General features: G+C 40.6%; 3 protein-coding genes across 3 annotated transcripts; 1 reads left to right on the plus strand and 2 right to left on the minus strand.

Annotated features, from left to right (window-relative positions):
• Window positions 1-4,458: 4,458 nt before the first annotated feature.
• Window positions 4,459-47,089, plus strand: gdpd5b (glycerophosphodiester phosphodiesterase domain containing 5b). The gene is made up of 16 exons (XM_070905630.1): window positions 4,459-4,817; window positions 19,594-19,767; window positions 30,009-30,112; window positions 32,187-32,280; window positions 32,486-32,545; window positions 32,982-33,080; window positions 33,815-33,908; window positions 35,467-35,612; window positions 37,032-37,114; window positions 38,890-39,040; window positions 40,346-40,567; window positions 40,747-40,904; window positions 41,058-41,205; window positions 42,395-42,477; window positions 44,957-45,069; window positions 45,711-47,089. The coding sequence occupies exons 2-16, from the start codon at window positions 19,651-19,653 to the stop codon at window positions 45,794-45,796; spliced, it is 1,758 nt and encodes a 585-aa protein (XP_070761731.1). The 5' UTR covers window positions 4,459-4,817; window positions 19,594-19,650; the 3' UTR covers window positions 45,797-47,089.
• Window positions 47,090-48,950: 1,861 nt separating this feature from the next.
• Window positions 48,951-51,814, minus strand: hspa13 (heat shock protein 70 family, member 13). The gene is made up of 5 exons (XM_070906149.1): window positions 51,773-51,814; window positions 51,320-51,660; window positions 50,496-50,709; window positions 49,838-50,005; window positions 48,951-49,531 (listed from the first exon to the last, which is right to left on the minus strand). Exons 1-5 carry the CDS (start codon window positions 51,795-51,797, stop codon window positions 48,951-48,953), a joined length of 1,329 nt encoding a protein of 442 aa, XP_070762250.1. The 5' UTR covers window positions 51,798-51,814.
• Window positions 51,815-52,992: 1,178 nt separating this feature from the next.
• On the minus strand, window positions 52,993-58,354 carry samsn1a (SAM domain, SH3 domain and nuclear localisation signals 1a). Its single transcript, XM_070906204.1, has 8 exons — window positions 58,249-58,354; window positions 57,082-57,159; window positions 56,553-56,681; window positions 55,908-56,025; window positions 55,582-55,733; window positions 55,254-55,466; window positions 54,745-54,892; window positions 52,993-53,300 (listed from the first exon to the last, which is right to left on the minus strand). Exons 1-8 carry the CDS (start codon window positions 58,303-58,305, stop codon window positions 53,146-53,148), a joined length of 1,050 nt encoding a protein of 349 aa, XP_070762305.1. The 5' UTR covers window positions 58,306-58,354; the 3' UTR covers window positions 52,993-53,145.
• Window positions 58,355-72,089: the final 13,735 nt, after the last annotated feature.

Here is a 72,089-nt window from a genome sequence, read left to right on the forward strand (position 1 = left end):
GTCAAAATGAAAGCTTGGATTGGATTTTGACGACATGTGTAGTGACTGCATTGAACAACTGCTGCTTTACAATTTCCTTAATTTCTTAATAAACATTACTGCCCCTAAAATAGTTCAATTACTGCTCCCTAAGAGGTAATACTGTACTCTCCATGTAGATGTGATTAATGGCAGAAGAGTTTCATCATCATTCCGAGTTCTTTAATAATAGATTAAGTTACTCCCACCTGTCTGATTTAGGAAGTTCTTTCTTGCCACTGTCATCAAAGTGCTTGCTCATGGTGGGAACTGTTGGGTCTCTGTAATAACATTATAAAGAGTCGGTCTAGACCTGCTCTATTTGTAAAGTGTCATGAGATGACTTCTGTTGTGATTTGGCGCTATATAAATAAATAAAGTTGAATTGAATTGAAAATGTTTCCAAAATATCATATTAATTAATTCTTTGGACAAATAAATGATATTCCATCAGAATGATTAGACTGACCACATGCTGAAAACCTTCATTGAACAAGAGAACAAATGATAGTCAGATAATTCAGGAAAAAATGAACATGTGCGGACACTTTCCCTTTTTTGTTACTTTTTGCCAGTGGTGGAAAGTACCTTTGTGTACTCAAGTACAATTTGAAATACTTGTACTTTACTTGAGTATTTCCATTTTATGGAGGGAAACATTGTACTATGTATTCAACTACATTTATTTGATACCTTTAATCATACAAAACATAATCAACAAATAAATCATGATGTATAATTATGGATAAAGATAAGACTTTATTGATCCCTTGGTGAAAGTGACAAGCTAGACAACAATATATAAATCATGCTTATTTTTCAGTGTATTTTGATGCTAATACTTTTGTACTTTTACTTTTTGAAAGCAGGACTTGTAATCGATTATTTTTACACTGTGGCATTGCTACTTTTAGATAAGGAAAGATCTGAGTACTTCTTCCACCACTGCTTTGTGCAGATCTATTTTAGATCTAGCATGATGAAGACAAGGCAGCAGCAACACTTATGTGAATCTTTCTAATGCTTTAATACTGGCTGAACACGCCCCCTGGTGGCAAAGGTTTGAAAGCTTCCTCCAAGGCCATCAAAGTTGTCTTCATGGTAATTAAAGTCTTAATTAAGCTTATATTCAAGTTTGTGTTCATTCTTTTACTCTAGAGAGTTTTTACTTTCACTTCTTTTGGTGGCCATTTTTTATCTTCCACTGTTTGCATGAGAAACAAAAAGAAGAATTTTGAACAGAAACCAAAGACATCCATCGACCCTTGAAGTTTTTGAAGAAGCCTTAGATCTTGGACGTAAACACTGAATGTCTATAAACTTAGAAGAACCAGTGGAAATCATTTCCCAGACACTATAGATATAATAGATGCTACGACTATATTGTGTTGTGGACTAACAACCACTAGATGGGGTGCAAAGCAACCAAATAAAATACACCAGAGAAATCTTCAAGACAGCATCCTCAAAGATACACAGACAGCATTGATTTGCAACTACAACATGCAAATATCAAGTATCAAAGTAATAAACATGACAACATTTTAAAGAGACAACTCAAGCTGCTCTGTTGATAGTCAATAAGAGGACCCCTAGACGTAGTGACTTATTACTTCTGTTGAGGGGGCACTGACACTGTTTTCATATTTTCAGTGTGGCGAAATGAAAGAAAATTAAAAATACTCAAACAAACATTCACAGGCTCAGTGAATGTGGGGCGGCTCCTGACATCAGCATTTGTCTCTGGCTTCTACCTGTGGGATAGAGCTCCATAAAGTATTATATTAAGATGATGCTGTTTCAGACCCCTTTTAAACTAGTTGCAATGAAGCCTCTGAACAAATCGCACCCTGCTGTGAAATTACAGCAGACCTTCAAAGTCATAACAAGCTGTTGAATTGGCATTTAGACGATGCTGTCTAACTGTCTGCGTTGGTATTCTCATTATTCCGTCTTTGTTCCCCCTCTCCCTGCGCCAGGCGTGTTTGGTACCCTTTCAGACAGCATCAGTCACAAACTCTTCGCCCAACCCTGCTGCATTACAGAAACCCACCTGCAGAGGAGACCCCTACCAGCCGTCCCACCCTTCCTGCCTGTGGATGCTGGTTGGCATTTTAAAATGGGTGGAGTTCATCACAAAGCGCAGCAGCTGGAGCTGCTGACTAATGCCAGCCTGTGGAGAGGGGAGCAGGGAAGCCCAGGTCAGCCACATCAAACAGGGATATGCCACAGGAAAGCATCCTGAGGGGAACATTTCCCTTGCTTCCCCACCTGTAGATCCTCATGGAGAGACAATGTCAAGTGTGTGTGCGTGTATGAGTGGCTGCATGGATGTGAGGGTGGGGATATAATCTCCACAACAAGTAATGATGCCAGATAGTTAAAGTGCTGTTTGATCTGAATACAGGTTTATGCAACACATCCTCAAAAAGACACACATGCATGCACAAAAACATACACAAACTCTTTCCATCAGAATGATGCTAATGTCTCTGGCAACATCACTGCACTGACTGTTTCCTTGGTGATCAAACTGAACCGTTACTCCTTTAAACCACAACTCCTCCTCCACTTGACATGGTCTTATTCACAGTTCAGGTTAACCAATTAAATGCAACTGATCTGAAAAGGATTGAACACTTCAAACACGGTATCTGTATCTGCTGATGAGTCATTTCACACTCCAGAGACCTGCTGACCACCTGTCACTGTCTACGACGATCATCACGGTCTGAACAAGTTTCACTGTGTTCTCTGGTACAACATATACTGGAACGTGTGTGTAGCTTTGGTGCAGAGAAACATAACAGCAACTTAAAGAGCTATCCTACATGATACATAATGACCTGATGATACGAGGATAACAGGAACATATGAAATAAACAATTAACTAAACATATCACCTTATCCTGTATGTAATAAATGCACTTTAATTTGTGCAGTGGGCTGTGGACCATTTCCTCACCTTTTAAATAATGTTCTCTGATGTTGTGGTCTCCGGGAAAATCAGTCCATCTAATCAAACTGGAGTCATTGTAATTAAAATTAGTTTTTTGTAACGTTGCCAGCTGTCACTTTTGGACAGCACGGTACTTCCAGGATTTCCAACTTAATGAGGGATTAGATTTTATCTATGCACATCGTACAATGTGTTTCTTGATGTTTTCAATAAATTAAAGTGTGGTTAAATGTAGTATAACCGCAAATGTAGTTATTGGTCCAATTAACAAAAAACCATTTACCATTTTTTTCTCATATTTTATTTGATTAATTTCCTGGAAATCATTCCCCCATAAAAGAGGTCAATATTTGATCTCACACACCACCACTGTGGGATTAGTGGCACTTCTATACAGCTAACAGGACAAATTGGGATGAATTCTAAATGTGTCATGGGGTGTGTCAATTGGTCGATTACGAGACACTGATGACATTACATGCTGTCTCTGATTATGGCTGCAGATGGTGTTCTTGCGACAAAAATCAATAAATCAGCTCTGTTTAATGAATCACCCGATGTGTGTCAATATGATCGAAGGTGTCAAAGTCTAAACCTGGAAACCTGGAGTGAGGAGGGGCCGGTGAGCCCTTTGGTGATTTGATTGTTTACTTTGTTTATTTGCCTGGTGGATCAATGAGGCTTATTTGAAGTAATTAATTTTATCAGATACAATGGTCTCCAATGATACTGGAAAGTAGACCTCACCACAGTTAAAGTGGACAGCAATCACAGAATATAAGGATATTAAAACATGCAGTGCAAATGAGTAATCTGACTAAAAAGAAACGCCTTCTTCGTTTTCAGAAAGAACAAAAAGAGGAAAAAAATAAATAAAACAGAAGTGATAAAAACAAGATTGGTTTGATAGAAATAAACTTGCTCTGTTGGTGCAAACATGGCTGTTCATGATCTTTGTTATCTGCATTTTGTTCATTAGCTCTCAATATCAACAAAGTGTATTAGGTATGCAGTTAAGATGATAAACAGATTAATAAAAACCTTAACCCTTTTGGCTCGAATGATATTTGCACGTTGTTGCGTTCATGGTACATCGGATTTTCTGCTTACGCACGAACTGTCAACTGGGGTAATCAGATGATGGTGTTTTGGTACCATTTTGCTTCGATTTCTCCCACTATGGGTGTTACTTTACTTCAGAGAAGAACTTCTAACATTAACGTTTGAAACCTTATAAACATCCTTCAATTTACCTAAATACTGGTAATGCCAGTACATTAAAACGGCGTGGACGGTTTTAAGGTGTAGCAACGGCACGGCAAACCCGGCCAACGGTTATTTTCGATGTGACCTGAACGCACTGTCCGGGAGTAAAGTCAGCTTGGTGACGCTCTCTCACTGTACAGGAGGGCTGGAGATAAAAAGACCGACACACACTCCGCCCACTATCCAGTACATTGAATTACTCTGCCGGTGTACGTACCGCTGCTCACAAAGAGACGAGGAGGCACGCTTCACCTATAGAGGGGACTAAAACACACAGCGGACGGAGTAACTGAAAATATGACACGGGACGTCTTTTATCGAGACCGAGGCCACTAACACCGTCCCGTACTCACCCGGCTCTTTTCTCCTTTGTTTTTCGGTGTAAAACTTCGCCTCTGTCAGCATTTACCGGCCACCCACCTCTCACACGTTACCTTTGACACGGGTTGTCCCCGTTTGACTCTCGAGAGGGGACATTTAACCGGAGAGAAAGGAAAAAGAAAAGCCTCAACTTTACCGTGTGCCGCAAAGCTAACTGTGAAATCAAAGAAAAGTGGTCGCAGCCCTCAGACAGGTGAGTGTGTTAGAGGTGTTTAAGTTACCATTAGCATACATTTACCTGTAGGTGACTCTTATATCTGTACATGTCTTCTTTTAAAACATTTTTGCAGTTACATACCTCACTTTATGTTCAAAAGTGTCTGTGGCTCTCGTTAATGAGAGTTTTTACCATGGTAACACTAGCTAACATTCCTGTAACGTGCCTAAACGTTACAGTCAAAAACAAGCTAGTCTCCCTCGCGAGTTATTAGGATTGACATGTTTCTTTTCTGTAATAGACGTTTACATGTTGAGGTTGGATCTTTTGCGTCCTCAGGTCATATATACGTCTATTCAGTGTATTAGCTGTAACCATGTGTTTTTACCCATCACAGGCTTTAAGCTCAGTACTTACCCCACTGCTCACTGGTGGTCTCATGTGCACCCAAAGACACGGGACACACCCATGATGTTGTATCCCATGAAAGCGAGGGTTTCCCTTTTTGGAGAAACTAATATGGATCGATTCACACCATTAGTTTAGTTACCCATCCTCTCAGTGAATGTCGATTACAAAATAATGCATGCAAATGCACAATGCTAAATGTGCATTTGTGTTTACTCATGCACAACACTCCTGCCACTTACTTGCATAATTCATGACACCATTATTTTTTCTCTTTTTGAAGGTGAGGCTTAGCATTTGGATGTTCCTGGTATGTTAGTAGTCCAAGAAAGATTTTATAGTGACTTGCGTAGATCGTGTGATTACTTACTACATTTATGTTGTGTAGTGCTTCATCAGAGGAACTTTAAGTTTCTAGTAAACATGCAGGAGTTTAATCATCTTAAAACTCTGGACATTGGAGAGGATCCATTAGGCACATCTTATCTAACCGTTAGATCCTTTTTGACTGTGTTAACACTTCCCCATCTGTCACTACTACACCTCCAGTAAAAACAACACTTATTTGTTTTGGGTAAAGCTTCCAGTTGACAGGTGACATTTATTAACATACTCTAGGAATGTAAATAATTACTTTTAAAAGGATTAGGACCCATTTGATCAGAGTTTCAATAGACTGATGACTCAGGACGAGTCAAGACTTTAAAAGTGACTATGCAAGGCTGTTTCTTTTTTATCGCTTCTTTACAACATCTATAAATGGATTGAAGGGCCTTGGAGTGGAGTGTGCTGAATACTGTGTTTTTGAACTTCTTTTTGGGTGGTCCGGTACATTGCTGTATATGCCTCTGCATAGTAAGTGGGGCTCCTGTCCCGAAGGCTGCCAGCACTATGAAAATGTTTTCAGGCCATGACATTGAAACTCCTATTGTATGCCAAGTGAGAAAATAAACATTACTCTCGATGTTCAGATCGCTCCAGTTTCAGCTGAGGGACTGAGCTGAGAAAATGATATAAAGGTTCAGGTTGACATTTTGAGGTTAGCATGAAAAATTGTGAAATAACGTATACATTTGTACAGTCCTTGCGGGATATTTGTATGTTGTTGTGTTCAAAAAGTCTATAGCCACGCTGAAAAGGCTTGGCCTTGTTTGAAAAGTGCTTTCAAAATCACTTTTGCTTTTAGAAATGTTATTTTAGGGGAATACATGGAGAATGGAGGGAGATATAATGTGTCACAACAGGGAGGAATGCAGTGTGCTTTGTTCACAGCAGTAATCCACTTACTGGATACCAACTCTGTATACACACAGTTTTGTAGATACATTGTAGAGCTTTAAACCATTTCTTCATCTAGCTTTCAAGTTTCATACATATTGCTGCTGATAAAGACATGTAGAGTTACACTGTGTAGACAGTAGTTGACCCTATTGTCCATTTGAGTCTACTATTGATTCTGTGTTCCAGCCGTTCTGCTTTGCGCTGCTTATGTAACTGCCACTGTATACTTGTATGTATCCTTACATAGCTGCTTCTAAGAAGAGAAACATACCCAACACACATCCTACAATAGATGCAGTATCCTTGTGGATATTGGCTAGCTTCATGTACCAAAAGAAACACAAGATCTGTCAAAGCTGTACAAACTCATCCAGAGGGAGTGTGAGCCTGACTTGTAAAAAATGACCTGTTGTTATTGGCTGCCCTGAAGCAGTGAGGTCAAGTCCAGCCCTCTCTGTCTCGCTCTCACTCACACACACTCACACACACACACACACACTCATCTTCTGTGCCTATCCCCAGCAAGGATAATGAACCTCAGCAAAGAGCTGGCACGCTTCTGAATGCGTTTTGCTATTCATTTGTAGCACCCACATGAGAAAAAAAATCAGAATTCCATGTTGTTCCACTCAGTGATGCAATAGAAAATGTTTAATGCAAAAAAAATGGGTTACTAAATTGGATTTAAAGATTTGAGAAAATGAGAAAGAAAACCATGGGTACAAGGCTGTGTACATAACAGCCCTGACTCAGAAGAGGACCATAATTTCACAGTATTTTACGTCACACTGCTACTTTACTGCCGCCAATTTTTCTTTCTTCTAATACATTTCTTGCCATCTTTGAACAGAGTTAATAGAGCTGTAATGGAGCACATGCTGGCAATAGTTAGGGCCAAATTGGTGCGGAGGAGTGGCAGTGTGTGAGACTTTATAGTATGAGCTGGTCTTAATCTGTTATCATTCATGTGTCTCCAAGTTGTGCAGGTAAAATTCCCATGGCTAATTGCTATTAATTTAAGCCTCATAGGAACACTGGAGGCTTTGGTTTGCTGTCTTTGCTAGTTTGCAACTTGAGCTCTCTTCAAAGTCCAACGCTCAGTCAAACTGGGAGGTGCACAGTTATTTTGTCAAAGCCGAGGTTCCCCTTTGAAAAAAGGCAAAAATACCTCTTTGACTGCATAACAAGTCTGTTTGTTTTTCTTTCATTCTTGATAATATTCCAACCATTTGGGACCCACCACCACAGATCTCAAATATTGCTTTCTGTAGCTGAGAAAATGTACATTTTGTAAAATGAGAATGAGCCTTTCTCACGTTTTTCATATCTTCAGTGCCTCAGGTGTCTCTGCATCACCCCTGTATGCTAGAAGTGTTTAAGGTTATTATTTAATCCTCTTAACTGGAGAAGAAAGCTAGTTTTTCAGGTTATTATTGTGATCTTTAGTTAATTGTATTTACCATTTTGTTGCAACTGAGAAACAGTTTTGTAGCTTTTGTGTAGTCATCCCTGTAATAGAGTTAAAGAGGGCAAATGTTCATATAAGGAGAAAGCTCAGTTTCCCTTTCAGAAAGCCAAGTTTACCATGGTGGCACCTGCTTATCTGGCCCTGCCTCCAGGGCTCAGACAGCAGTCACAGCAGAGGACAGAACTCAATGTGATGTCAACACACAGATGGTGGTGAAGAGCCCTCATGCAGACACACAGATGGCACCTTGATAAAACATACTAGTCCACCCACTTTCTTTTTCCTCTTGGCCATGAAAAACAGTTAGACTGAGGTGGCCGGAGTGAACTAAGCCAATGGAGTTGTCCATTTGCCCACAACAATGGTTCCCACCAGGTCTCTGCATGCCACGGATGTCTTTGTCAGCTGTTTGCTTTCCAGGCCACAGTATCAGCACTACAGTATCACCTATGATTAGGAACCAACACCAGAATACTTTCTCTCAACCCTAACAGGCAGATAGACCAGGAGGGGTCCAGACATAACCCCTTCTGCCATTGCCTTATATATACAGCAGGGATTGGGGCATAGAAACTGAATTTAGGAAACATTGCCCCAGGTTGAATTACGGGAAACTAACAGTGTTGAGTGAAATGTTGGAAGTGGTTCCAAACTATTCTGCCATGCAGCCCTAAAATCGTGTTTCAGTCCCATCCAAAAAGTACAGTCACTGATTTTATTGAGTACTACAACTTTACAGCCCAAAGAACTAATCACTTAAATCGCCTGAAAACCTGATTGCTCTCTGGTTCCATGAAATGTGATTACCCATCTCTACTCTAGAAAGCAAGCAATTCTCAGCAATGGATTGCTAGAGTGATTTTGACTTGTCAGCCCCCCCCAACCCCCATTTCTGTTGACTGGCATTTCATGGCAAAAGCATCTGTGAAAGCAGTGACATTTGTTGGATAAATTACTGTAGGTTCAACTATATGGAGGAACTATAAAATAAAATAAAAAGTAACTGGAACCTTGTTTGAAAAGCAAGACTGGACAAGCTCTGACAAGTGGTTGTAATGGACTGTGTATCTGTTGCCTTTACACTCTTTGTCACACAGTGCATTTTGTAGATGTATAAAATGGATAACAGTCAATGGGACTGTTATCAAGAGCCATCGGTAGAAAAGTATCTGCCTTCATTTTTCTCTTTAATTACCAAATTTATGGACCATTTTATGAACATTTTGGTGAATTCACAATTATATGCTTGGATAGCTGAAACACGCTATTTAGTAGAATCTACTGATATGCCAGGTGAGCTGGGCATGGAAGCGTAAAGCTTAGCTCTCGTTTGTTACCAAAGCTTTAATAATCAGTGTGAAGGAACATCAAATCCAGATGAAAATGCGACTATAAAGCTGTTTAAAAAAAGAAACCTCTTCATATAAGGCTTGATTATAGGATCCAGATGCCTTACACCTGCTGCTAGTTATAACACAGAGGCAAAGTGCCCATCTTCTTACCCCTCGCTCTCCACAAAACGCCCTTTATCCGCCTGCCCTTATGTCCTAGCTGTCTTTCTCTCCCTAACCTAACTTCATTGTGTCTTTGTAGAAACAGAAAATATGTCAGAAAACTAATTTTTTCACCTTTTGTACTCGACACTTTTTGTTGGTTAATGCAGGTTAGTAAATCATAGCATACCTATACTACTTATTCTACTGTTGCATTTGCATTTTTAGTCATTCTAGCACCATGGCTCTATGGATGGTAATGCCAGTCTGTCTGTTGGTTGGTTGGTTGGTCCAACACTTTTGTGTGTCCAGACTGAAATATCTCAACAACTACCTGATGGATTGCCTTGGAATTAGGTTCAGGCATTCAGGGTCCCTAGAGGATATATAAATATAATTTATGAGATTTACATTTGTGGTTATAAGTGAAATGTCCAAAGAGCATTTGGATGGATTGCCATGAAATGTGGTACACACATTCATGTTTTCCTTCATGGTTAGCCATAATTGGGTATTTTTTTAATAATATTTTGGTTTATGACTAAATATTTGTAAAGCTAATGACATTCCCATCAGCCTCTGATGTACTTTATGTGTAGTTCTAAAGAGATGTTAACATTTAGCTTAAAGCACCACCGTACGTAAGTACAGCCTCACAGAGCCACTAGCCTAGCTGTAGAACCAAATTTTACATACACCTCCATCCTTTTTGCTCTTCATAGCCTGGCACTCCTCTCTGTGGGATTGACCTCCTGTCCTGAGTGCTTCCCTTCACTTTCCCTCTAGACATCCGAAATCACAGACAGTACTTAAATTGATGAGAAATCGTGGTGCAAGTATACATTAAGCAGACAAGAGTCAGTGTTATCCAGTCGTTAAGGTGATAATTATTCAAACCCACCCACCATAAGCTGCCTAAACCGTAGCGTGGTGGATCAGAGGTTAACACTGTCACCTCACAGCAGGAAGGCGCTGGGTTCCAACCTCTCAAAGTTGACTGGGGCGTTTCTTTTGGAAATTTCCACGTTTTCCTTTCCGCCTCTGCACCAAAACATGTGTGGGTGGTCCACTTGCCGCATACTCCAAAGCACATGCATGTTAGGCATTAGGAATGCTCTTGCCTTTGGTCTTGACGCCTAGTAGAAGAAACTTATTAGATGTTGCTAAAACTGTAGATTCCTATTTTCATGGTACATTGGTTGATGCCTCAGGGGAGAAGCACTGCATTTGCACTACCTAAAATTCCTAAATCAATAATGACCAACCCCTCTGTCCACAAGGCTTGATAAAGGTTCTAATGTTGTTTTATTGTTTACTTTATCCACATTGCTTTGTCAAGCACTGTCCCTGCAGCATCAAGCCAGCTTTGTTCTCTATCAAATCACTCCAACCAAACCTCTCTTCAGTCCATGAAGGAGGCGTCATACTATAAGATGAAGCCCACCTTCATGGACTGCACCCAGATTATTTTTATCTGCAGATGAAAAATGAGAGCAATATCTCCACATATCACTTGACCCACTTACACCTCTGTCGTTTCGTCCGCACTGGAATGAGTGGGTGGATTTCCTTCTCTTCTCCCAGTCATTTATTTCATTTTGCTCTAATAATGGGTATGAGTGATGGCACTTCCTCTTCCCGTTGTCAATTTTCTAATTTGAAGACACTTACTGACTGTGATTAGATTTTTTTCCTCGGATTAAGTCTGACCCATATTTTTCCAGATTAATGAGCTATCAGTTTGATGAGCAAAGTGTCAAATTGTCTGGATGTTCTTGTACCATACCCCTCCCACCAGCTTTACTGGTCAACTGATTTTCAGTAGTCACTATTAGTGCAATGGGACATAGTACAAAAATGTGACAAATTGGACAGCATAGGTATAACAAAATAGAAAATGACACAAAACCGCAAAACGTAACAAATGGAGGTTATGATTTGAACTTGGTAGGGAGAACTTCTACATTTCAGTAGTCATTTCACGCTTCAGTAGTCATTTGCTGTTAGTCACAGTAATGCTTCTTTCTCAGCTAGCTTTGAGCTGCAATTGCACTGCTCACTACCTCACATGACACAGCCCTGGAGTGTGTCTTTTTAAATCTTAAATTTAATGTATGACTTTGATGTTGTAAGCTGCTGCGAAGACTGCTCGGCTCAGTTGGCCGGAAGAAGACACCGATCATTCTCTGACAGTGAGCTGTTGTTTGCGCTCCATCAAGCTGTCTTGTCCCTTATGTTATCTGTTTAATGGTTATATTAATACTGTGCCTTTTCTCAAGCTTTCTTAATGTCATAGAGAATACATTTACTCAAGATTATTGGTATAAAGCTTGACCTGCCCAATATCATGAGCAGGAACAACATTAACACCCAAGAGCCTTTATGTAAGCGTTTTGCAATACCCCTCTATCCTCATTTGTCAGGCCAGAATGTTCTGGCACCAGCGTTTCTCAACAAGTATATGTGTTGAATACTCTGTTCTTTTTTTCATCTTGTGTCATAAGCTTGAGAGAACTAGACAAACTTGAACATCGATTCATATTCATTGTGCCTCAGGTCTTGTGTGCTTAGAAATTAAACTGCATTCATTCTTATGAATGTTTGTCTATGACATGTTCTTAAGGTCACCAAGCTGACTTTAAAGAACTAGAAAGACCTGTAGACGTGTCGCCTCACATGCCTCATGTCATCTGTTAAAAGATGCACTTGACACCAAAACTACAGCCACCTGCTCAGCCAGCGTACCTGCCGCACCTGCATGAGAGGAAGTAACGGGATGTGCAAATCACCTTTTTTGTTCCAGCTGTCTTTGAGTATTGATTATCTCCCAATACTGAGACTGATTTGAATATTTCTTTGCATAACATCTTCTGTATGGCAGTTAATTCTCAACTTGTTAAATCTAGTTAACCATTTGTAGTTGAATCAGGATATGCCTGTACAGAAATATATCTAGAACTCAATCTAATTTTTTCCTATTTTAAACCCCTCCCTGCATCCAGTGTTGAAAATTAAGACCTTGAGAATAATTTTCCTGACATCAACCTTTCCTAACATCAGAGCAAACTGCTTGTTAGCCAGAATGCACTTAATTCTGCATTGTCAGTGCTTATTAATTTGCTTTCTGCTTACCTGCAGCCAACTAATCAGTATCCCTCCCTTCATCTTTCAATAGGCTGCTAACTGTGATGGTATAGTAATCCTTGATGGCCCTAATAAAGTGGACTCATTGGCTGGGATTGATTCTATTATAGATCAGTCATTTCTCAGTCAAGTGCCAAGTTAATACTAACACCAAATGCGTAGAGTTGATATGTGAATTTTTTTTCCTGCTCCGTTTCAATGTCCACCTGAGGACATATGACTGAAAGGCTCGGGGAAAGTGGCGTTTTCATTTCTATCACAAATCAGCTTCCTTCCACATGTGCAATAGCTGTCAGTGACTGGCTTAGCGGACTGGACCAATAGAGAGTGGTTTGTGGTGGGACTTAATGTCAGACTTAGGAGGAACAGGAGCTGTGGGCTATAGGCTGTGGCCATTAATTCTTTGCCTTCCACCACACTGACTCATGGGAGTGATTGATATTAGGGTTTGGTTAGAATTATGTTGATAACTTGTTGAGCTGTTAAATTTATGGTTGCATTTGAGATTAAATGGAAATATGCCAAGCATTGTTTTTGTTGGGTAATGCAGAGGCTTTCTACATGAATTGGCATAAACGAACTGCAGCACTGATTGAAAAAGCTTCATTTACATTGTTTTAATACATAAATGGGCAGACATTGATGGGTCTGGTGGGGTCTGAGCCAAAACATTGATTTTGTTTTTGTGTTCCCACAAAGAAAATCTTGTAATGTGCGACCCCATTTTGTTCACAAGCATTGTTGTCTTCATGTGAGCACACTCTTCTGACGTCAGGATGATAATTGTTGTTAAGAAATTTGAGGCTTCTTCAGACAAAACATCTTAAAAGCAGCCTGTGCTCTAATAAATTGATTGTTTTAGGGTTTAAACCTCTGCTCATCAACTCCTGCTTATTGAAGGGACTGCTATTCAGGACTGTCAGCACGTGATGGTAGACACAGCTTGTGTGGCTGATTATTACTTTCATCATACAGCTAGAAGAAACCAAATGAAACTGTTGCTTTGAGGGCCACAGAAGTCATTTAGCGTGAATAAGCCAATTGACATAGTGGGTGCAAGCCTATTAACTCAGTTTTTATAGTGCTTGCTACATGATTGACTTTGAAATGTGTGGTAACTTAATTGTGATCTCCCAGTGTCTTCTTTATGATGCAGTGTGCATTATTGTGCAGCCTTCACAATTCACAATTTAGGTGTATTTATGGGGCTCTTACAGAGATTATATTAATAAATGGCGTACATTATAAGTAGTCTGCATTATGGATATGAGAGGTAAGGGCCAAAAGTAATGTTAATGCAATATTAAATTATGATATAGCGTGAGGAGAAAGAAATTTAACTAAACAGAAACCCTTTTTTTTGCCAACTGCTGTGACTTTCCTTCTGGGTGTTAATGTACTGCATTTTTCTGCAGTCTAACTTAGTTTTTAGAGAACTTAGACCTCCTCTTTTCCTTGATCCACTGCTCTCCTTTATGAATAAACTTAATTTAACAGAATCATTAGTAGCCGTTGTTTCCCCTTACTTCATTTAAGCAGTTGAAGGAGTTATATTTTGTACAGTGTCTACACTCGTGCACACACACACACACACACACACACACACACAATATGGCCAGTTAAAACACGTCTCCAAATGTTTGGTTTCCCAGGAAACTCGCCTGGCTTTGTCACATGGCAAGATGAATTAAAGAAAGCAGTGAGAAGCTTAGCCTGCATTAGTGTGTGTGTGTGTGTGTGTGTCTTTTTTTATCTGTGCTCACCTCTGTTGACATAGCTGATGATCTGCTCTTATTTATCTGTAGCCTTTCAGGATTTATAAATTGAAAATCTGATTCTTTTTAGATTATTTGATCAGATATTTGCTGAGGTGATAGCTATATGTGTGCCCTTGTGACATAATTGATACCTTAAGTTAAACTAAAACAATCTTTACATGGATATGCACTTTTCTACACTGTTGCCAGCTGATACAACACAATAATGACGGAACCAATGGCCAGTTTATAAAAACCTGAACATGTACTGTTCTAAACACTGCAGGTCTGTCCTACATTGTACAGGAGGTGATATGGTTCACATACAGAAAGCAGCAGCAGTGGTTTGTTTCGATTAAACAGAAGAGGAGGTGAGTAGCATGAGCTACCAGTACCAAGAGTACTATTTTGGATTATTTTATTCTCCGTACACTCTACAGCAAGAGCACTCGACTGTCAGTGCTGAGCCAGCTTTAACAGCTCTGATGTAATGACTCTCTCTTTGCTTGTTATAACGGGCTTTATTGCCCATGTGTCGCTAATCAGCTCCCTCACAGGCATCTTCTGATGCCACATGGTTCAGCCAAGTCTCCATGGTGCTTTGTTACTTGGTATCATTGCACATCTCAAAAAGCAAGTCAGGTCTTTCAAGCATGACAGGGATCAGGAAAAGATTAAATAGAGGCCTGTTTGCAGAAGACTAAATAGGTTCCTTGAGGCAATGCAGGTAGATATCTCTGTGTTGTATTTATTTATCTGTTTATGTAAAGACTTGCTCTATATTGTTTTAGGAGTCTATGACTGTGTGTGTGACCAAGTTGCTCACATCTAACTTTACCAAAACTACAAAATGCAAACGTTTTCCAACTTTTAGTGTTTTCACCAAGTTGTGAGTGTCACTGTGTCATGCAATGGACTGCTTTGTCATGCATGTCATGCATTAGGTAAATGTGTGAATTGGCAATCATTTGGCTCCAGATCACATTTTTGGGAACTCCTCTCGTTTTGGAGAAGGCTGAATTGAAACTACAGCAGCTTACTGGCTACTGGTCCTATGATAAACATTACCTATGTGAATCTTAGAATGTCACCTCATTTTGAGACCAGTCTTGAGTACATCCGTACATCCGTACATTCAACTCTATAGAGATATGTGAACAAGAGCACCTTACACTATAATTCAATCCAATAAAAGAACATTACACCCCACAGTCTAAAAAGAAATCACCAGTTGAATAAAGTTAAAATTTGATAAATATGTCCTCTGAGAAAGTCAGTAACTGAACGTTACAAGCTTCATAGCATTAGTCTATGGGATTACATTACATTTAACAGGTATTACTGTTATTTCGGCCACTCTGCATTACAGTGGTGTTTTGAATGACATTGCACTGGTTAAGTAAGGATAATTTGTCTCTTTTTTTTGAAAACTATTTCTTTAAGTAGCTTTTTTGGCCTTCGATCCCATAGTTCTCTGCTGCTTGGCCTCTCCCTCAGTTCCTTGGCCAGAAGAAGACCCTGTTTTCTGCTGGGAAACTGCTGAAGCATTTCCTCCCCTGCAGACTGTTTTCCCTCGCTGTGCCTTTTTGATTGAAGGAAATGAGGCAGCACAAAAGGAGATGACAACAGCCTTTTAGGGGTTTTTTTCATACACCCCTCATATCTTCTCTTCTCGTTCATCCAAGTTCATCAACTTGTTACAGACACATAAATGTTAGGAAACTGCTTCTCCTGTAGTGGAAAGCTGTGATTGCTTGTTGATTTCACTTCACAAATCTGATTCCGTCATGAAGAGGCAATGTACCAGAAACAAAAAAGCATGAGGAAGGCGGTCTTTTCTTATTTTGTGCTCAATCGTTTCAGCTTTTGTGGCTCGTTTGTTGTGTTTGTGACACAGTGAGTCACTGTGACGGTGCAGCCCACATGGTGGTCACACTCTTGCACCTACTGTGGTCTGAGGTGTCCATCCAAAATATGACCTGAGTCTTGGATGAATGTAATGTCTTTCTGAGATGCAAGTGCAGAACATTACTACTGATGCTATATTTAACTTAGCCAATTCATTGCAGTTTATTCGAGATTTAATTGTCTCCACTGGGCCATATTTAGCTGATGGGTTTCTGGAAAGACATAATGCTGATAAAGGGATTAATTGTAGCACTTTTCCTTCTGTCTTTGTACAGCCTGGAGGAGGGTCGGTGCATATTAACTACGACGTAAAAAAGGGATGAGCGTCCCATTTCAAGGTGACAAGTATGTGGCCTCAGTGCTGCTCTGCCTAATTATGATAATATCCCACATGAAATAGTATGGAATTAAAGGGCTGTTTGATGTTCAGCTCAATTGAAGTAGCAGTGATATTTGACTTTGAGGTGGCTGCGACATGTCATCAGTGGAAGCTTTTGGAGGTGAACATGTTGCAACATAAACCGCATGAACCACTTTGCCGTAACAGCATGGACACATTGCTGTGGATACAGGTTTGAACATTATAATTTGTCAACAAGTGACAACATGACGGTGCGGAAAGTGGTTGTTACTTTGCCACGATGAACACACCAATGGGGCTTTACTGTGTGAGCTGCACAATTGTTTTTCTGTCTTAAAGGCTTGGCCTGCAAGCCCAGACACATATTTGTCATATTTGTCTGTTGTTCATTATGTTAGGAGTTGTTGATTGTACTCAACCATCATTGAAGCTCAGGCCTGTCAATGTTAATATCAAACCAATTAATTACTAAATCAAATTTTATGTTTGTTTGTCAACGGATTTATTTTGATTATGCTGAATGAATGAAAAATGAAAACAATTGAGATTTTTATTTTAGATATCCTTACCACTAATTGGGCAAAAAGGTAAAGTTTGACCTAAAAGTCAAAACGGTTTATCCTCTTATCCTCTTTTTAACGTGTGTAGTCCATTGTAAGACAAATAGATACATCACTAAGTCTGTAACAGGTGAAGGAAACATACTTCTGAAATGGCACAAAAAAAAACATCTTCTGTGTGCTTTCAATATCCATACCTTTGACATTTCTGGTCAGACCAGTGGAAACTTTCACCTGTCGTTGGCACTAGATGAGATGTGCAAATTTTATCCCATCAGCAGACTCTCTGATCTCCATCCGTCCGACAGACTTATTTATTCAGACGAAATATCAGACAAGCATAATTGCTATGCCAGTAGTCAAGCAGTTCCTGATCTGATTAAGGTCTAAATCCCTCAGACTGCAATGTAGCTACTCAGTAAGATTTGCTGTATGACAGCTTGATGTTGAGCAATACAGTAGTGCAGTAAGATAAAGTGATGATAGATAACACCCTGGTTCATAGTGTGTTTGGCCTGTAGTAGAAAGGAAAGTGATTCCCTGCATTCATCCGGTCTGTGCCTGGTTTTGTTTGACAGAGGTTGCCCTGTATCAGTCTGTCAGGGGTTTGATTCTCATTGCCATCACTCAGTGCAAACAATGTATTTACTTAATGTACTTAAAATGTTTAACTAATCCTCCAAATAGTATGCTTTTGCAACCTAAAATGCCGCATTAAATTCAATAATTTTGATGTTATTCCTTCTGATGATTTGATATAGTCCAGACTCAGACTTAATCGCTGGACATCAAAAATGTGTTCTGATTCTGAGAATGTTGATTATATTTGCAAATTTTAAGATGGGAAGTTTCAACTTGTTCTCCGTGAATGCAGTTGTGGCTTATTTATCTTGCTTCCCTACAGCCATTTAAGAGTTTAAATATTTAATGTTCTGTGCATAAAGTGCTTTTCTTCTTCAGCTTTTCGACTTGGTAGCGATGTTCTTTAGCTACATCTCTGTTTTGTAATTGCAGCTGCTGTATGTGGTTGATTAAAGTGTAACGCTTTTCGTTTTAAGGCATAGAGCAGCATTGCATATTGTCTGTCAAGACCCTTGTGGTCCTGCTGGGGTGGGCCAGGCCAGGCTCAGAGCAGTTTCACTAATAACAGGAAACGTGGCCACTGCTGCAGATGCTAATGAGCAGCTGCTCAGAGCCTGAGACAGCCTGATTACAGCAGGAAGAGTGTAGTTAACATGCAGAAATGCTCTGAAACATCAGATGAGACTTAGCCATGTGCTAGCTGTGCTTCACAAACAAGGAAAGCGGAATATCACCAGTTAAAATGCTGTGTTTGTGTGTGTATACATTTTTAATCATGTTTGTTTGACTCTCATCAGCAGATAGATGACATTAATTATGCACAGTTCATGCTTTGATAACGAGACGCACGTTCAACCCCAGATTGAACTGAGATGTGTGTGTTTTGCAGCTGCAGCAGCAGCAGCAGCACAACAGGCTCCATCATGTCCCTAGAGAGTGAGGTAAACTTGTGATAACAGTCAGCACTGCTGTAATATCATTATTGTTATTATAGCTGATTGCAGAGTCCCAGTGCTGAATCAGCTGCAGCTCAATGGGAGGACTGAGTTATAACTGATAAATCACAGCCAGCACAGCCTGGTACATCCTCCCATGGTCAGTACTACAGCATTAAACAGGTATGAAAGTGGTGCTGGTTTTTTTTCTAAAGTCTCATGATGGGGTAGGATACCTCCCTCTGATTTTTAGAGAGATCTAGAACATGTAGGAAAGAAGATGGGAAGGCCCTGTGCACACTGCAGCACAGAATTATTGTTGTTCAGCTTGCAGGTTTAGTTTCCTTGTTGACCATTAAATCTGTACAAAGCAGCATGCATCAATTTTTATACAGTAAATTGAAGGGTTTTGCTAAAATGTCACTGATTCATTACGTCCTTGTTACACCTGTTGGCCTTTTCTTTGCCTGGCCTTTTTCTGGGCCTGACATAAAAAGGAGAGATGGGGCCTTCATGCTGCCTTTTGGCCCAGATATGTAGTGACTGTGTGATATATTCATTGTCACTGTAATTTAATGTGACGTTCAATGGATGGTCGGTTCACGAAGCCATTTTCAATTTCATTTTCTTTTTTTTTCTCCTTGATCATATTGATGAAAGCTCCTAGCAGTCTCAGTTGTCATTGGAAACGGGAGCTGGGAAACAAGGTCTTAATTTGAGGCTGGGCTTTGTATCAAAAACATGGTGCTTTTCAAGACAGCGCATGTTTTTTATCAAAGTGCCAGACATGTTACTCTAGTTACTATTTGTTCCATAGATTGTTCAATTTGGTCTTTTTGGCCTCAACATTTTGTGATCATGTTGTTTGCGTCAAGATTAATGCTAACATTTCCTATGTTTATTATTTTCTTACAGGATACTTGGTAGTCAGTGGGATGTTAGAGCTCTGGAAGCAGGACTGACTGAAGGAGCATGGTGAAACACCAACCCCTCCAGGTCTATGAGCGCCAGCTGTGTTTGTCATGTATCACTGGGATCTATGGTTGCCGCTGGAAACGCTATCAACGTTCCCATGATGACACCACCAAGGTGAGAGGGGGTGGAAACCCCTTTTGTGGGTGAACTACACCAATCAGTATTGCTCTACATCTGGCTGTCAGTGATTAGAATGCATCATGACTTCTTTTTTACAGTCTGACACAGTGTAGGACATTGCATACAGTACACAGTATATGATGGGCACTAGATAATACACGTGCCTTCAGCAGCCAATCTGTTAATGCACTAGAATGACATTTGACTGACCTTGTCTTTCACATCTTACAGATTTACTTGTGTTTTATATTCAGGAGATTATGGATAACCTTTTCCATGTGAAAAAAACCCTTTTAATGCTTACAATGGCTACATGTAATCAACAAAACAACACTGGTTAGCAAAGCAGTAGGAAATAGAGTTCAGGCTGCCCTTGCTGTCATTGGTTATCTCACAAGATAATTATAAGCTGAACACACAGTCATATGTGCTCACATCAGGCTGGCAGTGAATGAGACCTGATCATCTTATTCTTTCTGTAATTCATCCTGTCAAGGTCATTTTCCATGATAACTGGGCAGCTGTCCTGAGAGAGATTGATGTATGATTATATCGATTGTCAGCTTTTTAATAACATTCCTTTTTAAAATTTGAATTTCTATGAATTTGAATTACTTTACAGTATTTCTTGTCTGTTTTCTACATCTTCCAATGACCTACCACCTTTTGGCTGTTGAATTTAAAAGCTATTAGCTGTTACATTAATGTGTCTTTTCACAGCTCTGCATAACAAGATGGCTGTGTAGGAAGTGGAACATTAACACCTCAAAAGTTACTGAATGTACTAGTGAGGAAAAACCATATAAAATCCATAGAACCGTCTGTGTTTGGCATCCATAGCAGTAGGCTCTTACACCTCATGGTGGTCTCTAGATACCCCACACTGATGTTTGCCTCTCAACATTGATTTACCAAGAACAATTCTCTTTGGCAAAATATGTCCTTGCTGGCTTATTTCAGTTCAATAACCTTGAGAGGTTGATTTGACATTACAGTACTCCCCTGTTTCCAGTTGTCTGTCATCTCCTACATTCTGCACATTTTAATTAGTTTAATCAGATCTTGTATGGATGAGATTGAAATGACATATTTCATGAAATGTTTTTTGTGTATATGGGTTTAATATAGGCAGTTGTTTAGTGCAGGATGTACTGCAAGTATTTTGTACAGGAGTCACATTTATCATACCCTGGAAAGACTTGAGACAGTGAAAGATTATTTGGCAGCTAAATTATTTTTAAGCATTTCATTGTATGCCTGTAAATGGTTACGTACACTTAATTATGCAGTTTTTAATGAATGATTTAACACATATGTAGCTAAACTTTATTCATAGAAATGTTAAGCCAAAGTGTGCAACCAGAACAGTCACATACAACTCCCAACCAAAGAATATTGCAGTGCTTTTTTCTAGTATTAGGCACATGCCAGGATAAGTATTACAGCCTAAACAAGATCAGCAATTCATCCTGACCTTTCCCTTTATCTCCTCTACTCTGTATTTAGGAGGGACACAGAGGTTATGTTGCTGCAACAAACTCAAACACAGAGCACATACCCATGTGTGCACTCACATGCACTCAGACACTCGGTTGGATAATTTATTTATGCCCACATACCATACTGTAGACAAGCAGAAGCCTAGGACACAGACAATAGACTCATGACACTCAGCACACACATGCAGCAAATAAAATATATGACCTGCATTAAACCTACATTAGGTGTGTAAACAAACATACAGCTGACACAGGCTGGGATGGGTGGTTATATTTGATAGCTCTTGGGTCATATAAAAAGCAGAACTAAATAACAGAGAGATTGATTTTTTTTCTCCCCCCCTCTCCTGTTTGCAGGAAACTGGACACCATGTAGCTCTGTTTCCTGTTGCAAGTGGTTGTCTTTCAGGCCAACTGATAGGATAGCGCAGAGTCAGCATTCTTTGTTCACGGTGCTCATCCTTTGTTTTGACCGTGTGGTGGTGGACAGCACTTGTCTTGACCCCAGAGTGTAAGAAGCACACAGGCGGGCACATGCACTCTGTAGTTTGCGGCCAATTTCCATTCATTTGATTCAGGAAGTTGATATTTTCCCACTCAACTGGCTTTTAATTTGATAACTTGAGTGTTGAGAACAGAAAACCGATTGAGCCAAAATGATACATTCTACAATAATTGTGCTGCTTTGTCTTAGTGCGGTCAATAATTATGAATGGGGGAATAGAGCTGTGTAATCTGCTTTTTATTTGTCTTTATTTGTGAGTGTCTACTAGGAACAGAGAGCTGTCATTTCCATTGAGAATGCTTCCTAGCATAGGTCAAGGTGATGTCATATAAGACTGCATCATTAACGATCCCAGTAAACAAACTGTGACCAATCAAGGACAGGTATCAGGTACATGTAACTTGACCTGAGCGAATCACAGAAGCGTGGGAACTGAGAATCTCATGTTGAAACAACTGTAGACTCATTCATAATCCACAAGTGGATCGTGCCATTTCTCTGCTGTTTTTCATCTTTGTTCACTGTAATGAGCCGTTCACGTTGACTGGCCGTCTTAGTGAAGCTGCTTCTGTCTGTGTTCAAGGTGCTTTGTAGGAAGACAGCCCACGTCATGCAGTGCAAGCCGATCTGGCCTCTCAGTAATAATTGAAAGTATTTCCATTTAGCCAGTCTTTACCATTCAGTCACACAAAGGCTTCAAATATAGAAGCAAAGCTGCCCTGCCTTCGTGATCTTGTGGCCTTCATTAGCCCTGGCCTGTGAAATATTGGATGAATGAGACAACACAGTTAGCTAGAACTAGCAGTTGCACTTACTTGGTTGCAGGAATGATGGTGACTCCACAAAGTCACATGTTGTTGTTTCATTTGCTTTATGTGGCAACCGTTAAAATGCCAAGAGAACAGGAGGTTGAATGAGCAGAATTCAAATCAATTTAAATAACTGTTGTAGAGATGTTGATCGTAACATTGTTCCCTCTTTCTTGCATCCTCTGAAATGTAATTTCTTTTTTGTATGATTTTACTTTTTGTACCGGTCCCATTAACATTTTCTCTGCGTTTTGTGTGCCTGATCATCGCTCATTTCCTTCTAGCTGTCAGACTGAAAGGTCATAAGCTTCAATAAATCACATGTGAGGCGACTTAATGATGAGGCTCATTGTGTGAATGATGTTTAGTGGTGTTTCTAATGTAGGCAATGGTGATAGTAATATGGATTTTTCAAGCAATATCTTTTACTTCTGCTAGACCTCCTCTCTCTGTGACTCCCATCTTCACCATGGCATCTGTCGTCTTTATTCATCTGTAGTTTTTGGAATCACATTTGGTATGAAATATGACAGGTAAAAGTTTACATTGGAAGATTTTAATCAATATTGTCAACAAGAACCATTTATCTTCTCACTGACGACTAATTCGAATAGCCAGGCATGTATTAAATGGTAAAGCCACTGTTTTATTTGTTTTATAAAACTATAACTAAATAATCGTTAGGTGCACTTACTCTTGACTTACACTTCACTCTTACTATAATTCAAAACATTTAATAATGATAAATAATTCTCTTTTTCATAATGGAGATTATATTCGGTTATATTACAGTATCCATGTAAATGTAATAAATATGTGGTGATGTGTCGGCCACCTTGCCTGAAAAGATGCAGGCAGTCACTCAAGCAGAACACACTCACATGTTCCAGATAGTGAAGCCAAGGCCTTGAAGAGTTTATTTGTAGCTTTACTACAACATCAGTACATTTCAAGGCAGGATTGCAATTTTATTTAATTTATTTGAAACTTTACACTAGAGCCTCGAGTTTTAGGGCAGTCACTTAAATGTGTAACCACCAGCACAGTCGCTAAGGGACTGAAGGAAACTATGTAGAATCTGAAATATCCACCTGATAAGTGCTCTGATAAGTAAGATGGTTGCTGAACAACATATTTATTTTATCTGCTGCAATTAGAAAATCCCCAAGCTGCGTCCTGGTGTGTGTCTGTTCAGCCCTGTGATGCAAAGAGAAAGTGACTTGTGGCCTACCTTTTTTAAAGAAGTAATCCAAGCATCCAATAAATGCAAAACATATACACAACGTGAAATGTATAGCATATATTATTCATATTTCAATGACATGAAGTTTGTGGACCTCTGCATTGCCTGGCTCTAAACTGAACTCAGGAAGAGACTTCTGTAATCAAAGGCAGTGCCAGAGTGTTGATCTTGCAAGAGGGGTAAACAACATCCACAAGTATTGCAACACAAATGTGATTCTCTCACAGCAGAACACTGATCACTTAACTGATTTAAGGGGGTTTAAAAGGGAGAAACAATGCTATATATTATAAGGTCTACACATCAAATGTTAGAAAATGAACAACTTCTGTCCATAAAATACATCAACAGTGTTATTTCTGTATTCAGTCATTTTATCATAGTGCGCGATGGAGGTTCAGTTCTGTATTAGGAATGTTTTCAGTACCACCATCCTATGTTTGCATATACTTTTACATTGTGTGTATCACTGTGTTGGTATAGCTGCATTATAAAGCAGTGCACACCCTGTGTGAAATGCCAGGGACTTATCTGGATATGCTCAGGAATGTGACAAGGGACTGAGGTGTTAAATCCGGTGAAGATGGAGGCAAAGAGAGAGGCATGTGAGGCTGTGCCTCACAGGGAAAGAGGCACCGTCAGCAAAAGAATACCAGCTAAAGCAGCTTTGTCTTTTTTTTCTGCTCTGTGTAAGTTTTCAAGTTAATTCACACACACCAACATGTTTGTTTGTTTGATCCGTCTGTATCTATCTTTGACAACATGTTGATTCACGACCATCCCCCACCATATTTCCGTGGTGTTGGCATGTTTAGATGGCAGCATATTGAATGCATCATTTAATTGTGTGTTGTAGCAGAGGTCTGCACTGACAATGTGAGAAATGAGAAATTATTTTTACCATACATGTACAGTAATTTAGCATGTGTATATGTGAATGGTGAATGTCTACTTTGGTATCTGGAACCCTAATGTTGGCTGTCAAAACATACTTTATATGAGATACATACAGAAGCATGTTACACGAGTAAATAGCTGAGAAATAAAATGGATAGCAAACTGGTTAACAGGTCTGACTTACGTGCTCTCCAGGTATTATGCTTCCACAGACATTTTCAGCATCTCTCAGCAGATTGCTAATACAGTAGTTGCTGTTTGTCTTCCCTCTGATGACTAATCTTGTCATGTGTCAACATGTACTGTAATTCCCAGAATTGTATCACAGCCAGATGCACATAATCAGCTGAGCACAGAAAGTGTTCAGAAAGTTGTCTTGTGATATTTGTGTAGAGACGTGCTGACAACCTTCAGTGCGTCGCTGTACATGGAGACGTACTGTACATGATACAAGGACAGTTTCTTCTTCTTCATGTGGTCCTCACACATGAAGTAACCAACACACACCCAAACTTGCTGATTATTTTTAGTTCTGCAAAGACTGCTCTGGTAGAAATGTGTGCAGTTATTATTACACTAATAATCCGCATGCTTGCCTGTGTGATTTATAGGCTGTTGGGCTGTGTTCTTTCCCCGTATACTGTAAGGGGGTCAGAGTTAAGCACAGAAAGCTAGTATGCTGTAGATGCATTTGTAGGTTTGACAGCTTGAATACATTTACACTCAACTTGACTTGTGAATCTGCAGAGTGACTAATTTTCCATGTGTGAATGTATTTTTTTTTTTTTTTTATCGCTTCTCAAAAACATTACATCCTAGTTCCATATTCAGCCCTAGGTTGAACTCAAAGTAGGTAGTTGTAAAGCATATGTATGTGCTTTGTCCGTGTGCGTGTGCACTGTGCTGTAGAGCAGCTGTTGAGCGTGAGTAATAATCATCGTATGGATATGACACTGTATTGTATCCCAGATCCTGTTTGACATATTGAAGCATTCTTGGAGGTAAAAGAGAGAGCACATTTCAGCCATGTGGGCATTATCATTAGCGGTTTCCCCCACAGGGAAAAGTAGGGCAAGTGAATATCAGAACAATCTCTGTAACCATTATAGAATCAACGACTTAATGCCGCGGTTTCCTCTTTTAATTTGACCATGTTCTGTACATGCCTCATTTTCCTGGTTTTAATCTGATGGGGCACGGGATTATCCCAAAAGACCACATAGAAAGCGCCAGAAAGTCTACACAAGTATTTAAAAGTCAGTTTATTATATATCTCTGTGCACCAATCTTCTGTAACTATAGTAAACTCCACCCAACTGGCACCCCAAATTACATTCACCATACACTAAGAGGGATATTTACCAAGTTTACCACAAATTACTGTCAGGGCTGCAAAATTGGGTCACCACATGTTTTCAGTTTAGTGAGGTATTCACTAAAACTAATGACTTCATATTATCTGTTATTATTTTTATTATCTTGGCCACAGTTAAGTTGATTTGAATGAACTAAATTCAAACTGAAAGGCGCGCTACAGGCCTTGAAATAAAGAGACACTATTTGCTGCGATCACGCAATATGAGGAAATCTTAATTGAATAGATTGATGGTGTCAGCTCAACAGGAAAATCAATGATATAGTTAAGAATGCCTCCCAGAATTATGTAAGACATTTTAAACTTCACAAGATCATTGGTGTAAACTTGTTTTAAAAATCCAATAAGCCTATTTTAATAAATATATTATTGACTGCTTCAATTGTAACTCACTGTACTGGACTTGCTGCCTAAGTCACTGAGGGAGGCAGAACAGTAAAATCGAGTTGGCTGTTATTGCAATGTGGCCCTCTTGTCCTGCTCTGTTGTAATGAGCAGACGGCGCCTGTAAAGTGACTATATATGCATCTTTTTGATTTTCTTTGCTGCAGTCACATAACTCTTTAACTACTTTTGAACAAAGGCCAAAGTTGTCTTCTCTCTCTCTTTTCACACCTGTTTTTCCCAGATGTTAAATCACTGATGCAATTTCCTCTGACGCGGTGGTGAGTCAGCAATGATATATCAGTTTCACGCTATTTTTAGCGGGGTTTTTTTTAGAAGTCCCTCTCCGCAATTTTGCCAGCGCAAAACCTTTTATGCAATCCCATAATAAAAAAGGCATAACACTATTTGATGCTTTAGCGCCTAAAAAGGGCTGTAAATCCTTATTAGATGTATTCCGCACTCTTAAGTCTCTCTCTGCCACTCGCAAAGTGGGAGTGGAAGATTTTCAGGAACATATTATTTTTAGGTTTTAATTTACATGTTTCCATGCTGCAATTATTTTTTTCCTTGAGTCATTTGATCCTTCTATTTTTAGCAGTGAAGTTTATTCACTATGTTAAAAAATATTTTTAATCTTAACCATTGCAGCTGGACTACATTACTCAAGAGTAGCTACTGAAAGGGTCCTTGATGGTTTTGAAAAGTAATTCTTATTTTTGAATTGCTTTTTAATGACACATAATTTAATTTGAATTAAAGCTAATTCAATAGCTCTGAATCTTCTCAAGGAGAGCTTGTCCCCTTTGTCCTCTATGATTCTCCAAGGGCCGAACAGCGTAACACTAGTCAGAGTAATTATTAGAACAAAGGGCAGATGACTCTGTGCGTACACTGCTCTTCAAACGCTCTGATTCCCAGAGATCGTGGTGTTCTGATAGATTTCTGTTGCTTCACCGTCAGTCCGTGCCATGGGGCGTTGTGGGTTGAATAAACTGCCAGCCATGCAGAATGGTAATGTGATGTCACCAGGACAGGCCAAGTCATGTCAGGCTGGACGAGCTCTGCTGCTGCTGACAAACAGGAAGAGAACATCAGACATTAACATTAACATACAAAATGCCCACTTCTTAAGAACAAAGAGCTAATAAACTGTGCTATATGCTGGTTCTCCCTTTGTCCTTTTTGAATAGTTCCGAGCAAGGAGAAACATGATGGTTGTCATTTGGGTAGTTTTTATTATGTGCATGAAAGTAATAATAGGAAATGGGAGGTAGAGCAAAGCTGATATTAAAGGTGGGATTTTATTAGGTGATCCGATTAATTAAAGAGACCTCAGTGTTCCTAACTTATTGACCACACAGTCACCACTCTCTCAGGGGCATCTCAGGTCGCATCCATCACAGTCCAGAGGGGAGGAGGGGGTGGGGGAATGAAAGGGTTAGGGGCGAACAATGTCGCCTCTCAGGAGCAAGGTCGGATCTCCCAGGTGTTTTCAGGTAGTCATTAAGGACCATGGGAACCAGGGTCGGTGCTTTCTCATCAATGAGCAGAGCCGCGTCCCACGGAGACCATGGTAACCTTTTTGTTACTGGAATTGATTTCCTGTGTTCTCATTGGACATATCTGAATGTGTGTGTAGGGTTAAACATTGTTTTATGATTTTACAGTGGAAGTTTAATGATAAAGATAAAAACACGTGAAGAGTCAAACAGTATTTGCTCTTTTGATGATAATTGCAGGTACTGTTTTTTCTATAAAGACAGCCAAAATTATTTGGTGCCCATAATTTCTGATGTAAGAGGACACTCTTACATAATAATGTTTTTCTTACACTTCTGTAATGTACTTCAGAAGCCATGTCCAAATATGAGAGGGGATTGGATCAGCATTACCCCGAGCTTGTTTTCCTTTTTTGTATAACTGACCTCTGTTATGCCATAAAACGGTGCCCAGAATTAAAATGATACATCTTTATTCCATCGTGATTTCCACATCAAGTCTGACCTCAGGTCTGGCTGTTGAAATGTGGGAAAGCTCTTAAAACCAACTTGAGGTCAAAACATGACCTTCAAATAATTTCAGGCAGTGATACAAAACTTCCATATTTAGTATTCGAAAAGCTTTTACATTTTGTCAAAAAAACAAACATACTGGGAATGAGGCCAGATATCAGCTGGTCAGGCAGACTGTCTTACCTGTGTGCCACATCAGCTGGTCGAGGCAATAATAATCTGATCCTCTGCACACACATCAATGGTGCATTCAAGCTGATGTGCTTAGGTTGCTAAACTGAGTGTCTTCATCTTGACTCTACAGTGCGCACATGCATGTGATTTTTGTAAGGACATTTAGACAGCAGCTAATATGGATAAGTCTATTATTTATTTTCTTGCAAATCCTCACACTGGAGGAGCTGGAACCAGTGAATGTTTGGCATTTTTAATTTGATTAATCAATTATCAAAATGCTGATCGACTAATCAAATAATTGACTAATGGTTTTGGCACTAAACACCATATTGATTTAATGTAAATACATCTTTACTGTTTATGCAAATTTTGGCATATATTTGGTCTTCACCTTCCTACTAGACAGTTGACTATAATGACTACACTTAATGACACAATTATTTGATGTAACGTGACTTTTTTTCCCCAGGAGGAGGTCTAAAGAGTGTGCCTGCGTGCGTGACCTAGGGATTATCAGCACATTTTAAGTCCGCCAACACTGCGGCTGCTCAGTTCTTTCAGGTGCACTGAGTTTTCTTTAAATGATGAGCAATTTTTTGTGCTTTATGAAAAGGTCAAAAGGTTCTTGTCTGACTCACAGCAGAAGATGTATTTAAAGTACGCCGAGGAAGATCGAGATGAGCATGCCTGCATGCACGTATCCTCCGGAGTAAAGCCTAGGGGTATGTTTCAGTTTCTGAAGATGTAGCCAATTTAATATTTGCCATGGTGCAAAAGTGCATGGCAGAAGAGGACAGTAATTAGTCTGCTTGCATATGAAGTTATTAAAAGTCGTTCTTTGATAATGAGCAAAGTGTATAAGGGAATACTCTCTGCAAAGGTCATCAGCCAGGTTCACAACATGAGCTCAACTTAGGTACCTTTTGTAGAAAGTTTACTTCTAATGAACTCTGCAGGTCTCTGACAGTAAAAGTTTAAGTTCTGCTTGTCAAGCTGTAAAGTTATACAAAATCATCCCTACACATTCAGCGTAATAGCTTTGTGTCCACAACAGTAGAATTGAATAAATTATTATTTTCCTTTTGTTTTGGCAGCATTCAGAGCTGCTCTGCATTAATTGTCCTGCCGTGGAGCACTGAATGAGTTTTTAGTATCATAATATGGACTTAAGTCATGTTTCTTTTGTCAATTCTAATTAAACATAGTGGATCCAGAGAAATGACTAATTGTGTGTGTGTGTGTGTGTGTGTGTGTGTGTGTGTGTGTGTGTGTGTGTGTGGTGTGTGTGTGTGTGTGTGTGTGTGTGTGTGTGTGTGTGTGTGTGTGCGCAGTGGGAGCTGCTGTGGTCCCTCATCCTCCTCTTTACCTTCTGTCTGCTGCTGGTCTGGTTCTACTTCTGGTGGGAGGCACATAACGACTACAATGAGTTTAACTGGTAAGTACACCACCAAACTGGGTCCTCCTGTGTGTTATCAGGTCAAACTGGAGCCAGACGCTTGTCACCATATTGTTTCGGCTGTAAATAAATTCTATCCATGCTTGTTGATTTCCTAAATCATCAGTTTAATCTGTCCTCTGCCTTAATCTGAGCAGAGACCACCCAGCCCTCCACAGATTACACCATTACATAACAGAGATCGCTCACCCGACATTTCCTATTCTGTAAATGACTCAGCCCAGTGCCACTTTTATGTGACCACTAGTTTGTGACCACTAGTTTGTGACCACAAGTTTATGTGACTGAAAACATTATAAGTTACCATAAGTACTTATTCTAAACCTACAACCAGAATTCATCTGTTTTCAATTGCATGTTTTAATGCAAAACCCCACACACGATTATCCTTAAAGCATAAGTAATCCCATGATTTCGTACAAAAACTGAAATTCAAAATAGATACTTGACTCACAGCACTCACGGTCAAATTACTAACAGAAATAATTGATGGAACACCATTCACAACAATAAGATTATGTATTGATGGACAAAGGTTCAGCATCCTTCTTTCCCCAAATTTGTTTTAATAACAGTAGGTTGACATTACAATCTTATGGTAAAATTTGACATGTGTTATTTAAAATTTTATGTATGTATGATCAGCATGTTCATGCTGTAGTACAAAATGGTTACTGCTGTTTTCCTATAATGTCACATTGCCTGGTCTTCCTCTCCAACTACCTTTCCCCTCCCCCTCTCCTCCTGCTCTTAGTAACCTCTACAATGTCACCTTTTCCTCATATTATCATCCATTTCCTTCCATCACCTCTTCCTCACATTCCTTTCCCAATGTAGCTTTTCTGTGATAACCCAGTCCCCCTTTCCTTCTCTCATTCATCCTTTAGATTTGTTTCTCTTTTTTACATTTTTAATAGATCTTGTCTCAACATCTTTTGCTCTGTGTATATTCCTCTCCCCCCTCTTTCAGTTCCCCTAACAGCCACCCCAGTCTACTTTCATCAGCAACCTCACTAGTGTTTATTCATCTTTGGAGGTCCATTTTGGTGGGCAGACATCTGCCATTACTTTTTTTAATGCACATTTCCTGCTTTCCTTCCTGCTTTTTGTAGGGACTGCACAGATAATCGCAGAGATCACATCCCTGCCCTTATGCGTTCTACTGATTTAGCAGCAGGGAGTGTCCCAGTCCATCTGCAGTATAAATATATTCACAGAGGGCTAGGAGCATCAGCACTAAGTGACCCTGCTGTGGCTCTGTGCCACTGGAATCACTGATAAGGCTTTGAAAGTAATTAGTGCTATGGGCCCTAGCCTGTCATGTCAAAACGCACATGCACACACTTGTGCACTTGTCTAATTGGTACATCCAGTGTCAGTCTTTATTCTTGTGTTACATGCAGGCTGGTTATCTGTGTTGCCTTTGCTGCTGTTTCCGATACTGAAGCTCCCCATAAGACAGAAACCAGCTGCCAATAATTTGCCACCCATCTGTTAATATGACAATCACATAATGGCTTTGGTCTGAATTCTCCCTGTAGCTCAAGAATAGTGTCTGTGGGTCACTGAGGCTGCTGTGTTTGTTGTATCTGTGTTAGTTTTATTGCAACAATAAAGCATTAAGCTTTGACTTGATGGGTGTCTGCATGCAAGTCAACGACCTTTTGAAACACCAACAGTCTACAGCAGTTTAAGGCTTTTATTTTGTATATATCCTCGTTTTTTAAATCTCTGTTTACCTGTCTTGCAGATCCATTGTAAACCGATAATGCAATGGACCCGTAAACTCACAATAACCTGTCTATTCACAATATCTATCTATTTGTGAAAGAAAACCCGCAAATAACAACCTTTGCAGGCTGTTACGTAATTGAAAGTCAACTTATAAGACATGGTTTGGTTTGAAGGAAGTAAAAATGGCAAATAATGTTACAAAAGGTACACACATACACATATAGACTCACTTCTCCCAAGCATTCACACCAGTTAGTAATGATAACATGCAGGTGAATTCTCAGTATGTCAAATGTTATTCACGCTCTTGTTCCTGCAGGTTCCTCTACAACCGCTCTGGGGAGTGGAGTGATGGCACTGTTCCCATCCTGGCCACCACCGCTGCTGGCTTCACCTACATTGCATTTTTAATGGTCAGTCTGACATCAAATATTCACTGTGGAGGAGTTAAACATGTTGTGTTCATCATAATGTAGCAGCTTTTCAATTGTTTACATGTGTTTACCAGACATAGTAACCATTTACGTGGAGATGTTGAGCAAGTCAAAATCTGCGAGGTGGCAGACTTGTTTTTGTACTCATATGTGTGTCTCTTGTGTTTTTTTTCTCTCTTTCCAGGTTTTAGCACTTTGCCACATTGCACTTGGACAACAGTTGAATTTGCACTGGCTCCATAAGGTAATGTGCCAAATATGAGATGAGCAATGGTGCTAGTGTGTGTGTGTGGGGGTGGTGAAAATTGGGAGTTAAGAAGTGGGTGGGTGAGTTTTACATATGCAGCTTTCTCTGTGTTGCAGTGCCTGTAGTGTGTGTTTATACACTTATGTTTGCTTGGTGTGTGTGTGCTCATTCATTGCCGATCAGCTGAACTTGTCCTGAACTTGCAGTTTGGATCGTGTTGTCCCAAGAGGGTTGTGAAAGCCGAGAAAATGACCTGGTCTAAAATGCTATCTGCAAACCAAATACAAGGACCAAACAGTGTTTGGGGTGTGAAAGGGCTGGGTGCTATTTGGGGTTATTCTGTGGTGTGTGTTTGTGTGGGTGTGTACATGTATGTATCCAAAGTGACAGCCACTCTGATTTGATCTGTATCTCTCCCCCTTGGTCTACACAGATAGGAGTGACTGCTGCTCTGCTCACCACCATTGTTGGGGTGATATCTGTCAATCAAACATGGGGGCAAGAGTGGGACGTCATCCCCATCTCCCTGCAGGTCAGCAGACTGAAACACAGGAAAGCCCCAAAGCCACAGTTGATGGTTTGACATCACTGCTGATGCTGAGTTTGAGTACTTAAACTGAGTGATGTGACACACCGTGTGGAGTCTGTTATTTCTACATGACAACCTAGACTCTGACCATTGGTTTGTGGGCTTAAAATAATTAAGATAATTAAGAGAACCACTTTTACCTGGATAAGGAAGTCCAGGATCGACTGTTTAAAGACTCGCAGAATCTCTTTATATCTCGTTTCTCTCAAAGTTCACGGATACCTGTTTGAGCCTGGTATCATTCTGATATTCAAATACCAGTATCTACATCAGTCACAGCTGCATGGCAACAGCTACTATGCATACACATCATATATTTATATGAGTTATGTTTTGATTATATTTCCATATTTAACATGTAGCTGTATGGGGGGAAGTGTAATGATTTAAACTGCATTTACTGACACTCAATCTGCATTTATCCTGCTAACAATAAACAGCTAAACGATATCCAAGGAGTTGTGAAAAGCTTATAATTACTGTGTCCCTGTGTGATTGAGTGGACGGTCAATTCTAGTGAAATTGATGTCATTAAAACTGAACACTTCTACAAATGATAGCTGTTATGTGTGAGTAATGTTACAAATTCTCTTTCCCTTACCTCTTAATTTTTTCTCTATATCCTGTCTTTCTCCGTGTCCTGTCTTCGTCCTCTCTACTCTCACATCTCTGTCCAGGCCACAGGTCCGTTCCTGCACATTGGGGCTCTTGCTGCGGTCACAGCGCTGTCTTGGATTGTGGCTGGACAGGTCGCCCGCTCAGAAAAAACAAGTATGTTCACTTCTGCAGCAAAGAATACAAGTTCCTTTTACCCCGATGTAACCGTCTGCCTCACGCACGCACACATGCACATTAAGAGTGGTGAATGATTAACACTATGTAGACAGAGGCCAGGACCTCCACCCAGGGTGTCGGAGATAACGAACATTCCTACGGGCTCATGTGATGTTTTCAAGCCAGGACACCTTGGATTGTTTTCTCCTCGAGTACAGGACTCGTTCTGAGGATTAGTGTGTGTGTGTTACTGTATTAGTGTGTATCCTAACTCTCGCTGCCATTGGTGTCTGTTGAATAGAACAGGAGTGAATAGACTTGAAAGTGTCATTAATGTACCAGTTTTATATTTTCTGAGGAAATTATAGTCCGATAGAAATAGGAATTATTGTAAATGCAGTCTGTCTGTCATATAAATCAGACAATTTACTTCCAGTGATTTACATAACTGTCTTTTTTATGTCCTCATTTTGGACAAGGCGGGTTGTCCTTTTGTACTGTGAGATAAAAGGAAACCTAATAAAAGGGATGTTTAGTCCTTAGCTACATTTTAGGTTCTGCTTTGGGAGAGACTTGATGAGGTGGGAAGGTCTTGGTCAGATTACTCACACTTAAGCATCTCTGCTGTAATGCACGGAGGAGTCTGAATACCAAAGTGTGTGTGTGTGTGTGCACGTGTGTGTGTGTAGGCTGTGAGTCTCCTGTGTGTAACAAGAGTTGTCTACTCAACCCCACCCCGGTGCTGACCTTGAAACCAATACATTCCCCTGTGTGTGGTTGTGTGTGTGTGCACTTGCGGCCTTCATCGCTGCCTTACACTGAGGTGGATGCAGGAGAAATTGTGTCTCCTTGGCCCCTGATGTCAGTGTTGTTGGCCACTGTGCGTAGCCATAAATGGTACTGAACATTACCCACATTCACAGCAACTACTTGCGTCACACATCTCTTTTGAAAACTAAAGATCGCCAAAAATATTCTCTTGGGTAGAAATCAAAACATAAAATATTTAAAATCACCATTTTCTCATGAATATCAGTTCTGTGGCTTTAATTAGTTTATGTATGTCCATGCTTAGGATGTTTACTAAAAGAGAGAAACTACCTGGGCATTTGAACTGCTTTAGTAACCTATCACACAGGTGAAGCTCCTAACAGCAAAGTCATTAATGCAAAAATACATTTCACCATGGCAATTATCCTCTATTATCTATTATTATATATTTACATCTATATGTATGAAAAGTAGATAGAGAGATGGTAAGCAATACAAATTTGTATGTATTCTTTTTGTACAGATCAAACAAACAAGATGTAATGTGTTAATTTGTGAGCTTTAGAGATGCTGGTAAGCTGGGTTTGGTCTTGGGACAGAGCTAAACTAACTGTTCACCCTGTTTCCGGTCTTTATGCTAAGCTAAGATAACTGGCTGGTGGCTGTAGTTTTTACCATACAGACGTGAAGGTGGTATCCATCTTCTGATCTAACTCTTGTCTCTAAATATTCCTTCCACTTCTGTAATTATATCATGGATATATTATCGTCTGTCTTCTGCCAGTGCTCCAGGTGGTGGTTGTGCTGCTGTATCTCAGTGTGTTACTGGGACTCTACGTGGTGCCTCTACGCATCACCTCCCCCTGCATCATGGACCCCACCACCCTTAAGCAACGCCCTGATGTCATTGGCCACCAGGGAGCCCCCATGGTGAGTCAGCTGGCCTCTATCATCAAATCAGAATGTGGAAATATGAAACAAGCCACTTTAAACAAAAAAAATACTGCTCTCACACTGCCATACACTTTTAGCTGCCTGATATTGGCTTGACAAAGGGTCAAACCCCTAACCTCAGCAATATGGATGACACTCAGCCACTCAGAGTGTTTAACCCAGAGTGTCAAGGACCACTTGATTCTGATTTGGAAAAGGCAGAGGAAAACTGTGCTGGCCTGCATAGGTATTTGTTTCCCTTGTTTTTCATTCATTCATCTTCTCCTGCACTCCCCAAGGCTATTCTAGTCTATTAATGACCTTGTGGTCGTGCAACTGAAAATAGTCCACAAACATAAGCCAGTGAGAACCTGGAGCTCTCACTGCCTGATGTATGACAGGGTTATATTTTCTGCTGGATTTTGTGGAGCTCTGCTCGGCAAAGACGAAGACTTGTTGACTTGACAGCTTGATGTGAAGGAATCGGTTGTCAGATTTACTGCTGTCTCTTCAGCTGTTTTCAGTTATTCCATCTCTCTCACGGATACGATTTTAGACCTTACTACAGTGTTAAAAAGCCTGTTAGAGCCTGTTGGTTAAGTATGCATCCAATGGCCACATTAAGATATGACTTATGCAAACCAAAGCACATTTTTGCTTTTTAGATTTGATTGATGTGCTTGGATTCATGTTATTGCTTCTAAATGTTACCTGAAGAAGGATTTATGTGCTTGGCACGATATCTGCCTCATTATTGTGCAACTCTTGGAAGGTGGATTCCTTGTTTTTCATAACAGTTACTCACACAAAACACACCCTCCTTTTTGTGGTATTTGTGTAAAGCGATCGATCCTCGCAGTGGAATCTAAAATTAGGAGTGGCTCTGCGAGGCTATGAGAAAACTCAGACTCAGTTTCCCAGAAGGACTCTTTATTGATTACAGCATCATTCCTATCCTGTGGTTCCCAGTCATCAGCTTTACTCACAGGGTCTCATAGGAAGGTGCTTGTCTAGTAAGTGATGTTTAACCTATTGACTTGTTATTGATAATAACCTTGGCTTGAAGAGTTAAAGACCTCTCCACAACACTGCCAGTTTTCATTACATGGCATTCCTTTGTGTTCAGAGGAAGGAGTCTATTTTCACATGCATACACGCAAACAACCACATGAATGTTTATTTTTGACTTTGTAACATAACCTACTTGATAATTAATTGTAATTTATGTTCATCTAATATTTAGTCAGTAATTGTTTTCCTCAACAGTAGTAGGGCTTCCAGTAAAGCCAACTATTAGGTAATTGTTATAGGACTACATGTAATGACTGTGTGTTTGTCTATACTGTGTGTGTGTGTGTGTGTGTGTGTGTGTGTGTGTGTGTGTGTGTGTGTGTGTGTGTGTGTGTGTGTTTCCAGCTTGCTCCAGAGAACACACTGTGGTCTTTCCAGCGAGCTCTGCAGATGAACGTCACTGGGTTGGAGGCTGACGTGGCTATCAGGTACACACACACATACACACACGGACGATCAATACAGCAGAATGACGAAGCCAAACAAATGAAGGGTTATGTAGTCTCCGTCTAGATTCTGCCTTGCTATTTGGATTCTTTTCATAGATTATGAAAACATTACTCCATACATCTTAATACCAATAGTTAAGCTCACACTGGACTCACCTGGAAAAGGTGAATTATCAAAATGATATCCGTATCTACAGTTCATTGTTTATGTATTATAGTGGAATATGTGGATCATGAGGTCTATGAAAAAATATAAGTAATGTTTTTGTGGTCTTAACAAATTATTGTCTTCAAAGAGAATAAAGCAAAGCAGTAATATCAACTTTCAACATGATAAACAAGTTAATAACAACATAAAGACAAACTTGGGATACTAACTACAATAGTCACAGGACTATAGCATCGAACAGGCTACAGCAACGCCACAGCAGATCAGCCTATCAGCAGGCGGTAGATGGAGGCATGACATCAGCAACATGATGAGAGGTGACAGGCTGAGACACTTGGAGGAAGAAAGAGGGTAGATACTGTAGGGGCCATGGATTGTGGTGCATAGTGGGTGTACATGTCTACTCATGCATGTGCAGTGATTGTGTGGTGGTGGGGAGTGTTGCCTTGCTGGTGCAGGGTGTGTGTTTGTCGGTTGGGGCTTTATTTTGTAGTGTAGTGTGTTTAAGGTTACTGTTGATTAGTCTTTCATTGTAATTATCTTAATTAAACTATTTTCCTGTATTAGCAACCAGCTTGTGTGTGTGTGTGTGTGTGTGTGTGTGTGTGTGTGTGTGTGTGTGTGTGTGTGTGTGTGTGTGTGTGTGTGTGTGTGTGTGTGTGTGTGTGTGTGTGTGTGTGTGTGTGTGTGTGTGTGTGTGTGTGTGTGTGTGTGTGTGTGTGTGTTCACTGTGCAGTCCTGAGAGAGGTGAATGGGTGTGTGATTGGTGCAGGCCGCTGACAGGTGAGCTCCTGACTGTGCTGAGTAATTAGACTTGATGACAGCCAGCGACAGCGAGACTCCTGCAGCAGACCAGACACACAAACACACACACAGTTCATCATTACAGTACTTTTACTGATGAACTTTGTATAAAGATTCTTTTTTTTTTTTACTCCAGATGAATATATTTCAGAATTGAACCATTCTCACACACACACATCCACACAGGAAATGCATTATTTTTCAGCCAAGAATTTGAATAGCAAATATTGAGAAATGGGAAGGCTTTTTCTTTTTACTTTGTTTCTACTGCATATCATGCTGATGTGAACTAAAAGAAAAGGAAGTCATTTGGTATTCAAATATTGAGCAGCAGCATTTTCAAAAAAATAACTCACAACTGGGCCAAACTCTTGTGTTTGTCTCCTCTGCTCTCCTTCTCTCTTGACGTGATCTCAAGAGTTTACCCTCCAACCAGCTCATGTCTCTTCAGCTCTTATCTTCTGTCATTTTTAGAGCTTTTATTCTTCTGCCAAGCACGAGCTACAGAAAATTACCTTGGTGATCCTTTTTTGAGTCCTTTTTTTGACGGCCGCTCAATTTGAATTTATTATAAAAATGTAGTTGAGTCATTAGAATAAAACTCCTCTTTTGTATGATGTCAGCGAGGTTATAGAAAATTATACAGATGAGCACTGCTGCCCAACCATGAGCACACATCAGCATGCAGTTCTCTGTAACCACCCTCTGGCCGATCAGCATCAGGGATTCTCTCTACCCACTGTATAATGCAGAATATTAGAAACTGCTCTCTGATTATTAGTGTGGATGGAGTGCCTTTCCTGATGCATGACCGCACCCTGCAGAGGACCACAGACGTAGAGAAGGTTTTTCCAGACAGACAGTTGGATGACGCCTCACACTTCAACTGGACAGACCTGCAGCAGCTCAACGCAGGACAGTGGTTCCTCAAGGTACGTCGTGGTTGCTGCTGAGGACTTTTGAAGCCATTTCAGCTTTATTTGACGGCGTGACGTGGTGCAGTCGTGTGATAATGTGATAAAGGTCATCAGCCCATTGAGTCACAAGTACTCTACAGTACGTGTCCTCGCTCAGCTGTCCTTCATGACATCCTCTGGTTTCATCTAAATCCATTAATGCTTTAGAGATGCTCTCCTGTATGCAGAGTGGATCAGGATGAACTCGTGCTTCAAAATACTTGTTTGTTTCAACCTGCTTGATGTACGAGACTAGTGGGCCAAACAGGATGAGAACACTTGTAGAAATACCATTTGTTCTAGTACCCAGTTATTCTTTCCTGCATGATATTGCACCGTCTACAAGAAATGGAGAAATGATCTATTCCATTGTTATATACTTGTTTAGCCATTACCTGCAGATTGCGTAAATGCATTTATCTTCATATTCTGTTATTAAGGAAGAGAATCTGTGTAGATTTGGTGCAAGATGCAGTGATGTAGATGCATGGCCTTTTGTGCACTGTGCTACTTTCTACAATACCCTCCAGTCAAGTATTTGTTCTCTATATTTTTCTAGTTGCTCAAAAACTGCTATGGCAAGTGTTTCTTTTAATCTGTAGATTTCTAAATGTATACATTCTGTTTCTAAAGGAAGTTTAAGCTCATTTTGCATTTTAAAAAATTGTAAAATATGTTCCTCTGAAGCTTGTATTTTATGAGGTCAGATTGCTGTTCAAAGACAGTTGGCGGTTATGCCTCTGATATGTCAGTATTTGTTTGAATCTGAATTGTTTTCTCCACTCTCCGCCCCAGTCTACTAACATTGCATGTGTGCACATTGTGGCTGGAGATTGCATTACATTGTGTGTAGTTATGACAATTCACTGTCATACTCTGATTTCTATACGCCCAAACGTCTGTCCTGATTGGGTAATCAAAAGTGACATAAAAATATGAAGCTAAAGCGTATATTAGTCAGTAAAGTGAAGACCATAAGAAGCATCTGATCTTCTTCTCCTGTGTGCTTTTACAGGGAGCGAGAGAGCAGTGAAGCGAGAAAGGATGTGAAGGCAATAAGGAAAAATATTCCATAGCTTTTATTTCCCGTAGGCGTTGTCCTACATAACACGTGGATGGATGCTGTTATTCAAAGCAACTCTTAGGATTATGAATGCATATATATGTATTTGAATGGTATTGCTGTGCAGTAATTGTATTTTAAACAGTAAAACCAGTGATATTACACCCTTCCTTAACCTGTGATCTTCATCCTTGTGTTGTTCTGTCCCTGTGTTTCAGGATGACCCCTTCTGGACGGTGCACACCCTGTCCCCCCACGAGAAGGATCTGATTGCCAACCAGAGTGTGTGCAGCCTGGAGCAGCTTCTAAAGCTGGCTTCCTATCATAACAGCACAGTGGTTTTCAGGCTTCGGAGACCACCTCCGGAGCATCCCTGCTACCACAGCTGGATCAATGATACACTGCAGGCTGTGCAGCAATCTGGGGTTCCTCAGAACCTGGTAAGTACATAGGAATTTAACACTTAGATAGACCCAGTCTGCATCGTGTTTAGTCCTCTCCACAGCATGATGTCTGGCTATGTATTCTGAGCATATTTTATGCACTTCATTAATGCTAATGACACACAGTCTCTTTTAGACGAGTGTAACTGTAGTCCTGTGTATTGTGTTGTGTGTAGGTGATGTGGACTCCAGATGAACACAGAGCTCAGGTGAGACAGCTGGCACCCGGTCTGATCCAGACCTCAGTGGAGAAATGGACTCCTCAAAGTCTCCATCAGTTCGGCATCAGCAGGCTGCTGCTCAGATACAACCAGGCCAGCACATGGGAAATCAGGTAGGAACACACACACACACACACACACACACACACACACACACACACACACACACACACACACACACACAAACCTGATATGTTATCAGGTTGGCACCTTAACACATGGATTTATATGCGATGGCGTGTCTGAATGTGTGTGATTGCTTTCAGAGACTTCTCCGAGAGCAACATCAACCTCACCCTTTACACCATCAACGAGCCCTGGCTGTACTCAGTGCTCTGGTGCAGCGGGGTGTCTTCAGTGTCCTCAGAGGCTCCACATATCCTCAATAAGGTGCCTTACCCCATCTGGCTCATGGTAAGGACGCATGACTATACAGTGTTTTCTTCTTCTTTGCATGGAACTTCTCAGGCATCACTTTGCAATCAAACACTGTTGTTTGCAAAATGTCTCTCTTTTTTTTTTCTTTCTGGCTTTCTTTGTAAAGTTTGGCTTTGTTTTTTCCCTTTTCTGTTCAGCCATAGTCTCTCTATGTGCCCACTCTACTGTACCTACCAGCCTGGAAAACATCTGCTTGGTAACAGCTTTTTGAAAAGAAATGTAAAACTGGCTATAGGTTGAATTAGTGTAGATGATATTAGATGACAAACTGTCTCCTCTCCTTCAGCTGCATCTCCTCTGCATGACTAAACTAACAGGTGATATCAACAAGGGAGTCTAGCTTTCAACTGAACTCATCTAGTCTGTTCATTTCCTGCACTGAGCATGCAATCCTCTTTGTAACACTCAACTGAGGTCCCAGCAAAATAGAAAAGACGAGCATCATCTCTGTAGTGTACCCTGTAATGTATGACTCTCTGTAGTGTACCCTGTAGTGTATGACTCATGCTTTTGTAGTTCAGTCGTGTACTGAAACCTCTCAACAAGGGTAGCACCCACACTGTGCCTCTCTGGTATAGTTTCACTCGCCTTACAGCGTGCCAGGCTAGTCTCCCCGTCTGTGCAACCATATGGGAACTCCGCATGACAACATGTGGACGTGACCCCGGCCCCCCTGCTGTGGTTCAGGGATAGTTCAGGCAGCCGGGACATCTGCAATGCTGTCAGTTAGTTTGAACTGTGACTCTAAGTCAAGTGAAATCTGCCATTGGATGTTGTTAAGGACAATGAAAGTGAATATCAGGTTTTTCCTTGTTATGTTACTGTACATGACAATGTTAAGAATTGTGTTAAAGTGCATTGTCTGCTGAAAGAAGTGCTAAATTCGTGCATTTCCCAATTTAAATGACTTTAAATACATTTTATTTATAGAGGATGTATAATAAAAGTGTGAGTTTATTTGCAGAAGTATTGTACAAGACAGTTTGGATTTAGCTGCTGGCTTAAAAGACTATTGCTGACATGTAGCTCCACCCAGTGGTGGACCCTGGCATAAGCTCGTTGAGGGCGAAACCTAGATTTACCGTGTGTGTGTGTGTGTGTGTGTGTGTGTGTGTGTGTGTGTGTGTGTGTGTGTGTGCGTGTGCGTGTGTGTGTATTTTTCCAGAGACCAGATAAATACTGCCTGATGTGGGTGTCTGCAGACCTCATCTCCTTTGCTGTAGTCATAGGAATATTCATTTTCCAGAAGTAAGTACAGTCACTCTGTGTTAAAAGTGCTGTCAAATCATTATAGTAAGTTCTTACACAAGAGTTAATGCTTCTCCACTTTTCTGCTGGTGTATGAAGAGGAAAGTAAACACTGTCCTTATTTAGTCTCTCCTGTTGTCTTCCACACCCAAACACACATGAGTTTATATCACTAATCACTATTAATTAACAAGCACCCTTCACTTACATCTCGCGTTCAATGTGACGCACTTTAACTCAGTAGACATCTCTGTAACACATAATTAAAATGTCAGCTCATACATATTTAGGCTGTTCCTTTGTTCCTTTTTTTTAATGATTGTGCCAATAATGACCATCAAAGGAAAGGCTGAACAAAATGATTCATTTAAGGATATTTATGTGTCATGTGGTTTCATGAGCTGCTATGATGTTCTTGTGCTGTTCTCTCCCCCTTGCTCCTCAGTGATGGCAGAGAAGATGTACTTTGTTATGAGCGTGTCGCCTCTTTGCTAAAATGCGTAAACCCTTCACGCTGCTCCAGGATTTCTGTCCCTCTGTTGGAGAGTGTGGTTTTGTTTGTTTGTGTGACAACTCCAGAGACAGATGGCCTGTCCTCCTGTCGTCTGGGATGGAGGGCAGTGATTTTTTTTTTTTTTTTTTTTGTTAAACGGTCTGATGCGGGTTTGCTCTGCTTAGCCGAGCTCTTCAGTAGCTTCTGCTGGCTTCTAAACTGACCTCTCTTGTCTCCCGCCTCCTTTTGTCCTTTTTTGTCCTTCCGCCTCTTCCTCGTCCTCTCTCCTCTGCCTGATGTGCATGCTCTTCTCCTCCTCTGCTGCATTCTGGCATCTTCTCTCAGCTATCACATGATCAGGTAACTGGGTCACCTCTTCTGACCCGAAGTCTTCTCTCCTTTCACCTTCTCTCTCTGTCACTCTCTTTATCCATCGTTCTTTAGTTTGATGCATTCATTTGATTTCTATCTTTTTTCCATTCTTTCTCTATTTTTCTTTTTGTCGCTCTCCTTATTATGACATCCAAATTTTCTCTCCACCTTACTTCTGCTGTCTTTCTATATTTATTTTCTCTCTCTCACTTCTCTCCATCTCACCTGAATCGTTGTACTGCACTGCTGCCACTTTCCTCTCGAGGGAGGAGCTCACGTCTTTATCCCTGTGGGCTAAATACAATGAATGCTTTCCACCCACGCTGCACAAAATAAGATTTAACGTTTATTATCCATTTTATTAAGCCAAACCCATAAATGTCCAAAATAAAGTACGGATCTGCATTCATCAGGGGAAGTGCCTCAGTATTGGCTTTTATTGATGCTGGAGAACTAACAGCTCGCTTGTTTGCATTTCTGTTTCTAAATGCGTCTCTGCATTAGTCGCAGTTCATTGTGACTAATGCTTTCCAGTTAAGTTAATTGACATCAAGGCTGTTTTCATTAAAGCAAGGATGCTGATGTACAAAGCTAAAAGCTAGGGCGTGATCGTCTAACAAGTGTTCATTAGATGAACACGATCTTAATTATATTTACTAATTATTAATTCCGTTTTTTGAGAGTTATACAACGACTGCAGGGAAAACATAAATAACTTTTATTAGTTCTATTGAAAAATAAACATTTTGTTATTTGCAGCACAGTGCAATGAGGATTTTCATACCGCTTTCTAATAGGGGTTTCCAAGTTGTAACTAATAGCTTTTTTTAAAGGGTAATAAGTCATTTAATAATGCTTAATTAGGCTCAGTTATAAGCCATTAATAAAAACAACTTTAGGGTTGCCAGGTTGTGAAGAATTTCTTTGATTGATTAGACCCTATGACTACTTCCCCTCTGTAAAAAGGGCTGCAGAACATTTGGACCAAAATTCATTCATTAACAAATTATTAAGTATTTATTCATGGATTACCAACATTTATAACTACTTATCAAATAGAAAGGATAAACACCAGCCAATGGGATTTTTCACAACCTGGCGACAGAAGATTTCTTCACTAATGGCTTATAACAGAAGTATTAGTAAATACTTTTTTTTATTAACCATTAATAAAGCCGGTAATTACAACATAAACACTTGATAAAGGGTGCCTTATCAGAAAGTAGTACCCATATTTTGGTTTTCATCTTAAAGACACACTTTGATACGATAAGAAGCAACTGTGTTGTTTTGTTCCGGCCTAAACTGACTTCCTCATACTGCATTTAAGCTTTTGATTTTGAGAGCGAGTCTCCTTTAAACAAATCGCCAGATCAAACAAACTGTAGCTGCAATTGAGGAACAGGTTTTCTCAAAGAAAGTAGTCCCATGAATCAGAGCTAGGTGTGTACACTAACTCCATACTTCCTTCTAAAAATATAAATGTTATCCGTCTATGGACCAAAACTTGACTGTTTTTTGACTGTACCACGTACAGAGAGCGGAGGCAGCAGTATTTAGTGACATCGTTATTGTCTCGAGAAGACCTCTGACCCGAACATGTGACACCCACAGGTATCGGATGAGCGGTATGCGCAGCTACAACCCTGAACAGATCATGCTGAGCGCCGCAGTCAGGAGGTCCAGCAGAGACATCAACGTCATGAAGGAGAAACTTATCTTCTCTGGTAAGACCCCCACACTGTGCATGTGTTGTAGTGTGTTCTCACAGTTTCTCACATTTAACTTCATAATGAGGAATGAGCCACTTTGAGTTTCAGGTGCCCAGCTAGCATGTCACTCCATCCCAGCATGCATCTCTCTGAGTGTTGCTCCTCCTCTTCCTCCTCTTCCTCTCTTCCCTGTCGAAGGTCAACCCCAGTAGCGGCCTGATGTGCACCACCTCCTGTCCATGCTACCACCAGTGTGACTTCTTCCTTTATTCCATGCATCCATTGCATCCCTCGTTACCTGCCACTTCTCTGCCCACTATGCCCTCCTCCCCCTCATCCATCCATCCCTTCATGCACCAAACCTCCCCCATAATCTTCCCACTGGAGACAACGTCATATGTAGGGGAGCTTATAGACGCCCCAGTCTGTCTAGAAAGCCTTGAGTGCTGGGGGGTCAAAGGTAAGCCATGTCAGTGAGGTTTGAATTCGTCATTTTCCCATTCATTTCTTCAACTCAAATTGCACTCAATTACTCCTTTTTATCCTTTATTTTGTCATCTTTTTCAGTGTTTTCTTGCAAACTGATGTGGTTTGGAAGTGATATAATGCCGTCATACAGCACACTGACTGTTTCTTTATCCTTTGGCGCCCTCCAGAGGTAGGGAATGGAGTTGGCAGCGCTGAGGAGCTGTATGTGGACAATGGCTACGACTACTACACCAATCAGGGCATTAGCCAGTGATTGGGACTGTGTGAATCTGCTGAAGAGACTGAGACGACGACACTGAGACGACGACACTCGGTGTTCACATCATTCCTGTTTTACTCGGCGTGAAGTCTGTCCCCCTCCTCTGTCCTACTGATTAACTGAAAGACTGCTGCATCTGACTGAGAAAAAACAACCACCCAGTTGCTTTGTGTACATTCTGTAAATAGTTTTTTGCCTGTCAGACATACTGTATATCACACAGGACTACACGCACTTTTTATTAATGGGATTCGCCAAATCTGCGGCCTCCTTTCTCACATCTAAATGTCCGAGAGGCCCCTCTGAGTTACCAATGCCTGCTTCTTTTCGAAGATGTTTCCAGATTCTTTATTTTAAGCTAATTCTCCAAAACTGTTCCTTGTTTTTAACCACTCTACGTGATATTCTTCTCTTAGCAGATGAATTTCTTTTTAACAAGGCTTTTTACAAGGCTTTATTGCAGCATGCGGCTAAGCGCTAACAGCTCATTGTGCTCCTGCCTTCTGTCAGCACTCCGCTGTGCTGTTGTTCATAGTAGTACTAATATTAATATTTATATTTAAAGAGAAAAACAAAAAAAACACAAACAAGCTGTTTACAGGAGTCCTGCCTTCTCCTCCAAGTGAAATATTCACATGGTGTATGTAAGATAATTATTTTGATAGAGGCTGAATGCCCCCTCCCCCCTCCCCCCTTACTTTTGACCAGTACATATAACTGTAATGATCATATCAACTGATGTGTGTGTGAGCTGTGCTCCCAGTGCCACCAGAAGAACTGGTGAAAATGGTTTGGGGGGGGTGAACATTTTGTGCTGTCTTTTTATGGTTAATGTGAATGTGTTTGGATTTTTTTTTTTTTTTTTTTTTAAGATGTGTATTGTGTGTATTCAGGCTGGGTACATATTTGTTACAGTGTGCAGTGCTATGTTGAGTGTGTTGATGTAAATAAAAGGTGAACCAGTGTGTGAGATGCTCCAGCCAGCTAAGACTTGTTACGGTGATGAAGAGTTGAGTAATTACAATAGCAATAGTCTGAATTGCAGTTAAATCTGTGGTGTTTTAGTGTTGACAAACACAATGCATCTAAATGTTGGTTGCTGGTATCAAACTGAATGCTGTAAGGGAAATAAGGTGGGTGCTAAATGTGAAAATAAAGCTCTAAGCTAATTGAAGGGACGCTCCAGGTATCACAACAGGGTCAAGAAACTGATTGCCTTTTGTGTTTCTTTTCTTTCTTTGGGTATTTCTGTGCCTCAAAAGTAAACATTAAAAATCTAACACAGGAGTTTTCTAGTATTGTTTTGGTCCGTCTTATTTGTTGTGAAGTTTTGTTTTGTTTTTTTCAGCCTACAGGAATCAAATGAAGGAAGCCATTCTCACAGGAGATCTGTAGCCTTTCTTACTTTAACAAGGTGTGAAAAAGCATTTCTCTCAGCTTTGCAGTTGTCAAACATTTCTGACTCCTGCTGAAGTCATGTGAACGATCATGTTTGTCCACATAAGTGGCAAGAAGAGGCTTTAGTGTCCACAAAATGGACCTATAGTTTGACTTTTCTTCAAAATAAACAGACAGTGAAGAAGTTGAGAAATTGAATTTTAATTGGCTGAAAAGCAGGCCGCAACAGTTAAACGTCCTTGTCATTTTTTTGAGGTGGTTAGACTGACAGTGAGTAAAACAGGTGATATAAAAATAGATCTTAGTCTCAGGTTCCCCCCCCCCCCTCCCTATTTCAATAGGGACCAATACATGATTAGTACAGTATCAAAGGCAAACAGCATAGCCTTAAAAGGCTCCATTACATCAAGATCGCAGTTCCGACATGAGAAATTCCACATTTGAAAAAAATAAATACACCTACTCATGAATGACATTTGGCAAAATTTTGTTTTTAAAGGAATGTAAGTAACTTGTGAGTTGAGATTGTTTTCCAAAGACACAAGAAATGGAAATCAACTCTCAGACTGGATGTACAATAAGCAGCCTGCTGTCCAGCAGGAGAAACACATTTTCTTAACACTACATTATTAAACAAAATCTGTCATATTTTAGGAACCCTGACAGCCACAAACCATATGTCAGGTTCATCAAACATCCTGGACATGAGAGGAACACATTTCTCCATGTCAAACACACCAAGGCACCAGTAAGCAATGCTTTGGTCCTCCTGTGGGACTACCAGACTTGACCTTCTCTACTTGACCTTCACCTACAGCAGCAAAAGCAGGCTGTTGTACTTAACTCTGTAAGTCAGGTTAAGTCACTGCCTTTTAAATAAAGCCTGCACTATTGCACAAAAAAAGTTAAATTAGCCAACAAGTGGAACGACTCCTCTTTCCGCTTTCTCCAACATGCACCTTCATCTAATGGCTGGAGACTCTGCATCTCACCAGAACTCCTTATTGATGAGTGCTCTATATTGCAGTGAATTTGTTTGAAATGAATTGTGCATAACTACATCTTAACACTGAGGTCTCCCTCGTGATTTCAGTGGACATTAAATCATCTCTGGGACACCATGCAAAGCCTTACAGGGACCTGGACAAGGGCCTCTGATGGAACCACTAGCTTGCAGCAGTTCACCTCTGCACTTCAAACAATATAGCAGCTTTCTAAACAGGCACAAGCACATGATGTGTCAACCTTCAACACACACACACACACACACACACACACACACACACACACACACACACACACACACACACACACACACACACACACACACACACACAGTTAGGGGGAATAAATAAATAAATAGCTGTAGATGTACTGGTTAGTCTTTAAGTCCTTTAAAAGTTGTTCCCTGAATTGAACACTGCTAAAGTACCATGAATAAGCATCATCGATGAAGCTGGATGATCAGTGGATACATGAGAGAGGACATTTCATCAGTATCTCACTGGGTTATTTCTGCTGAAGCTGTTCTGTTCACTTCTGTTATCAGTTACTTATTTTTCTGCTGCCACCACCTTTCACAGGCAAGAAAGCATAAGATGAGAAACCCTGAGTATCTTGCATGTCTTCATTCATTTTTTCTCACTTCAGCAGATTTTGAATGGTGCACATGAGAGAAGCGTGAAACAGTTAGAGATCAGGGGCAAGTCTGTGGCATCCCTTTCATCTTAATAAATAACCCTGATGAAGATTAGCTGAAGTTCGTCTTGCGCAGGTGTCTGTTGGGGATTTCTATGGCACTCACTTGTAAAGGCCAGGAGCCGCCCATGATGCCGGCCTGAATGGCCACACCTGTAACCACAGCCAGGTCGGGGTCCACTGACGTGTTGGGCTCCTTCCCAAAGTAGTCGCTGATCAGCCGTCTGATCCGCGGTATCCTGGTGGACCCTCCGACCAGAACGATCTCATCCACGTCCTCTTTCTCCAGGTGGCCCTCAGTCAACACGGTCTCAATGGGAGCCAGGATCTTCTGGAAGAGGTCCTCGTTGAGCTCCTCAAACAGCTCGCGAGTGATCACAGCCTGGAAGAGAACTGGAGCGGGAGCGGAGCCTTCGGGTGCCTCGGAGCTGTCGTGCGTGTGAAGGTGCAGGGGCACCCTGATGGTGACGCTGGGTTGGAGGGTGAGGTTGATCTTGGCGGCTTCCACGGCCTGTCGGAGACGGTGGATGTCCTCTTTGAGAGTGGGTGGGACGCCAAACTCCTGTCGGACTCGTTCTGTGGTGTACTGGAGCAACCTCTGGCTGAAGTCTTGACCTCCCAGCTTGTTATTCCCTGTCGAAAAATACATTCCATTTAAGATTAGGGCACTGTTCCCTTCTAATTCACACAAACGGTCAAATTAAACCAGATTATCGTCTGGACAGACATTAGTCACACGCTCTTTCTGTGAATCAGAACAGGTGAATCCAGGTGAAAGTTCTGACCCCATATTATTTTCAACTGCTGAACCCACTTCAATCATGAAGAGGAGAGCACTGAATAAAGTGATATTTTAAGCTTTTTTCAGCTCCTTCTTCAGACAACAGTGGACTCATATCACCTCCCATCTCCTATTACTGAAGCAGTGAATCACATTACCTGCCATGGCCCTGGTGAGGAACATGCCTCCCTGTTTGTTGAGCAGAGAAACATCCAGGGTTCCTCCCCCGAGGTCCACCACCAGCACGTTGAACACATCCACCTTGTGCAGGCCGTAGGCCATGGCTGCAGCCGTGGGCTCATTGATCACACGCAGGATCTCCAGACCTGCAACACAAGGGAAAGAATGTAGAATATATGCCAGATGTATTACTAATGCAGTGTGAGCAGCTTGTATATTAATGGTTTCGGAGAAGAAAGGCTATTACAGATCTAAGATGAAATATATCAAAGTATACCAGGGGCAGGCTGTGTCTGCACAAATACACAAAGTAAAACACAACAACAGACAATCCTTAAAAGGAACAATACAAAGTTAGCTGATAGATTAAAACAAATAAAACTGATACAGAAAAGTAAACTAAATAACTACCATCAATGTTTCTACGTCCGACATTGGTCATTAGTTGCTTCATGAAAACAAAATTATTGGTTTTGCACAAACTTAATAAAGTATTAAATATTTTTCTGCCATTGTGTGAGACAGGGGGAGATGACATGCAACAAACATCCCAGGGAGTTTTTAAACCCAGGTGCCTGATGTGCAAACGACCCACTAGGACACCCAGCGTCAGCTTGAAATAAAGAGAGAACTGACCAGCGAGGTTGGCGGCCCTGGCGGTGTAGTTCCTCTGTCTCTCGTCAAACTCTGCGGGCACTGAGATGACAGCTTTCTGGATGGGCACACCCAGCTGCCGCTCGGCCATCTTCTTCATCTTCAGCAGCAGCCTGGAGCCGATGAACTCTGGGCTCACAGTGAAGGTATGGTTGGTGGAGATCTGAAACTCTGCACTTCCGTTATTGTTCATCACCTGGAAGAGGGGCAAAGAAAGTGTAAGTGAGGATGGAGACAGGTGAGAAAACAGAGCAAATATTGTAGAGCTAAGTCCAGTTAATGAGTCACTGACGACAGTTTGTAAGTTGATGCTTTTATGCTGAGATATATATATATATACACATATATATATATATATATTATTGTATTTAATAAAGGCATTATGAGTCTAAATGATGGTTCTGATTGACACATGCCTCTATTAAGTCATTTTACATGGAGGGCATGCTTACACTCAGAATATACATATTGTTTACTGCCAGTAGGTTCCAAAATATATATTAAAATATTATTCAAACTGCCTAATAGCTGTCATTATTTGGACTGCGAGATCACTTATTTTCCCACATGTGTGTGAAACTACAAATGCACCCTGATGAAAAGTTAAAAAAAAGTAATAAAGAAACTACAAATACAGGACTGGTCAATTCATTCCCCTCAAATAATAATTAGATAAAAGAAAAGCACCCCCTACAGCTGATGGGTAGACCTGTCTGCCACATAGAGGAGACATGAGTGATCCACCACAGAAATATCAAACAACAGTCAAAGTAGTTCACAGCTAAAGCAGCCCCAGAGTGACGCACCTTGAACGGGTACCGAGCACTCTCCTGCTGCAGGACCTCCGGCTCAAATATCTTCCCGATGAATCTCTTGGCATCGTAGATGGTGTTTTGAGGGTTGCTGTCTGCCAGGTCCACGGCTTCATGACCGGCCAGCACCGCAGTGGCGGTGAATGAGACGGCGCTGGGGATGCTCTTCCTCCCCTCTTCATCCGCTATCACCTCCACATCGCCGCTGCCCGGGTGGAAGACGCCGACAGAGCAGAAGGTGGTGCCCAGATCCAGGCCGATCACTTTCGGTTTGGGGGGCGGTAGGTACTGCTGGCCCAGGTAACCAGCCAGGAACAGGGCCAGGATCACCGAACCTGTGGACCGGTGACAACACGCGTATTACAGGTGGACCAAACCAGTTAGCTCATATGTTAGCATCCAGTCACCGGTTAATTACCGGGAAAAATGTGCTGTCATGCAACTTACCAATCATAGAAATTTCCCCGGACATCGTCACACACTGTTGCGAAGTCACCCGCCGCTTAAAATTCACAAAATGTCGTTTAAAAAAATGTTCAAGCTGCGCTTAAATGATGTCCAGCTTTGACAAGTGGATGAGGCTCCAAAGGAAGTTTTTTGGACCACCAACAAAATACACGTCAACGTTGCACGGCTCCTGGTGGATGCTGGGTAATGTAGTAAACGGCAAACACCATCGACGCCACGTATAGCGCAGCAGCTGTTAGCTTTGTACTACACTTCCCATCAACGCTTGCGACATGCAACGTAAAACGAAAGTTTCGTGATGTGTCCGTATTTTCAGCCAACCAGGAAGCGCCAGGGCAGTAAAAAGAAAAAAGGTGAAAGTAAAATATTATTAAAACTAAATAATAATACATTTGATAACACATTTAATAGTAATAATTCATTGAATAGTAAATTAAATTAAAAACAAAGTATAAAAAAATATCATTCAACTTTTTTATTTATCTAATTAATATTTACATTTCTTTTTACTGAGCCACTATATTTCATTTATGGTTATTTAGGCATCAAGCACTCATATATCAGGCACTGTGCTGGTAAGTGAAACAAATAATTCTGAGTGACAACAAAAAATCTGAAAAACAATGCGGTTGTATTTCTTTATTTACGAAAAGTTGTGAAAACAGTTGAATGCTGACATTCACACGAGTGCACACACAAGCTCTCTCACACACACTCCCATTCACACACACAGAAAATAACCTACATGTTTTCCTGTACAGCACACATCACAGGCAAGATTTGAATATGCATTTTTCAAACCCAGACACTACATTTCAAAAACATCCCTTCACCAATACCACTTCATTCATAGGAAGAAAGATAAAGATTAAACTGGATTTTGAATTGAGGTTGGATTTGATGAGAAACGACAGAAAGGTTTGCAGATGTGATAAATAAAGGCTTCATATGGAAAAACACTGAATGATTTAGAATGCAATAAATACAAGTGATATTTAATCAATGCAATGTCACTGTTTCAACAACATAAAATAAAATAAAAACTCCAGAAATCAAAACTTACAACTTGATTATTATCTTGATAAAGTGACAAGTGGATAAAATGACATTTGGAATATTGGTTGTTTATTCTTCCTATATATATGAAGAAGCTTTTTAAAGGTGATATATATATATATATCACCTTTAAAAAGCTTCTACATTAGGCTAGCTTGTGGCTAGCTTGTTGGAATAAGGGACACTAACATGACATTTTGAGAAACGTATGGGATGATTGTTGAAACCATCAGTCATAAGAAAATACCCAACTCTGAAGTCCAAACGTCAAAGCATCCATGTGACAAGTGGTCACATTAAGAGTTCACAGCATCTATGAGCTGCTCGGCGTCCTCCTTGCTGTCTGAACATTCGGATGGGATGAAGCAGCCCGAGTCTCTGGGACAGTCACTGTCTTCTTCCTGTAGGCTGTGGGAGGATCTGTGCTCCTCCGCCTCCCTGACATCATCACCTGCAGTCACAAACCAAATGGAACCAAATTAAATGTCATAATATTACAAGTTTCTGTTTCCAACCACATTAGAGACGTTCAAATCTGTGCCAAGTGCTTAAATCAGTGGAACTAATCCATATTTAAATGCGTAAGGCTGATGCTCTTTGGTATTTAAATGATTTATTACCGTTACAGCAATAGCACTGTAGATTCTTTTCCAGATTAAAGGTTGTTGTTGCTAAATGGCTTTGAAAACAGGACAATGTGTGTGTTGGCTGACTGTGAGTGGCCAAATCACCCAAATACTGAAATAACTTCTGCAGGTGTGACCCAGCGTGTCTTCTTCTTTTAGAAAGAACACCTCAAAATGTCTGCTTTGACTCGTCATTTCTCACAAAGTAGAAATATATTCCACCATTCTTTAATATTTCTACTTCACTGATGGAGGCTACTAATCCTCGCGTCCATGTTGCCAAACCACTAACCTAATGGAGTTCAGCTTGATTAAATTACTGGCATGTGAGACAAGCTTGGCAGGGTCACGCTGCGGCCGCTGCCATCTGTTTCATCACACCGTCACCCAAACAGGAAAATTACAATGACTTTTAATTTGCCTTGTACACAACTGTAGTAAAACATGGACAGACTGGATGAAACTATAGCCGGCGAATGTTGTTCCGTCTTCTTACTGGAAAGTAGTTTTGTTTTCATTCACACTGGATCTGCGATAATCAGCCTTCTGCTTCAAGACATCAGATTACAGGAACACCTTCTGCCCCATTAAGCACTTTCTATCTGAGTAACAGGAAATCACAGATAAGCCGCTCGCTGTGCGCAGGATGTATTTCTATTCTGCGTGGCACAAATGCCTCAGCTTCCACCTGCTACTTTACGTATTAAAGAATAAAAAAAAACCTTTTTCTTCTCTAGCAGAAATGAATGAGCAAATAATTTCCACCCAAGTTGGATGATAAGCAACAATGAATGAGGAAAATACACTTCCATTGTTCTATATTTATGTTAAACTTTGTTTTATCTGAATGAAGCACTTTTCATTAAGATCTTCACCTTTGCTCTTTTTGCTATTCGAATGTCACTAAAGTCACTACAGTTTATAATTGCTGGTTAGAAGTTGGAAGGCAATAATACCAGATTTTTGTGCATTTCAATACAAAAAGTTTAAGGGAACTGTTTTTAATTTTTATTTTGACCCTAAAGATGGGGGACCAGGGACATTGCAGTCATACAGTATGCACCTTAAGTACTGCCTCACCATGACAGCCCATGTGGGTTACAGGAAACTAGTAATATAAATATTTTAGGAACAATATTTTGTGTGAAATGAGCAAGGGTTGTAATAAAGAGAAAAATGACAGCTGTGAAGTAGTAAAAGGGCTCTTTAGTTAAACACACAGGTCATTAGTGATCTGTAACATGAAGTGTTGCCTGGTATGTTGTTAACCTTCTGTGTAGCAGCAGTCAGCAGCAGTGAGAAGCCTGTGTCTGTGCTCGGGGTCTTTGACGTTCAGCTCGATCAGGTGTTTCTCCTGCAGGTGCAACAGGTCCTCTACTGTCTGGTAGCCATTTAGCAGCAAAGCAGAGGCGTACTCCTGCAACAACAACACACATGACGTACTTGAGTAAAAATCCCAGAGGTGTACACATTCACATTCATCTCTTAAGTTCCTACACATCATGTTTCAGATGATGTGTGGTACAAAGTGTTTAGTATGGTGCCGGTTTCAAATTGGAGACCACAGAGACAACATCAGGTATTTTACCTATATACATCTTTGAGGTTGTGTTACGAAAACATTAGATTAGGTTTACACCATCGGAACAAGATGCCAAACAGAAGAGTTAACTGAATTCAACTGCTTTCCTGTTATGTCCTGTAACTGTCTGAAAACCCTCTGACTTAACAAAGTAAAAGCAGTGAGCGTTTCCCAGGTGAGTGGATCCCGTCCTCACCTCGAGATTCAGTCGCTCCAGTAACTCCAGCAACGTTTTAGGCCGAGGTCTTTTGCACAGCTTCTGTTGTCTGATCTTGGGAGCTTCCTCTTCTTCCTCTTTCTCCACCAAAACGTCTACATAGATGAACTTGAAGTTGCCCACTTTGTTGTTTAGCATGCCAGTCCAGATGCCCATCGGAGGCTTACTGATGATGCTGATAATGTCACTGACCTAAAGGAACAAAGATGAAAAGATGATGTTGATCTTTATCTGCTAAAAGGATCGTTTATATCGGCGCCCTGCTGAACACACAGAAGATCTGTACACAAACAGTGTTGTTTCGTACCTTGAGTTTCAGGGAATCTGTGTCATACGGGCTGGGGACGAAGTCTGTGTGGACGCGAGCTCTGCCACAGAACTGTCCCTGATAGGAGCCGTCCTCCTCCAGCCTCAGACTGTCTCTCTGACCAGAACCATTGGACTCACTGGTCACACCACCTAAACCCACAAACACAACACAGTGTGATTACACATTGTACTGGTTGATTACATGGATCAGCTGACTCTTTTTTTGTGGAATTAGTTACATAACTACACACCTTTATTCACTATGTGGGCTAAAACAAGCTTTGCTTCAGTCTTGCAGTGTATGCAGTATGTGCAGATACTTACTAGAGGAGCTCTGGCCACTGTAAAGACTCTCTAAAGAGTTGCTTGTCTTTGCAGAGTTTTTCTCAGCTGGGGGGGCACTGTCTGTCTCTGCCTCTGGGTCTTTGTCTGTGTCATCACCCTGTGAGAGAAAAAAAATGAAGAGATGTTTTAATTGAGAGGTAAGTCAGAGAACACAGACAAATGTTATAATATAAATCAATCAGAGATGAAATGTGCAAACTCCAGTAAACTGATCAACATAAAAGACACCAAGGAAAGTAAAACAGAGCTGCAAGTAGAGAAGTAGGTTGTGAGCGTTTCATCTTATCTCTCCATCTGTGTTACAGTAAAACACAAAACTGCAACGAGACACTTTTCGGTGTAGGCCAGAGCGAAGCGCGCCGTTTAAATATTGCCAGCAACAGCGTCACATTTGAGGATGTGGGTTTCTGTGAGATGAAAGCGATAAAACTCTTCAGAAAAACATCGCAGGTTTGATGTAACTGAGGCTGTTGGGAAGTCTGGACTTTTACTGCGTATGACAGAAGTCAAGAGGGTGGTTTGATCATTTGTGCTGCACCCTTGAGTTACTCATTTAAGCTTCACCCCTTGTACCTGATAGTAATTAAATAAAAACTGAGGCTGTGTGTGTGTTCAGTGACTCACTGTCTCCTCGGAGAAAGACTTGGCGTGTTTTTTGCCCATTTTTCTGCGCATGGTCAGTGAAATTGCCTTCATCTTCTTCCCGAGTCCAGCTGATTTGTTTTGGTCCAAACTCTCACATTCCTCTGTGAGCTGTGTAAAAGAAGTACAAATAACATGGTGATGTTAAAGACAGTCAATTTAGAACTTGGCACTCCTCATCTCCACACTTTTTTTGATCCATTTTTGGTAAGATGCATCACTTCCTGTGCAGCAAAGGGTTTTTCCCAGCATGAACCTTTTGTTTCCAATGTCATATGTTTTAATATGAAACACCTTACAGTGCAGAGGCTGCAAATATTTATATATGTGCATATAGTCAACACTCTAACAAGAGGCAAATCACGAATGTTTGTTTTTGGTATGTTATTGACCATTAACTGCTGTCATTCTTGCAACTATATGACATAATGCATATATATATATATATATATATATATATATATATATATATATATATATCAATAAAATGAAAACAAGGAAATGTACAAACCGTAGCTACTTCGTTTTCCTCCGGTTTGTGTGCTGAGTGATGTCTGAGGCCCTCAAACTTGCCGAAGCTCGTTGAGCGCTGTGGGGAGGATTAAAAAGACAAAGACAAAGGATGTCATGGAGACAACAGCCGTGGTTTGTGTAGCAAGGTTTAACAGCATTACATAACACCAAGTCATTGTGATTGGGACGCCTTGTCCCAGCTGTCTCAAGGCTCAAAAGTAAAATATGTTTGAAGCTATCTAGTGGATTCAGCTGTCTGTATCTACTTTATATACTGTATGTTAAGGAAAGCCAAAGTGTTCCTAATTCTTTGCTCATGGCTACAAAGAACTTCAGTCAAAAGCAAGTGCACCTACAGAATATATATATACGTTGGTACGTACAGAAAGCATTCAGTCTGTCCAGAGGGTGTTTTCGAAATTAGAGCTTGTAAAATATGTATATATATAATATTTGTGGTCAAGTGTTAACTTATGTAGCGTCCTCACAACACTGGTGACATGCACTCATTGTTGCTTTACTCGGGCTCAGTTTTAATTCTTTCCTCTCTTTTTTTCCAATTTTTCATAAAACGAAAAGTCATTATAATCTCTCCCAGCGGCCCATCATCTCCGCAGCAAAGCACCAAAATAATTATATAAATGAATAATCCCTGGAAATCCTGGTTAAATATGAGCTCCATACTCCTAGACGGCTCTCTGTGGATTGATTTAATGCAGCGTTGTCTGCCAGGCCCACATTTCACTCCACTGTCTACAAATACAGAAGCCAAATTGAAGGCTTTCATTTTAGAGCTATGTCCTTCCACCTAATTTCACTTTTTGTGTTATTGTACAGTTTGTATTGTATTGTCATTGTTTGTTTGTCTGTTTTACATTATGAAAATTCACTTGGAAAATACAGCCACCTTATGTCAACTGGTATTTTTGTGTTCAATCAGTATTTTAACTTTTTTTTATCTTTACACCCTTTAGAAATAAAACTTCTTCAACTTCCATTTTCTGTATTAATTTAAACAATGTTATACATTAAATTCAGCTACAATTTGTGCAAATTATTGGCTGTCTCTCTCAGTCATTTATGTCAAAAGTGGACATCTTGCCTCTGACAGTATTCATATTATATTATATTATTATTCTCATATTTTACCTAGATTTCCACCTACCTTTGGCTTGCTGCTCTTTGCTTTGTCTGACACATTGGAGGCCGCCCTCTGCAACATTTTCTCCTGTTTTAAGGTTAATGTCAAATCTCAGTCCTTGCTCTTCTCTATTCTTTACCCCACTCTCCTGACAGTGAAGCGTTAACTAGCACTGACGCTGCCTGTCAGATGGCCCACTTCCTCACAGCGCACACACACAGGATGTGAGGCAACTGGCGCCGTGTCTCTCGTTGAAGTATCGCTTTGAAAGGGAAAAATACAAGTGCTTGAGTGCGCATTTTGTGGCCCACTCGACAAAAACATTGAGAACCACTTCCAGGAATGGCTGCATTTTTGGTTTTATAATTGTGGTATTTGTTTTTCGTAAGATATCAGATATTCTGGTGAGGATGTGTCATATCTGTTGTACTGCTGTGGCTGATCTGCTCAGAGTTGGGCTGTAATGTCACCAACTGGAGTGAATCATAATGTATCAGGGTTGGGGTTACGTCCTAACTAACTAACAATATTATTATTCTATGTGCCCATAACTTTACCCTAAAATCTTTTTTTTTAATTATTATTTCTTGGATAAAGTAGAAAGACAACATGGAAAAATCTTAAGTAATATTCCTCAAAATGGCAATTTAATAGCAATGGGGAACTTGGTTATGGTAAAAGATGCTGGAGTATTTATTCTTATGCATTTATTTCCTAATGTGGGGTGAATACTTATGAGGAAGTGCCGACGTATGACGGAGGAACAGCTGAAAGTGGCAACTTTGTTGTGTCGAAACACTTTCCGGTTCATCTCTGCTCTCAGTATGGAAGTGAATTCAATTTCGTGTCTCAGAAACACAGAGACATACAACAGGCAGTGGATTTTTGTTTCTGATAACTGCTGAACATCACAAAATAATCACCTGTAGCCTTCTTACAGAACGCGGCCTCCCCAGTGAATCTGAGAGTGTGAGGATCCTACGTTGCCGTCAGTCATTGCTCTGATGTTGCCATGCGGGGATTTGCCGTTGTGTTTACATTGCGAGGGGTTTCGATCGGCCATTTGTAGAAAAGGGAATTCTGCAGACAAAGCCATTGCCTAATCCCACTGCTTGCAATCAGCCGTAAACTCCTGTCAATCCAGATTAAGGCTTCTAATCTATTACTTCAGAGGCTCCCTGGAGAGGCAGTTGTTCATCTGAAGAGTTAAAAATAAGATCTCTACCAATTGCAAAAGTCACCTGATCTTTGTTGAAATATTTTGTTGGCGAGTGTCCTCTGAATTTCAGCCATAATTATTAGTTAGGTTTGTTTTAAATGGTTTTCCAACAGAGCCGGAGAAGAGGATAGAATTGGGATTTTCTAAAATACAGCATCATATTTGCAAATTGCAATACTAAATTGGGACATTTTTTTTCTTTTTTTTTCGTGGGAAAGCTATGAGGCTGTTAAAGAGGGAGCACAAAGAGAGGGTATTAACCTCAACACCAACTCTGGCTACACTGTTAAGAGGCTTCATGTCCAATGAAATTACATTTTATCTCTAAGAACCAATGACACTATAGATCCATAGGGATCTTGTAATCTCGACACCGGATCATCCTTTTCATCTTAAACTATTTTCATCTATTTTCTCCCAAGTCATGTTGAGCTTTAACAACTGCTTAGTGTCCCACTGCACGTGCTCTCTGGGTATCAGCAGAGGTCTTATGCTGAGAGACGTCAAGTGACCTTTGAGGTCAATCACTATTGTGTGGTATTAGCACTGACTGACAGAATCCCGATTGAAGAGTCTAATATTAATTTAGAAATTAATTACCAACTGAATCCCACAAATTCCTCTTTCAGATGGATCTGCCTGTGGGGTTTAAGAGGTTAAATTATGATACCAAAACTGTTAAATATTGTGGTGCCTATCAGCATCCTTACGAGACCCATTAAACACATTGTGACAGCATGGCTTCAAACACACTTACATTTGGTTCTGACAGATCCACATCTGTGATAGATCGCGGCACCTTTGGGGGAATCTGAGGTTTACAGTCCGGTTTCAAGCTGTCATCCTGGGCCGTCCCCTGCTGCTGCTGCTGCTGCTGTCTTCCCTCCCACTCCTTCCCATGTGGCGTGGCGAAGTCATGGGAGTACACGCGGTACTCTGTGAGCGGCCTGCGGCAGGTGTGTTGGATGGTCCCCCAGGCGTGACTGCCGTCACCTGGGTTGCTCCAGCGCTGGTGGTGGGTGTGGGTGGACGTCGCTCCACTAGGGAGGGTGGATATGTCTGTGCATCGGCCCGGGGTTGCGTTCTCCTGAGCTGGGAGGGTGGAGGACTTGCCTAGGAAGGGCCTCCTATCGGACCTGTATGGCAAGTCCAGATAGTGGGGTCCCATGGGTGGGCTCATTTCGCATGGTGGGGAGTGCACTTAGAGAGAAGAGAGAATAAAATATGAATGGAAATCGGACATTTGACAACTTTCTGAGACTGGAGAAACGTCCGGGATGTTGATCACCTTATTTAACACAACACCAAAACTATCTGCATTCAAGAAATACTGCCTCATCTCTTTCAACATTCACTTCACAACTGACAGATAACAAAAACAGAGTTTTGCTCTGACTCTGCTACACGGAAGAGATCATTTCACACATCGCAGCAGCACCAGAAAGAGAGTAGGAGGAAATATGAAAGTGGCCAAGTAGACCAATCAGAGTCCTTGTGGTGTCCCCTTTGCCTTTGTGACCTCTATGTGTTGTTAGAACGGATGTTTGCTTATATAGCAGCTATAGCAGGTATATATACCTACACTGTAGGGACACCACAGTCACCTACATGGAAGGTGTTGCAACACTTAGAAGCAGATGCATTATTCAGAGCATGGGCCTCTTCTGCTACTGTAAGCACAAGTCTAGTTTAGTCATAGCTTGGTCATTGAGTCATACAGATGCTCGAGAGGTCAGAAAGGACTGTTTAGTCCAGGGTGTAGGGGCACAGTAGCGTTGTGTCTTGATGTTGTTGTGGAGAGCTGTCTCACCTGAGGAGCTGTGACTTTTCTTTGACCCCTCTTTCCCACTCTTTCCTCCTGGTTTCTTCCCGGGTTTTTGGCTTCTTTTGACAGCAGGTTTAGCTTCTGTACCCACGCCATTGACACTCTGGAAAGATACAACACACGACACAGAAATACTTTCATCCCTAAATCTTTAAATGTGACACCTCTTCACCACTCTCATATAGCACAGCTCAGTTTTGAGCTTTGCTAGCGGCATAGCTCGAGGGATGGCAATGTCAGCCTAAAAAAATCTATTTTTATTAGATGGAGCGATATGAAATTTGAGACACTTACATTCCCCTCAGGATTTTTTTGTAACAACTTCAGTGATCCCTTCACTTTCCCCCCAGCACCACCATCAGGTCAAAAACATGTATTTGTCCAGTACTTTATGAACAAATACCTGCCAAACTACTAAAATCCCATCAGCATCAGCCTTAGTAGGCATAATATAAAAAGATAATTATTAGCAAGCTCAACTAAGATGGTGACCATGGTAAACAGTATACCTGCTTATCTTAGCATTGTCCTCTGAGCATGTTAGCATTTAGCTGTCATTTTTGGGTTTGTATTTTTTTGGTGTTTATAAAAAGGGTAGACACACTATCTTCTACCAAATCCCATTTGGGTCACTGGTCATTTTAGCAGCAGAGCCACATTGTGAGGTGCTGAGAGCCGCTGCTGATCCACTACTGGCAAGCTCTGTTTTGTTTGCTTCTCACTATGATGGGTATTAGTCAGAATGGGCACTGGGTGACCTGGCATAAGGCCTCTAAACCATCCCCACCCCAAACACACATAGACACACAAACAGTCCTCTCCTTGTTTCCACATCTCTCTAAGCCATGTGGCCCAGAGATTACACAGAGAGCAGTACCCTCTTTGGACCATCTGCACTGTATTAAAACCCAATCAGCGTTTGCGTTAAATGATTGTGCCATTTAGGCCACCAGAGGCTCTCTGGATGCCACAAGCAGGTGGCAGCTTGAAACTCCTAAGTTGACACAAAATGTCCTGGTGTGCCAGGACATGTGCGTATGCCTATGTTACGCACACAAAAATACAAAAAGCATTTAAAATTGTTCTGTTTAAACATAACATTACATTATGTGTACATGAAAATATCTGTTGAGTGAGATTTGTAATAAGCGAAGCTAGCTGGGTTTTTATTCTAACCTGGCTTGAGGGCGGTTTCTCCTTTTTCTTAGTGCCAGGATGATGAGCTCCTTTCCCTTCTTTGGTTTCTGTTCTGTGTTTAGTCTTCCTCATCTCTAGAGGGACACAAGATATGACAATACATGGTTACTGAAACATCGGAAAACCAGACGAAAAGCCACAACCAAGAAACAAGCGGTCACTCAGGAAGCTGAATCATTCATGTATTTCTCTACTCCTCAGGGTTAAAGGACAGGTTCACAGTCTTTCTTTTCTGTCTTAAAATTATAGTCAGATGCCCATATAAACATTGAAGCAGGCTCTGCTTGCTGTAATCATCCCTTCTGTTCATACTGGACATTAAGAGATCCACAGTCCTCGTTTTGTACAAAAAAGTTTATCTGAAGCCAATATGTGATTTCAGCAGTCAGAGTCAATCAAATCAAGTAGATATCTTCCAAAGTTACAGTATCCAATCCCAGCTGTTAGAAAGGGCCTACCTCTGCTTTGTGTTTGGCATCATGTACGATCATGGCAGGCCTGTGCAACATTATTAAATACTCAATAGTTTGGAGTGCAATTTTGGTGGTGAACTGGATGGAAAGTCCTCAGACATCATGCTGAGAGTCCAAGTGAACGTTGGCATATAGATGAGATTGACCTATTTATTTCCTATTTACCTTCATTGTGATTGTTGGTGATGTGGACTAAATCTTCTCGGCTCTTGGCGGGCTGCCAAACTGTAGTATTACAGCCAGGGTTATCTGCCGTGAAGGGAGACAAATCACAAGCATTGAGGATTTTAAGAGAAAAGTCGGGGGGGGACGGAGGCCACAGAAATTGTTTTCTGAGTCACGAACAGGCAGCCTTGGAGGTTATTGGAGGTTTTAGTCTGAATAACAGACAACAGTGTTTTCTTAGCAGCTTTGACAAAGCAACTTATTTTTCATGAAGTCCTCTTGAGGGTTTATGATACAGGTGGCTGCATGGGTGCCGACACAGGAGCTGATGTTGTGTCATTATGTTCAGTTACACTTAAACACTAATGGTCACAATTCATTTTTTTTGCTGTTATGAAATCTCTACGCAAGTCTTTAAGTGAATCCAGCATTAACAAAACACAAAGGAAATAGTTTGTACTCACCCAGTGTTTCATTATCTGATGCAGATTTGGATATATGTGTTCTGAAAGTGAGATTAACAAAGAAATATGATATTATGCAGTTGGCTTTGATTAGTGTTTGAGGAAATGTGTTCGAGTCCAAACCAGAACAACCCCACTGATGTGGTTATCTTTTATATATTACGTACGGTTGCTTAACGAAACAACAAAATAGAACCCGTAAATCACAGAACATGATGTAAAAAGCTGAAGTCTCTCAGAAAGTAGACTGATATTGTGCAGAAGTGCTCTGTGTGAAAGCATGATGTGCTTCGTCTATGGGCTGAGAGACCACGCTGTGACCACAAAGTCATGTTTCTTTCAAAGGTGTTGAGGCGACTGGGGACTTAAGTAGGTGGGCCTTGAATCCGCTTAGTCCAACTAGCCCAAAGCCATAATCTGCCTTCTGGTGGCCCAACAGTCCGCAGGGCCTGTTTCTCAAAAAAACATTCACTACCAGTCAAACTAAACAATATATTTAATTGTTTTCTGAGTCATAGAAAGCTTTTTTTTTTATCAATTGTGTCTAATGGGCTGTCAATCCCTGTTCTTGAACTACAGCATTGTATTGTCCAGACCAAATGAACTAAAGATAAGGATGAGGAGAGGAGCTGAAGAGCCCGTCTGCTCTGCTGCAGGAGGGATTTACAGAATTAACCCCCAGTGAAAATAAACAGGGAGCCTTTCAAGCCACATTATTACTCTATGGGAAAGCCCTTTCACTTGCATGGCAGATTTTTTGCCGCAGTTTGCACGCACATCCAACAAAAGAAACAGAAAAAAGGTTATATGGTAGACACACAGAAGCCTGGATTCCCGGAAGGATTCATTTTAATACAATGTCATTGTCTGTTTACAGCAGACTGACATGTTTAGTAAAGGAACACAATATAAAACATATTTCCCTGTGAGCTAAAACCGATTTGGTTCAACTAGTACCGTGTCAGCATGATTGTGAGCTCACCTTCTTTTCTTTTTAGTAGAGTTTGTCCCCTGCATCTGAGGCATCTCCTGAAAGCAAACAGTCAGCCAGATGTTAGGGTTTAACAGTGCATGCAAAATATAACATTTTACGCCACATTCAAATGGATTTGATAAAGAAATGATTGTTTTGTTTTGCAGACTCATGTTGGGATTCATTAGTATGGCATCAGTGACATTTCAAGCTTGTTTACATGCCAAGCTTGAATTAAAAATTCTGAATTGTCTGTCTTTCAGCAGCAGCTGTCAACTGGCTCTGCGCATCATTTCATAATCAGCTTTGTTTTATAGGTACAATCTGGTGGGTGAGAGTCCAAAAGTCCCAATTCCTCTGAGAAGTGACCCCATGCAATCTGCTCATGATTGTTCACACGGCTCCACCACTCACAATCTGTACGACATTCACGTGTGTGTGGACATGCTTAAGTGTGTGATTTTCACAATATGCGTCCCTCTCACCATAGAAATCGATCTCCCAGAGCCTCGCCACTTTGTGTTGTCATCCAGCAGGACCGCGGGGCTGCAGGAGCGGCTGCAGGTGCGGCTGCATGAGCGGCTGGAGGAGCGGCTGGGGATGGGCGGTGGTGGACCATCACTGGAGCTCTGCACCGCCTCATACAGGCTGTCCATAGACCCCTCCTGATGAGCACAGACAGACAGACAAGACAGTTGACATTTGGCAGCAGGCGTGATTTATGAATGGATTTCATCTATCCTGTTGGATTAAATCTGATGAGTACTTGTGATAAAGTACATAGTTAGCACGTATCAAGCAGGTTTAATAAGTTAAACACTTTATACCAGTGGTCAGGGAATGCCATGCTGTATAACATCAGGAATAAAAAACTGTAAAGCACACACATCAATTTAAACAAAACCGATAAAACCTAAAGAAATGTACGAGACAGCACACATAAATCTTCATTTCATCAAAATTAGAGTTATGGGGATTTGATATGACAGTAGGGATATGCTGCTAATGCTGCTCCAAAGCTCTTTTTAAATGTGCTTGTCAACCATGGATGTAGGGGAGGATTGAAATTCCTCAGAGCAGATTTCAGCATGGATTAAAATGTGTTCGGCTTGTTTGGATTCCTTCTAGGAACGCATGAACAATATCGTCCATCTCATCGACATCTCATCTGTGCGCTGGACAGACGGCCATTTTTAGTGGCAACAAGAGAAGGTGTTTTTGGTTCACTGTGATCATCGGTTTATAAGATCAGCCTTTTTAGGTCAGAACTCTTGCAATGTGTCCATGTAGGTCTCGTTGTCTTCATTTTCTGACTGAATCTATGGAAAACAAAAAGATCCAATACACAGAAGTACTCACATTTGTGCCTCTACACACTTACACACTCCATTTATCCCTGAGGATTTTATTTTCTGCACGTTTTAATACTTCTTCCCTTTATTCATCCTTTTAGCTGTTGTGATATGTTGAACTGTGGATTTAATCTTGGATAAAACCATGCAATGTATGTACGCGTATGTTTATTTCACCCAATTAACTTTGTAAAGTATCATTTACTCCTATTTGTGCCAAATGATTAACTAAACCAAACTATAAGTATTTAAAATGTTTTAAATTGTGTTTGCACAAGAAGTCAACGTACACGTGATGTGGAGCGACTGCAACAGAGGGGACAATCAGTGCAATCCCAGTTCAAGCCTCTGTTTGCTGTTGCAACACGTTAGTTAATAATCCTGATTATTGGTCAACATCCTCAACATCTGTCTAAAGACAAGTTTCTGTATACATGCCCTTGTGCCTGCGTGTAGCATGACAGCTGCAGCAGCATCTGACGCACCATATGTGTGTGCCTGCCACCACACACCCCTTATCAATACTTGAATAATACTCTCTGCTCTCTCCTCTAGGATCCCTGGCATCACAAACGCATCAACTAATGCATAAACTGCAGCATTAAAGTACACAAATATAATACTACTGTATCACGCTCTGCTCATGAAGTGTATAGATGGTAAATACAAGAAAAGACTAAAAAAGCAGATGAGTTTAGAGAAGATACAAGAAGTGCAAAAGGAGCAACTCAATATCAGAAGAATATTTCTAATGATTAAACAGCCGGTGGGTTAATGATCTGACTACAAACAACAACACCTGTCACCTGTCTTTGGGATCATGTGTAGCTTACTTAGAAGCTGACACACTGTGATAACAACCTTGTACATATCTCTCCCCACACTTCCACTTACTTGCACAGCATGTTGTGATTCACAGATATTTACTGTGTTGCCTGGGGCCGAGCTCACGTTTGCATCACAGGGCTAAGCTCTCGTTCCCTCAGCTACTCACCACACACACCTAGAAAATTCAAAGTGTGTCTCTTACCAGCGAAAAGCAGAAAAGGTTCATGTCGGCTGAGAGGCGTCCTGTTGGTGCTGGTGCGTCTGATGGAGGTGAAACAGCGAGCTGAGTGACAGCCAAAGACGAGGAGACACAACAGCTCAGCATGAGCCCAGCCCGGGCCGCCTGCTGTCTTCTCAGATTAATACCACAGTGAAATCCCTCCACTAATCCAATAGATGGACCACCATTACTCTACCAGCTAAAGCAGAACTCACTCCTGACAACAGGCCCACCATTGGTGGAGCAACAGAATGAGTCTTTGTTTTGAATCCTTTTTTTTTTTATTTGCAGAGAAGCTTTATCCAGCAGCCATGCTCTTTTTTAACCCGCACTAAGTGCTGAAGGAAGTATTACATAATTTACTTATTATATCCTTTAATTACGTAACAGTACCAGAACAAAAATTTTAAAATACTCCATTACAATTAAAAGTCCTGCATTCAAAATCTTACCTAAAAAATGTAAAAATGTCCCCTTTGACTGATATATTATTATTATAAATGACAAGATAGAGAAAGTGAGAGGGGAAGTGCTTGCTGGAGGGCTCTGGACCCACGATAATGGCTTCTGATATATCTGAGTTTAACTGAAGAAGGTTTTGAGAGAGCCAGTTTTCAACATTTGACCAGTCGTGATGTTGGAAGAGGAATGGGAGGGGAACGAAGAACAAACAATTCTTCTGCAAGCAAAACGGTTTAATCTTTAACAATGTGTTTTATCATATGTGTATTGATGTACAGTAAACCCTTAAACTGAAAAGTAATCACTGACTATGTCTGTCAAATAAATGTAGAGGAGTAAAACATATGATAATTCTCTCTGAAATGTAGAGTAGAAGTAGAAAATAGAATTACATGGAAATATTCAAATGCAGTCAAACCTCATTGGTGCTGCACACTAATCAGTCACCCTCTTCAGCACCACCTTTAGGAAAATATCACGTGATTGTGAGGTGATGAAAACACACAGTGTCACCATTATAATGGCTATTTCATCAGATGCATAATTCAAAACAGCTGTGCTCTACAAATGATTGAAGAATTGATCAGAAATACAACATAAACAAGGTCATTTAAAAGTCTGATCATTTCATGAAGGCATTTTCTACATCCACAACATTACCAGGACCAAACAAGTGATTTTGAAACTCTGTAAGAATGCAAGTAGAGCTTCATTTGCAACAACCAAGCTGCATGCAGTCGTCATTTAGACGTCAAAACAAACTAACACTCCGAGCATGGGGCCATGTTGAGTCTCACACTCTCAGGCACAGCTGTTTCCTATGAGGGCAGCAGATGAGTGTAGTATATTTTCCCATGCTCTAAATGTGGCTTTGTACAACTACTGGCTTCTTCAGAAAGCACAATAATTCCTCTAAAAGATAGAAAGTTGTCACATTTTTGGTTTTGGGGCAAGTGGCCCAAAAGTGATGCAAAAAAATTTAACTGTTTTGGGTGCAGGGATTTTATTTCACTTCATGTATCTTCTGGACAAATCCAATGTACAATATGTGTGCATTAACCAGTAACACATTAAGTGTAAAGGTTGTGGCCTGTTAATCCACCAATCATCCACCTCTGATGTCTGAGCTGCTCTAATGAAAGGAAGAAACAGCTGGAGAGATTAACACTTATGACCCATATTTTCATGCTGATGGTTCGCTATAAGTGCAACGATGAGTAACCTTGAATCCATCCAGCTCATTCAGCTTTGTCAGTTCATTGTTGTAGTCTAAAGTTATACTGTATATTTGTTTATATATATTTGTTTGTGACCTGGTGTGAATGCCTTTGTAGTATTTGAGCAACAGGAAACACATTTTACTTTTATCGGCTCGGTGGTGAAAGGGGATGACCAATGAAAGATCCAACATCAAGTCAAGTGGGGCTTATAGACCCAAGTGGGTTAAACATGCATTTTCCCCTTTTTTTCTCATTATTGGACATAAATGGATACATAATTAGGTTAATGCAGGGCCCTTACAATCCATCTTTGCCCCTTAGACCCACATGGGCTGACACACCTGGGCCTATAAGGAGCTAATCTACAAATGATATTATATCCTACGTGGATTAGTTTACTGTAACTTATTATTACCCCTTGATGAATGTGGAAGGGAAGGTAAAAGGAGGTTTCACACTTCGCAAGGAAGAGTCCATAAAAAGGGGCGGTGAGCTCACCTGGGCCTTTCCTCCTGCACTGAGACACACCTGACAGAGCAGCTGAGGCCATGATTTGATTATTTTTGTTTGTTTAGGGACTAAACCTCGAGTGTTTGCTTTGGCACGTCAGCCAAGAAACCAGATATCTCCGACTGTTCCAGTCTAACAAGTTTTTGAACAAAGACACAAGTAGAGGAGCCAACTACTGTTTTTCCCAGACTTATTATGTTCTGTGTGCCTTTAACTACTCGATTTAAAGGGCCATTTTCTGTTTTATTTTTCTGGGGCGTTAAAGGGGGACTGAGTGGTAGAGTGACCATCTTGCATGTGTGCTTCATTGTACAGTTTGAGTCACCTTAGTTTTGCTCTGAGTAGTTAACTTTGAGTGTTATAGAACAGTTTTGGTTGCTGACATATTTTTGACAATTTCCTTTTTTCTACACTAACCTCCCTGATAGTGCAGTCTCCCCCCACATTGCTAATATTGTTTGCTTGTTCATTTATTGTTTTGATTTATGTATTAATTGTATTAACTTTATTATGGCCCTCTATTGAAACTCCCTTGCTGCCACTTAGTTGAATGGAGACAAGTCTTTTATTTCATGCATTGTCAATAAAATCTATATCTTTGGTATAGCAGTCTGGCTCCAGTTTATTCTAAAGGCACCCTGTGAAGTTTCTTGTAAACAAACAGTTATGTTTACATTTAGCATTTCTTACTAAAATGCAGTGTTACATGAGCTAGCAGTCTGTCGCTTCTATGCGAATTACTGCCAACAACTGTCGATCAGTGGAATAGCACGTCACCATGGGCAGGATCGTTTGTTGCATCACCTGCGTGTACATATTAGTGCATGTGCTGGAAGAGCATCATATATAAACAAAACATGGACCCGCTCATCAGAACACTCCTCCATACTGCCACTAGTGGTCAAAAACTCCACAGTTTTCCTTTACAGTCAGTGGCTATGAAGAAGGGAACATTTGGGTTCACCTCACCTAAAAGAGTTTAAAGTTTAAAGTTATTAAACCCATGGACTTGTGCTTGTAAAACCGAGTGAGTCTTTAAAATCTTCAGACAATAGTGTTTTCTCCTGCCGCGCCTGTAACAAGTGACGGCTGAAACAAATGATGATGACATCAATTAAAATATTTCTCTTTTTATTTAAGAATTGGAGTCCAGCTTCACATTGCAGCAGAGACAGACAGCGACCCACATAGCAACAGGCTGTTGCAGTGACCCACTAAATGACATCAGGAGGGGATTAACTGTGTGAGTATGTGTGGTTGCCCTGCTTCCAGCTCTAGTTCATCAAAAAAAAAGTCATGGCTGTGACTACCGGTGTGTGGCGCTGTTCGCGCAGACAGCAGTGAGATGATGAATGAAGCAAAACAATTCAACATTTGTAGATTTAACTCCAAATAAAAGCAAGACAAGACAAAGTGGTCACATTAAAATCTTATAAACTGACAAATCATCTTCCATCATGTTCAGATTTAAGTAATTATTATTTTTTTTTATTATTTATTCATACTATTTTGATTAATCAGAAAGCGAAAGTGAACTCTGAGTGTTGTCGTCGTTGGAGCAAAAGTCTTCTTGGCAGCAGGTTGTGAAATAGTCCTCATCACAGTAGTCCTCACACGTTCGAGAAAATGTGTCAACTGATGAAAAACAAATAAAACAATATGCAATGACTGAAGCATTCCCCTGTCACTGTAATATGGCTTTCCCCAAAAAGATAAACACACATATTAAAACATGGACGTAAGAGAAAACGCAGTGAATGCAGCAGAACGAGTCCTACGTACGTTTCACAAAGGTCTTGCAGTACTGAGCTGATTCCGGGCAATCTGTCTCCGTCTTACAGATGCTGTCGTTGTCATCTTCACAGGTGAAGCATCTGAGTGTGAGCACTGACGAGAAGGCAAAATCCATCAGAACTGACTCTGGGTTTTCACTTGCTACAATATTATGAACATCAATATTTAAATTTGAAATTGGGCCCATAGGGCGAATACTGGATAGCTTTTCATTATCAATGACATAATATAATGCATCAGTGATCAAGTCAAATTCTTTTTTTTACCTAATTTGGACTTTTTCTTCAGTAAAAACAACACAAACATTTAACATTAAACCAAAGTTCCCTCACCTTGAGTGCTACACAGCAGCAGCAGCAGCAACATGAGCAGCAGGACCTTCATGTTGTCAGATGGTATGTGGACAAACCTCCCGCTCTGGCACTTTTATACTGGCACACACACCCCATACCAAACTAAAACTGAGTCGTGCACTTCCTTGTATAAGATATTCCAGTAAATGTACCATCCCTTCAGCAGAAACCTCAGCAAACAAATAGTTATTTGATCTTGCTGATGAACCAGGTGTTGTGTTGCATGAAGATCAGCCAAGGTTGCTTTGACCCCTCTCCTGTGGTTTATTAATGATGCTGTTTGTCACCTCTGAATTTCTGAGATTTGGCTTTATGTCTGAGCCCTAAACAGGATTCTTTTTATGCATTTCAGATTATTATTGTAAAAAAATACATCAGACCACTTTATAGATTTCAGCACGTCAATCTGTATTTTTCTATTCTTTAGCTCTGCAGAAGCACTCAAGCTTTCATTTTGTCCTGGCACGCCCAACCAGTGAGACAACATCCCTCCCTCCCACAGCAATACTTCATTGTTAGTTTGTCGTGGCTTTCTCTGCCTGCTGCTCTGCATCATATTCATACAGCTACTAAATTACAGTGTTTCCAGCTGTCTGGAAACACTGCAGCTTTGATACAGTGGGTTGATTACTCAAAGAACTTAACAAAAGTTATGTTGTGGGGAAGAAACACCCATACATTCTTTAACGAACGGACAATAAGAGGAGGGGAGCTGTGCAGAACATTTGAAAGATGAAATACAAATTTTCATGAACTTATCAACTTCTACATCACTATTATCACAATTAAGTAATGTCATTTTATTTGTAA

This window comes from Enoplosus armatus, chromosome 5 (assembly GCF_043641665.1).
Source record: "Enoplosus armatus isolate fEnoArm2 chromosome 5, fEnoArm2.hap1, whole genome shotgun sequence".
Classification (NCBI taxonomy): Eukaryota; Metazoa; Chordata; class Actinopteri; order Centrarchiformes; family Enoplosidae; genus Enoplosus; species Enoplosus armatus.

Excerpts from the sequence above, each read along its gene's own strand:
- gdpd5b (XM_070905630.1), top strand. The coding sequence starts at position 19,651 with ATGGTGAAACACCAACCCCTCCAGGTCTATGAGCGCCAGCTGTGTTTG. Across the intron at positions 32,281-32,485 it reads CCTACATTGCATTTTTAATG|GTTTTAGCACTTTGCCACAT; the intron begins GTCAGTCTGACA and ends CTCTCTTTCCAG. Across the intron at positions 41,206-42,394 it reads CTTACCCCATCTGGCTCATG|AGACCAGATAAATACTGCCT; the intron begins GTAAGGACGCAT and ends GTATTTTTCCAG.
- hspa13 (XM_070906149.1), bottom strand. The coding sequence starts at position 51,797 with ATGTCCGGGGAAATTTCTATGATTG. Across the intron at positions 51,661-51,772 it reads CGGGGAAATTTCTATGATTG|GTTCGGTGATCCTGGCCCTG; the intron begins GTAAGTTGCATG and ends ACCGGTCCACAG. Across the intron at positions 50,710-51,319 it reads GTGCTCGGTACCCGTTCAAG|GTGATGAACAATAACGGAAG; the intron begins GTGCGTCACTCT and ends CCCCTCTTCCAG.
- samsn1a (XM_070906204.1), bottom strand. The coding sequence starts at position 58,305 with ATGTTGCAGAGGGCGGCCTCCAATGTGTCAGACAAAGCAAAGAGCAGC. Across the intron at positions 56,026-56,552 it reads AGTCTTTCTCCGAGGAGACA|GGTGATGACACAGACAAAGA; the intron begins GTGAGTCACTGA and ends TTTCTCTCACAG. Across the intron at positions 55,734-55,907 it reads CAGTGGCCAGAGCTCCTCTA|GTGGTGTGACCAGTGAGTCC; the intron begins GTAAGTATCTGC and ends TTGTGGGTTTAG.